Genomic DNA, 72,089 nt, shown 5'->3' with positions numbered 1-72,089 from the left:
ATTATAGTGTTGTTGTATGTCATCATGTTTGGCAGGGCAAGTCTCAGTTTTTGTTCTTCAGGATATCATAGTTATTCTTGGCCATTTGAATTTCCATATTTATTTACAAATCATATTATTAAGTCCCATGAAAAATCATTTCATATTTTTATATAATTGTGTTGATTCTATAGAATCTGTGTAGAGATAATTTACATGCATATCTTTCTATAGTCGAAAATCTAGTCTTCTTCAGCTTATTAATAAAGATTTACTCTTTTTCCATAAAGTGCTTGTCCAAATTCTCTTTCAGGATAACAAACATACTTACACTATTCACAAATATGACTTTGAATTTGTTTCTAAAGGCTGGGGCACAATGACATTTTAAAAAATATTTATTTTTCTATTTGAGAGAGAGAGAAAACTCGAGCAGGGCAAAGTCAGAGAGTGAGAGAGAGAATCCTCAAGCAGATTCTGCACTGAGCGTGGAGCCCAATGTGGGCCTTGATCCCAGGGCCATCAGATCAGGACCCAACCCAAAATCAAGAGTCAGATACAACCAACTGAGCCACGTAGGCACCCCAAGGCATCATGATTTTATACTATATATTTGTTAACATTGTTGTTATCTATCTAATGGACCTATGTTTGTCAAGCCACTCTTGGAATTACATTTACACCTAAAGACTCTGAAATGTTTATTTGTTTCTACAAATTATGATCACAATTATTATTTTTACCTTAATTTTGAAAAACATACACAGGAAGTGATCTTAGTAAAACATGGATTTTATGCCATGGTAGCTAACATGAGAATCATCAAATTCAATATTAAATTCAGCTTTAACTTACTCATGTTAATTGGCTCTTTGAACTAAATTGGAGATTTTCAAGTCAAGATTTAAAAGAATCCAGCCATATGTTATTTACAAGGGCTGTCCCATATCTCCTATCTCATGCACATCTATTGCATTCCAATAGATTCCAACAGATCCAATTGCAGCATTCCCAACAGGACTTGCAAGCTTTGCAAGCTTCAGGCTGTACATTTCTAAGATGGCTGTTTCTGCTGATTTCCATTATAACTACTCTTGCCTCGAAGGCATAAGGCAGAACCAAATTAAGTCAGTCCATGGGGCTAAAACTTGGATAGACAAAACCAACTAAACATACCTAAAGATTTAGTCCAGCCTGGTCTAGCATTAGCTGGAAAAAAAATTATATATATATTAAAATAGGACAAGACCCCCTTGCTCTGATCCCCAAAGTCTTAACTGCTAGTAATAATTGGTCCAAAATCTAAACCTACAAAGAAAAACAGAATCTGTTCCTGATGTTAGGGGCCCTCTGGTCTATCCCAAATTCGTAAGGAATATTCAGGTCTAGAATAGGGAAAAGACATTCCCACTGTCCTCTCCAGTTTTTGTACAGATGTTAAAAACTTTCAATAAATGGAATCATTAAAAAGCAGAACATCACTTGGATCTCTGCTTCTTCAAGTAAGCTGTAGGAGTCAACAGAACATTTGAGGATAGAACTGATCAAAGAAAGGGAAAACTCCAGGTAAAACTAATGGTTCTGTAAATTAAACAATTACATAACTCATGAAATAAAAGTTATCCCATATGTAACCAAAAAATAGATAAGGGCATTTGACAATATTGTAAGGAAAAGGATTCTTGGAAAACTAATTGCCCAGCATTTGCTCAATCACATGGAAAAAGTAAACAGGATGATGCCTTTTTCCTAAATGAGGGTCATCCAATGAAATACTATATCCTCTGTGTCCACAGTTACCACTATCTTCTAAAGGGAAAATATCTGTACTATTAAAGGCACAAAGGATCCCTTTCCTAGTGGACAAATGAGTAATAATACAATCACTAATCCTACCACTATTCTGTCACCTCTTCCTTGAGGTAATTATCCTGTCTTAGCAGAAGCAATTTCAATCACTCTTCAAACTCCTTTATCACATTGTTTTCTGTTTCCTTAAGCCACTCAAGTAGTCAGAATGGTGGGAGATTTGTTATCTACATGAGGTGCCCGTAAATGTGAACATATGGTTTCTTTCTGGAAATCCCAGAAGAACTCCCAGCCATTTGATGACACAGATTGATTACCCACTTTCTGATACTGCTTCTGCTGGTATGTTAGACCTTAAGTCTGTCCCACATAGTCTCTGAGGCAAAGATGGCACACAAGTGGGGCATATACACAAACTTTTGAAAGTCTCAAATGAACTGGCTATGCTTTTCTGAAAAAGTGAGTCCCATACTCACTGCCTTTATACCTCCAAAAAGGACTCACTATCCTCTGTGTTATCTCTAAAAATGTTACTTCTGTCTATCAAATAGGCAAATGGGTGAGGTTATTGCTTTGTATAAGATTTAAGAGATATTGATAGGTTTGTACTTCTTTACTTTCCCGTAGTGCCAACCCTAATATCATTGTATTGTCAATCCCTGAGGCAAATGCCTATTTTACTGTAGAGGATCTATGTTTAATAGTAGGGACAGCTTCACGAGCATGAAGCCTGTGCAGTGGCACAAGTCCTTGTGCTCAGAAGTGCCTGGAGCTTGGTTTCCAGCTGCTGTCATTATCTTGAATTTTTTAGTACTTTTGGAATAAGGAGCCCCGCATCTTCACTTGCACTGGGCCCAGCAAATTAAGTTGCCAGGACTAGCCAGCAATCGTTAGCATACCCATGCACCTAGACTCACAATATCTATTTACATGCATAGTGGGAATTCAACATGATATACAGACAGTATTTTCATAAGGGTCTAAGAAGTGCTCTCTTACTTTTTTGGCATAATCTTAGAGACAAACTCCAGTTTTGTCACACTCAAGTGTCTTACCTAGATCATGACAGTATGCAAAGGAAAATGGAAAAGCTGATCATTGGATACACCACAGATGTTGGAATCTTATCTTCCGTTCATAACTTGGCTGAGATGGCCAAATAATGTAAAGGATTAATTCATCATGCTCAAGTTTATAATTAACAAGTGCAGGCAACTTTTCTCAAGGATAAGCCACAGGAACCACTACATGCTCTTCAGCTTAGAGATTTGGTTTACTAAAAATGACACCAACATGCGAATACTCTCAAAACTGGAGAAGCCTGATAAACATAAATACTGCAGGAAATCTCCAAGAAACAGAATCTTGTCACATTTCTCAGTTAAAAAGACATTGTAGACCTCATCAAAATTAAAAATGTTTGTTCTGTGAAAGATCCTATGAAGAGAAAGAACTGACAAGCTACAGAGCGGATGACAGTATTTGCAAACCACATGTTCAACAAAACTTGCATCTAAAATGTGTAAAGAACTCTCAAAACTCAATAGTAAAATAAACAAACAAAAAACAATCCAATTAGAAAATGGGTAAAGATGCTATAGCTTGGATGAATCTGTAAGCAATTATGCCATGTGAACAAAAGCCAATCTAAAGGTTATATACTGTATTTATTATATGTGTGTGTATATGTAAATAAACATGTTACATATACATATGTATATATGTAAGTATGTACTGTATAATTTCACTTATATAACATTCTTGAAATGAGAAAAATACAAAAAAGGACTACACAGAAAAATAGAAAATGTATTAATGACTGTACAGCTTCAGAGCGGGTGAGTGTGTATGGAAGGTAGAGAACTGTCACTATGAAAAGGCAATACCAGAGATCCTAGTGGTAACAGAATCTTGACTATATTAATATCAATATCCTGGTTGTGACTTTGTACTAGAGTTCTGCAATACGTTACCACTGGGAGAAACTGAGTAGAGTACACAGAATCTCTCTGTAGTATTTCCTACAACTGCATGTGAATAAACAATTATCTCAAAAAAATTAAAAAATATTCTTTCACATATTGCCTTGAAACTGTTAGCATGCTACATCTTAGAAATTTTTAATCTAACTTTTGATTTTGCCCATATTCTAATCAAGAAAGTCTCAAGTCAGTAATTTAGGAGTCTTGAAATAAGATGAAGGCAAAGTTGTCTATGGAGATTCATACTTAGGCTGTAAATTCAGCTATGCTTATGGTCTGATAATTAATGGGGGCTGTTAAATTAAGCAATTAATTATGCCTTTAGAGACTTATTATTAATAATCTCTGTTCAGTTCCAGTTCTTTACCACGGGCAACAGAGTTATATTTAAATGTTTTGGCTGACCTTCCTTTTTATTTAGCAGATATAAGGTTATTAAAGTAGTTATGAAGAAATATGACATCTTTAGTTGATCTGATAATTGGTATCTTTGATTCTCTAAAGGAATAATTGTGCTAGCTGACATTCAGACCAGTGTGCAAAGGAAGAGGAAACCAGTACCCTTACAAAAGGGTAATGTAGTGCTATAGAAACAAATTGTCTTGTTTAGGGGGGCTATAACAAGATTGGATGGCTAAGGATGTAGCGACATTTGTGGTGTAATAGAAAGAACGTGCTTACTTCTACCACTTAAAATATAGGTTCAGCTAAATATCAAACTCTGAAGGAATTCCTTGCATAGAGAAGTGCAAAGGCCAAGAATAGCTAAAGCAGTCCTGAGCAATACAAATATGGTGAGAGCTTATTCTACCTGTTAGCAAAACTTACTACAAAGCTACCACAATTTAGACAGTTTAAGATTTGTACATAACTATACAAAAAGTGAAGACATTTATGTTGAGTATATATCTCCTTTATTCTCTTTTTTCCTCACCGGCTTCTTGCTTTCTGCTTTCTTTACTTCCTTATCTTCCTGATCTGTGAATATTGGAGCACCCTGTAATTCAGACTTTAGACATTTTTTTCTACACTAATTTTTAGATAATTTCAGTTTTCTGGCCCTGAAAAATACACCCCCAATATTTACAGTGGTATTCCTTACTTATAGGTTTAAGGTAGATTACTGTTTTTCATTTTTATAATTTACATTAGTGTAATACAAAAAGTTATTTAACCACCAAAAAAGGAATATCATTAATAACAACAACAGAAAAAAATACTTCTATAGAAGGAAATGAAAAGGTATTTTGCTTTGATAATTCCAACATAAATGGAATACAAATGGTTAATAAATATATGAAAAATACCCAGTTTTCCTTTTTTCCTATTTTTGTTTTAGTCCTAAATTGTTTTTATTTACTTTTTGTTCCTATATCACTGAGGGCATGTGTTCTTGCATTCTGCTGACAATATTAAACTGTTCTCTAAAATACTCTGTAATCATATTTACAGCTACTCCTTCTCTTAATCTTCAGAATTATTCTCCTTCCCTTATCATGTAGTTTTTCTGCGCGCTGACTTTTCCTGTTTACTCATCTTCCAGCAGAGAGAGAGAGAAAATGAGAGCGAAATCTATCCAGACCCTAGAGTGGCCAAAAGAAATTGTGTGGCTTGCCCTTGGCTTCTCTCACTGTGCATTTGGCATTATTCTAATCCTCTTCTCAGAATTACAGCCAGAAAACAGCTAGATATAGGCACATCCCTTTGCCAGTCTCCAATTTCTAGGCAAAAGCAGAGAATCTGCCAGACTTTCATCTAGCATAGTCTTAGTGACCCAAGACAGATCTTCTCTTCCTCACTCTCTAGTTGTAGGGCACCCTTAGCAGTTAAAATACATTAATAAAAGCAAATAATCCCCCCAAATTTAGCTTCACTTACGCAGTATTAGCAGGACTCATTTTTTGTTCTTTACTACCTTCAGATTTATTAACTTGTAATTTAACTTGTAAATAACTTCTTATCTGAGGTAGATGTATCAGTGGTAACATTTTTCAATACACAACACTCAAATTTAAGGGCATTTTTTTCTCCACTACATTTGTGTTCATAGAATGGTGATATTGTTAGACTTACTTATGGAAGTGTTTCTGTAGAAGTATCAGATTAAGTTCATTTTATAATCAGTGAATACCACTATTCACTTCATTTCGCCCCCAATTCTTTTCTGACTTCGTTACAGAGCTATGGGAGAAGAGAATGGCACAGTAGTTCTAGGACCAAAGTTCTGTACTTGTCTCCCTCAACTGCATGAGAACACTCTTCTTCTCCTTGCTAGCCTCTTGATTTGGAACCATTAGAGTACAGCAAAAAGAAAATGACTGTTGAAAAAATTTTAGCTCTGCTACTTGATCAGCCTTCCATGGGCAGGCTATCTACTTTTCTGAGTCTGTTTACTCAACTGTAAAATAGAGATAATCCCTTTGGGGACTGATGAAAGGATTACTTGAGATGGCAGCAAGTAAGGATCCAATGAATATAATTTTCATTTTTTGATTCCCTGAACATCCAAAATAGCTCATTGTCTTAAAATGTTAAAGTGATTAGAATTGGAAAAGGATAAGCATTAGTGTTCCTTTGTTCTTCAACCTTAGTATGTTTGCTTTCCAAAGAGACTGGCAGAGGAAATGTGATAAATAGGAGCAAGAACTCACACATGTACTATTCTCTTTTCCTTTCCAAATTCCCCTCTTAGAACTGGCAAACATGTCCTTTCCTCTGAAAACTGCTTAACGCTTCATACGCCAGGAATGAAATCTTTACTGAGTACCTAAGTGCATGGCTCTATAATAGTTATAGGGGATTTTGAATAATGAGTACCCAATGTTCAGCACCAATAGTCATAATCTCTTCCTTCTTGAAGATAAGTATATTAATCCAGAAATCATACACATAAATATAAAATTATCATTTTGACAAGAGCTAAAGGGAGGTTCATGACGTATTAAAGACAATAGTTTTGGGATATGACCTCATGAGAGAGGTATGGGAAAGTTTTTATAGGGAAGTGCTTTTTGACTTGAGATTTGAGTGTTCTGAAGACAGAGACATGAATACAAAGAGGAAAAAGAGGTAGCAACATGTTCAATGGCTCCATGGCGCAAAGGAGCATTCCAAATTAAAGAGCCAGAAGGATTGCCTTTATGTCTAGAGAGGAGAGAATGAAGAGAAACATGATACTGGATGAGGCAGGAAACTTGAGAAGAGCATGTCTTACAGGGACTTTCAGGATGTTTCAGTTACCTATTACAATGTAACAAACCACCCCTTAACTTAGTGGCCTAAGTCAATAACCATTTTATTTTGTTTTAAGATATTGTGTATCAGTGTTTCAGAAAGGGCACAATGAGAATGGCCCTCCTCTGCTATATTATACCTGGGATCACCTGAATGGATTAAGGCTGAAATGGCTAGGCCTGAAGGATCCACTCTGAAGACAGTTTCTTTATTCCCATATCTAGATCTGAACTTGTACGGCTGAAGAATGGCTGAGCTGGGGCTGTCAAATGGTGTCTAAATGTGGGCTCTCTAGTATAGTAGTTGTAGAATCGTCCAATTTCTTACTTGTCACTCTAGTACTCTAGAAGCAATTGTTCTACAAACAAGAAAGCTGCATAAGGTTATATGACCTAGTCTTGAAAGTCACAGAGTGACACTTGTAGTGCATTCTATTAGATGAAGCAATCACAAGCTCACCCAGATTCAAGGGCAGGGAATATAGACTCCAGCTTTTGATGGGAGGATGTCAAAGTACTTGTGGCCATGTTTAAAAATCACCACACAGGACATGTTAAGAACTTGTTGCTTTTATCCCACAAACAATGGAAAGGGTTTTAAGGATGGGATACTAATGGTCAGGTGGGTGTTTTTATAACACTGACTACAGAGCAAGAGACAGATAAGAGAGCTGAAGTGAAGGCAAGTGCACAAGATGGATGTTCAAGGAAGCAGTTCCGACAAGGAATGGAACTGGCCTGGACTACAGTGGTATTGGTGAAGATGGAGAGAAGAGCAGGACTCTGAGAGATATTTCAGAGGGTAAAGCAGAGAACTTGATGGTGAATTAGGTAAGAGAGGTGAGAAGGGAAGTGACAAGGAAAACTCCTAGGTTTTTTGAGATTTGCACAACTGGATAAATGACAGATTCCCTTTTTGAGATTAGGAACAAGACTAGAGCCAGAGAGGAAGACAATGAGTACTATTTTGTAAATAATGAATCTGAGATAACTGTGAGATATCCAGAAAAAGATGTCAAGTGACTAACTGATTCTATGGTTCTGGAAAATAAGAATGAAAATAAGATAAATTCATCATAGCAATTGCATAATATTACTTGGCTTGGTTATCATGTTGGTGGAAGTACATGATTCAGATGTTGTTCAAAGACCCACTGAATATTTTTTGAGAATCTACTATGTGAATACCAGTGTAGTAGGACAGGAATTATAGATAAATTTCTTATTTAAAAAAATAACATGTAGTTAAGATGAGGACATGAAATGTTAAGAAACAGCAAGTCAAAATAATTCAATAAACATGGTAATGTCATGTTTTTATAATAGATTGGAGTGGTAGAAAGATCTACTGCAGCCTACCAGGAGTAGATATGTCCAGTTCCAATTGGTCATAGCTATGGGACAGTTTAGGTGCATAGATGTTCAGTGATAAACATATTATGTAATAAAAATGTAGAAAATCTGCTGAGTGAATTATTATTACATATATCCTCATAATTACATGGCATTATTTTCAATAGTGTGCTTCTGCTAGCTATCAATAAAACCCAGTGCTGCTTCTAGGTTATCACAGTTCTCTCCATTATAACCTTTCCTTATGATCCTTAGGTCACTTTAGTTTATGGCTGACATTATAAGAGAAGCTCTTCAATGGGGATTCCAGTATCCAGGATTCTGATCCTTTCCAATCTTGACCTTTCCTGTAAAATGAATCACACTTTCTAGAGATTTCTGGAACTGTATAAATGACCCTGTGACAGGAAAATGCTGTATTAAATGCTCTTACTAAATGGAAGATGCAGATAATAAGTTCTAGAGCAGTGCATGTTGTGAGACGTTATTGGGTCATTAAGTCAACGTAGTATGCCATGGACAAAATTTAACAGTGAAATAGAATATGACAGAATAAGACATAATAACAAAAAATGGGTGCAAAATAATAGAATGTATTGAAATATGTTGCTATTATTACTATTCACACAAAATATTTTCAAAAGCTAAAGTTGATATGTAAACCTTGACCCCATTAAAAATAAAGGAAAGAAACACGCTCAACAATGCACCAAATTTGCATGAAGCAGTGACCTCATGTGTCCCAAGCTGGATTAATTTAAAATTCAGCTAGCCCCACCAGATGTATTAAACATCTTTCCTAATATTTGATTTTATGTTATTCATATGGGAAATTCTCTCTAAACTTTACATTTAATATCAATAAATTCAAATTTTCTATTAATGTTGATATGTTTTAATTTTTTCATACATTATAAAGGAAAGTGGGAAAGTATTTTTGTATAGCATATCAATATCCTCAGAAAAATGGTGTTATTTCAGGGTGGGGAATTTATTTAGCCTTATTTGTATACTTAATACCCAGCTGAGTGCGTGATGAATTGTGGTTGTTTAAAACATGTTTGTTAAGGCCATTGAATAAGTGGATTGATTCATTAATAACATACTAGGACAACTATCATTTTGTATAATCTTTCAGCTTCAACATAACAGAAAGAAGCTGGTGCTTAAGGGGCCTGGCATGCTCTTGTAGAAGCTCTTCCCCTCTGTGATGACAAATAGGTTAAGTCTGTCTGCATGGCAACACATTATTCTCCTACTTCAAATCACCTGCCCCAGGCTTCACACTGTTCCTTTGAGAATATTATTCCAGTCCTCTGGCTCACCAATTTAGAATGATGTCACTATTTTCCATGTGGATAATAATGATACATATTAACCAATGGACCTGATGGTATCTGGTCTGAAACTCTCTAGTAATCAAGCTTTGTTCAGAAACCCATACTTCTACCTAGTGAGTCAACCTTTGTTCACCTCCACTGCTCTTTGGGGATGGGGCAGCAAGAGTGAGTCCCCAGGCAGACTGTTACACTGAGTTGATGTGGCCGGTGGTATTGGTCTTCAAACTGGCCCTATATTTAAGAGAAGTATACAGCACTGATCGCAGTGTGATTTGCAGGCTCCTAAGGAATTCTATCTACCCTGACTGAACTCTGAACCCTGGTATTCCATGGCAGTTTCTCACCTACACCAGCCCAATAATCCTACTTGAAATCTTATCATCACAGTGACTTCCCATATGTAAGTATTAAATTCAGGAAATTTTTCTAAAATGTTACCTTTATAATGAATGCACCTACCATTTAAGAAAGATCTAAACCTCACTGTCTGGTTTACCTGTTTAAAGACTTTATCAAATTAACCACTTTTCATTTTGGAAAACAAAGATGAGAGATTGGCTAGGTGAGAGTGGAGAGAAACTCTTGCTTATATTCACATAAAGGAAACCATATCCTCCATATTTAAATATCTCAGAAATACTCCTCCTGCTCCTTCTGGCTTTATTCTGAACTTAAATACTGGGTTTTTATTTTTTATATTAAAGCTGTTTCTTAATTTTCTTTCACTAAGGGATCAGTTGCTCAGAGACATCATTAAATACTTATCTATAAATAATGCTGCTGAGACCTTATGTCTCTTTTAGAAGACTGGATTCCCACAATATCAAAGAAAATGATTTTATTTGGGGAGGTGGACATACAGGGGAGTTGATTTATCTAAAAAAATTATCAGATCACACATTGAAACTATACGTTGTGAGATTAGAAATAAGGATTTGACATTTTAATTGATATTCCTAGTGTTCACTGGGTTAACATTTCTCAAGATATCAATCTGTTTTAGTGACAGAAAATTCAACTAGATCAAAATGACAGAGTTTTCAGCAGAACTATAAATCTGGCAGTAGTTACTACAGTGGTAGTAATTTGCTTTTATGTCAGACAATCTCAAGGATATGGTCATAATGGGGTTCTAGTGAGCTGTTGGGATTCTGTAGGGCAAAATGGGACATGAATTAGCTGATATTTTCCATGCTGAAGTATCGTTCTTATTTGATCAAATGTTGATAGATTGGCAAGGAGGGCACAGCTGGGCTTTTGGAACTGAATACATGATACTCTGCCAGGCTTATTCCTTTTCTATCTCTTTGGCAATGTCTTGAAGGAGTGTTGGCTTCTAACGATTAAATTATTTAGGACAATGCTTAATTGGATTGAAGTCTTAGGGATGAGTGAACTTAGAGAGGGTACATCAGTGAACCTTGAGCAGTAGGACAGATTTCTTCCATTTATTGAATGCTGAAATTGTGTTTGGGAGACATTATTTTTGTTGAGTTTTAGAACTTCCAGTAAAAAAATAAAAATCAGAAACTATTAGATACATTAGCATTGTCAAAATTTAGACTCAATCAGAAAAAGTAGAATGAGTTGGATGTTCTTTAAAGAATTGCATATAATTTTTAGATGTTTTCATTTCTGTCTAGATTTTATACCAATTTTTTAAATAAAGGATTATTTCTTAGGTCTACTACATACTGGAAAAGATAAAGGGTCTTGAGATTATGAAAATAATCTATTTCTGCATGTATTCCCACCAGTAATGTTAGGCCAAGAGTAGAGAGGAGAATGAGTAACTTACAAATCTCTAAAGGTTTGTTCAGTATTCTACTTTGTAAGGTAGTTATTAATGTATATTTTATGTATCATGATAGAGTTATCTAATGGAATTTTCTTAATTATACGATTTTCATCCATCATCATTCTTAGAGAAGTCTCAACTATAGTGAAAAGTCAGCATTCGGTGGGGCAAAGATTAATACATGATTCTGTACATTTTTAAAGGAGAGATGTTGCTACAGCACTTGTTTCTGCAGCATATAAAGATGAGAGTAAACCTGTTGACAGATAATAAGCTAGAAAAAGAGTTTAGGAGACACAAATTTTTAAAAATGGTTGAAAGGGAATTGAAATTCTAGTTAAATATGGGAGACTGCACAAGAATGTTTAACGTTTCTCTTTCTAAATGACATGGGATTTTTTAAGTTATATATTCTCAAAGGACTAAAAAAGATGACTAAAGACAATCCAACAACAAAATGTCAGAAGCTAGAAAATAGATGCATAGTGGCAATGACTTAGTAGACCTGGAAAACTGAATCCCACGCTTGAAGTAGGGAAATCTATTAAGTAATATATATTTACAATGGGATTAAACCCCCAAAGTGTGATAAACTGGAAGGACTAGTTACCTTTGGAAGGCGTGATAAAAATGGGGTTAAAAACAGGAAGACTGGTTCAAACTCTGTTTTAAGAAACAGATCCCATGTCCCCTTTCAAATTCCACACTGCCCAGACATTCCCTCCTAGTCTCTAATTCTCTGAGAAGAATAAAACAAGCTGCATGACAGATTGGAATAGGTATTTGCATTGCCTACAACCAACCAACAACCTTGGGGAAACAAACAATAAAAATACAAAATATCTAAATTAAAATTGCAAATAACAGCGAATAATTTGTCATAAAGGAAATACCAGAAGGTCTAAAATCAAAGAGATGCTCTACTTTATTGGTTATTGGAGAAATACAAATTAAACTAACACTGAGACAGCACTTAGTTTTATATGGGTGGAAAATATGATGGTTAACTTCTGGGGCAATAGTAGAGAAACAAATACTCTTCAAATGCTGGTGGGATTGTTAGTGAGTGTGGTCAATTTGTAAAAGAAACTTCCTTCCTAGACTACAAAATACAGTATTTTCAATTCTGCCCTATCTGTTTAGCCCAAAGAGACTATAACATTGACACACAGAGGCATTCACCAGGTATTTGCCTCGGATTTGTTCTAAGTAGAGATGAAGTCAATCTTGGAGTCCACCACATGAAAAATGGAGTGTGTATTTTGACTAGTTTAGACTTATGATATAAGTGGGGTCATATAGTCTTTGTTCTTCTGTGTCTGGCTTCTTTCACTTAGCATAATGTCCTCCAAGTTCATCCATGCTGTAGCAAAGAACAGGATTCCTTCTTTTTTAAGGCTGAATAATATTCTATTGTGTATGTGTGTGTGTGTGTGTGTGTGTGTGTAGCTCACATCTTTTTTTATTCATTCATCTGTTGATGGAAATTTAAGTTGCTTCCATGTCTTTGCTATTGTAAATTATGCTGCGATGAATACGGGAGTATTAAATATGTGCAGCTCTTTTTAGTTAATCATACCTTAATAAAAATAAAAGTGGAATATGCCTGTCTTTGAATATCACAGAGCTGTCAGAAGCAACTAAATAAATCCACATTAAACATTATGTAGAGTGAAAAATGGGAAACAGAATGAGACACATAGCACAATACCAATTACTACACTAAAGCATATGCATACCTAAAATAATACGAAGTATAGCATTTCCATGGATTAAAAATACACACATATAAACAGAGAGAATGTGTCTGTATAAGAAAAATGGTGAAGTTAGAAATAGGACTGCAGGTTCAGGATGAATGAGAAAAACTAATAACTAATGATTTGTGTCATTCAGTAAGGATGATGACCAGCACAATTCTCAGTCCCTGGAATCCTTTAGACAAATAGTAAAAAGCAAAACACTAAAGGTCATCAGAAGCAAGGGGAAAATGCTCAACACAGTACTTGACACATCTTTGTTGCCCAATAACTGCTTCTTCAATTGAATAAGTGAATTTGTGAGTGAATAAAAAATGAATAATATGTGGTTTATGTGCTATGCAGCTTATTATATTGGATAGAAAGTAGGTATAAAAATAGAATGCAACCAAAGAACACTTTTTTTCCGCCTACATAATCCAAATAGATGTGTGCTACAATGATTGATAATTGGTTTGGACTAGGGCTTAGTTATGATTATTTATGAAACTGAAGGAAACATGCAGAATTGATTCAGATGATGCCGATTGTGCTGAAAAAGCATGACGCTAGTTAGAATTAAATTCATTACATGAGTTCCTGACCATCCTAGGGGCCCTTAGGTCTAATCATAAGAAAAGGAGACTATGATCAATTTAGAAATCTCTCTAAGGCAAACATATTTCAATGGGAAATACATTTTCCTATCCACAATGTTTAGTTCAGCATAATTAACATGAATAATTCAGGACAATTTCCTGATACTTATTATATTTGAGAGCTTAGCTGAATTCTAACTGCCCTCAAAATGTAGTCAGAATGTAAATTTCTCAGGAAAGAGTGGGAAGTAGGTAGTTTGATTAAAATGTAATATGTATTTAGAATTAACAATATTCAGGGGCTCAACAAAATGACCTTAACAGTATTATTTTACAGAAATACATTTGCATAATTGTTGCAATGACATCTCCCTCTCTTTCCAGCTCTTCTCCCACATGTCCTTACATATTAAATTTCTCCCCTGATCAATAGGCTTTCATGGAAAGGAACATAGCTTATTTTATAGTTCATTTTAAGTTGAATGCCAGCTAAATAAGGGAGTATGATTTTAGCTCTGCTTTTCTAAAAATGAGAACACTGAATCAATTATCTGTACCAGGTCATGTTTGCCATATTTATTTCATTGTACCAGACACCCCTGCGAACATCCAAGTTAGTTCCCTCTAACTGTATGTAAGACCCAAAAAGAGGCATTAGGTCATAAGGTGGGTTATAAAAGAATGGAATTTATATGTTAACGTGAGATTTTTTTTTTATTTCAAGCTCTCTGAATCAACTTGAAATCTTTTCAGTATGAAACAAAATATCTGAATAGAAATTCTTGACAGCTGATAAATTGGAGCAGAGCTACCACTAAGTGCTTTCCCTGATTTAAGGGATGAAGAGATTTTCTTTCACTGGCCTCTTACATTTTGTATGGGAACAATAATCATCGCCCTGGCCTCAGAGAATTTGTTTTGATCCGGTCTTGGAGAGCCAGAGAGAAGAGTCTGGGGCTGTTTGAAGGTGGACATTTCAGATAGCAACCATTGGGTAAAAAGAAAGGGAGATGAGCAAGAGGCAAGAGTATCAGTTGCCAGTCCATTCATGATCAGCTAAGGAAAGGATACTTTTTTTTTTTAAAGATTTTATTTATTTATTCGACAGAGATAGAGACAGCCAGCGAGAGAGGGAACACAAGCAGGGGGAGTGGGAGAGGAAGAAGCAGGCTCATAGCGGAAGAGCCTGATGTGGGGCTCGATCCCAGAACGCCGGGATCACGCCCTGAGCCGAAGGCAGACACTTAACCGCTGTGCCACCCAGGCGCCCCAAAAGGATACTTTCTAATCTCACTAATACTGTAGTTAAAAGTTATTCTCAACTACTATATATGCACTCCCCTAATATACTAGGAATTATTATACTCTTGGGTATAAAATTAGCTAGTTACATATTTCCCCTAGAACAATTATTGTTTATATTTGGTCTTCTTTCTCCATCTGGAGCTCATCTTTTCCCTATCAATTTAGGAGAATTATTTGTATGTAATATTATCATTAATTATTCCCATATATATTGAAAATGTTTCTCAGTTTATATTTATCTTTTTCTTTTTTTTTTTGAATTCAAGCTTTTTTTATTGAAGTTTAGTTGACATATAGAGAACTAAAGTTTTTATTTGTTTTTATTATGTTATGTTAGTCACCATACAGTACTTCATTAGTTTTTGATGTAGTGTTCCACGATTCATTGCTTGCGTATAACATCCAAGTGCCCATTGCAACAGCGTGGCAGGCCCCTCTCCCAGAAGACCGGCTGGAAGAACAAGAGGATGACAACCCTAAGGTCCCCATCTTTTTCTTTATAGTGTTTTCTAAAAAGATTGTATGTATTTAAAGGGTTATATAGAGATGTTAATGGTTCTCTTTATGGCATTAGTCCATACTTACTCCTGGAACTTCTGTGCTTTCATTTTCATCAATAAATATCTCACTTGTCTATAGTAAGTTATTAGTTAGGGATTTAACAGACTTGAAATATAATTTTATCATACAATGTCTTAAAAAATATCTGGAATAATTTTAGATTTATAGGAAAAAAATGCAAAGGTGGTGCAGAGAGTTCTCATTATATCCTTTGTCCAGTTTTTCTTAGTGTTGACATTTTTTTATATAACCATTATACTTGACAAAATTCAGAAATTAACATTGGTACAATATTATTAACTAAATTATAGACTGTTGAGACTTCTTTGGCTCCATTTTTATACTTTCTTTTCTCTTTTATATGTCTATTTCTATGTCAACACAAGTGTTTTCACTATTGTTAATTTATAAATCGTTTTATTATCCTATGGAGCAAAGCCAAATTATTCTTCTTGACAAATTTTGCTTACTTATTCTGGATAATGGGTTTATTCTTCCAAGTGGACTTTAAAAATACAGAGCAAGATTTAAGAAAATGTAATACTGAACTTTAATTTTTTCCCTAAAGATTAATTTTGGGAGGATTAATATCTTCAAACTGTTTTCTTAATGCATATACTATGAGTCTCTTGGTACAGCAATCCCCCACTTCCCTTCATAGGTGAAGGAGTCTCTTTTCTTTGTTTGCTGGAGTCTAGTCCTTCTTACTCTACTGTTTTATGGAGGAAATGTCTCCTTGTAGTCTGGGAAGAGATGACTCGACTCTATATCCACCAGGAGGTTTCTTAAATCTCTGCTGCTCCTCCCACTCTTTCACCTTATCCTAATGTGATGGTTTTTAGTGACTGTCTCTGATGTTACCTCTGGACCTTTCTATATTAAGTAGGATACAAACAGGTTCAAGAAACAGAACTATGGAAAACAATCTCTCTTGTTTACTTTATAAGAAGTCTCAAAATAGATGGTTCTACAATATCATCAAACACCCAAACTCCTAATTTACATCTTACTACTGTCTTCAGGGTCTTTGTACATATACATATCCCTTCACGGTCCAAGATGGATGCTGCAGTTCTAGTATGTTCTCACATCAGTATCCCAAGCAGGAAGAAAGGGAGTATTTAGAGAGAAGGCTCTCATTTTTTTCTCATTGGTCAGAACTTGGTCACACAGTCATTCCTAACTAACTAGGAAAGATTGGGAAAAACCTTCCTGGAATAGGGACTGTATCCACCATGATTAGCTTAGATCAACGGGGGATCTAGGAATAATAAGAGTTCTATTAACAAGTAGCAACAGGAAGCAAGAGATGTTGGGTAAATAATCACTGATGCTATTAGTGTCTCTAAGCTGGAATATATATGTACATATTTTTAAAATATTTTACTTATTTATTTATTGTAGAGAGAGAGAAAAAGGGAGAGATGTGAACAGGGGAGGGGCAAAGAGAAAGGGAGAGGGAGAGAATCTCAAGCAGACTCCGTGCTGAGTGCAGAGCCTGACTTGGGGCTCAATCTCATGACCGTGAGATCATGAACTGAGCCAAAACCAAGAGTCAGATGCTTAATCAACTGAGCCACCCAGGTGCCTATATATATTTTAATGCCCACTCTATACAACAGAATGAGAAACTGCCTTATGGTATAGAGTCTCTATTCCATTTCTCTTTTTGCTCCTAGTTCATTCTCACAACATCTTACTATGGGACTCTGTTTTAAGCTAGGTGTAATTTTTTCAGCTTCAGCATGAAATATCTTCTTTTGATACTAACTTAAGTTCTTTGGACATCCAAATTGTGACTAATTATAATTTTTATGGGCTCACTTTTCCACAGTTACAGAGGATTAAAAGGATATTAAGATTTTTTTCACAATACCAGTGCTATAGCCACAACTTTTACAATAATTAAAGCTTTAGAATCAACTATGAGTTTACATTCTAAGTATTTCTAATTGATATTAGGAAAGTATACTTAGACTAAATCCCTTTGCATTTGGGAGGTGCCACCAGTCCCACTGTGAGAAGCAGAGAGGAGAGCACAGGAGCACGGCTTGCTTCCTTATGTCCCTTCTGTCTGAGAAGTTACTCATTTATTACTGATGAAGGTTAATTTTGAGAAAATGGCTTCACATGAGATTCAACTGCACATCTTCTAAATATATTCCCAAATTAAGCAGAATTACTGATCCAATCACAGGCAGTGTTTGGCCAGAGCAGGATGCCTCACATGAGCAGTAGAGCCTACTGATGGAAAAGTAAATTAGAAAATGGTCTTCAGGAGGCACCTTTATCCCAAGAGGAAGGAGGCAAAAGCTGACCCAAGTATCTTCAATTATTAGTATCAAATATGCCAAAGAAACCACCTCATTTCCCAGGAGTAGAAAGAGTAAGGGCACAGTAAGGGCAGGAAATAAACTGAGTCTGGCTACGAAAAAGGGGAACATTAGAGTACGGGGAAAGGACTTTCCCTGCAGAATTTTATATTTCAGAGGCCAGGCTCCTCCCTTTTAGTGGTGCATTTCCATTAACTTGGTATTTCAAAAGTAAGGAATATTATATACATATTACACATACATACACAGTTGGTCTGGCTGTTAATTGAATGAAGGCATCACAGTATCACTAGTATGGCTTTTAAGATTATCTACTCCAAACTCTGAAGTTTACATAACTTAAGGTCCACAAGCTTACCTGACTATCTGTATCCCTGACCCTCAAACTGATTTGCCAATTAGTGCAAAACTTAGACCAGGACCTGTGATCATTCCCAGGGTACTGCTGTCCTCACTACAAAAACTGTTTTTTTTTTTTCTTTTCTTTTCTTTTCTTTCTTTCTTTTTCTTTTTTTAGAGGTGGAGGTAGGGGCAAGACGGGCAGAGGGAGAAAGAGAATCTTAAGCAGGTTCCATGTCCACCATAGAGTATGATGTGGGGATTGATCTCCCAAGCCTGAGATCATGACCTGAGCTGAAATCAAGAGTCAGATGCTTAAACTGATGGAGTCACCCAGGTACCCTTATAACTATTAATAACTAATTGTCTTTAAAACAAAAATGTGAATTATTATTCCAAAAATTTTAGTGCTACTATTTTCAAGTTTTATTCCTTTTTTGTTAGTTTCATGAATATGGCCATATATTTATCTGTACTTTGCTTTGTATTGTCTTATGAGAAAGACCTGGTATGTATAAGATGGCCGGTACTGCTCTCCAGGACTGTGAAACCTATGTGCAGAAGGCTTGTCATCACAGTTCTGCTTAATATTGTCTAATCCTAGGAAATAAGAAAATAAACTCACTATTAGATAGGACTGTTTACTACAAAAGCAGTTTGGACTAAAGTAACCTCACACTTTAAAGAAACATCTGGAACTGAAATAGTAGTATATCTAATATTGGTATAATTTGCTGAACTAAGATTGATTAAAGCAGTTGGGGCAATGATATGTAAGTCCACAATACTAATATAGCAATCTTGGAAATCACTAAGACAATAGGAAACCATTCCTTGTTTCGTTAAGTAAGCCAGGACAGAACGGGCCAGTGGTAAGCAGGCCCCAGCTTCTGAAGACATCAGGGCTGCTGTGGTCTTCATTCTACTAATTCCAAGGATTCTTTAGGAATTTATAATAAAAACATAAGTGAAGTGAGAGCCTGGAAGTAGGAAGTCTCTCTCTTAAAGGAATCACAAGATATATTCCATCCTGAGCTTATGTTGATGCTACTTCTTGCTCCTTTGTCTACTGCACTTCCAATAAAATAGGGTTTACCTAAAAAAGCCTTCCTGACAGAATGACTAACTGTGCCTATTCTTCTCCATTCCTATCCCCTATACTCACTTCCCTTACCATACTGCCTTATTCCAAGGAGCATTTGATCTTCACCAACATTCTGGACTGAATGCCTATCTCTTGCCTTTTTAATATTAATACTCAGAGATCCCTAGAGTTAACATAAATTTTACCAAACCTTCACTCAGAGGATATACGCTCCAGTTAGCATGTTTGTGAAGGCTCGTAACAGAAACAGAAACATAAAACAGAGTGTCCTTAGCTCACATAAACACATGTGGAGAGATGAGGGAGATTTCAGAACTAGGTGATTCATGGACTAAAGGACATCCTTAAGGACTCAGGTCTTTGGTATCTCTTGACACTCTGCTATTCTGATTCTTGTGGTTCTTGCTTAGGAGTGAGGAAGAACTGCCCCTAAAGATTACACTCAACTTCTCCTCTTAAGTTATTGGCCAGAATTTAGTCATATGCTCATTCCTAAACCAACAGCTGGTAAAAAAGATTGGAATTCTCTGTAGACTAAGATTTCTCAACCATGACATTATTGACATTTGAGCCCAGATAATTCCTTTTTATAGGGAGCCGCCCTACATGTGGTATGAGGATTAACAGCATCCCTGAATGCTACCCACTAAATGCCATACCTATGTCCCCACTGTGAAACACAAAATATCTATAGACTTGCCAAATGTCCCAGCAGGACAAAACTGTCCCTGGTTGGGAACTACAGCTTTTGACTAATAAAACTCATTCCAAAAAATGAAGATGAGCTGAATTTCCATTGTGGCACCCAGCTCTATGAGAAGGAGATGGCTACTCTATCCAAAGCAAGATTCTTTTAGAATAAAACAGAAGAGAATGCTGACATGTTGATAACCCACAATGTAATAAGCTACACGTTTAAATTAAGTCTTGCTTTAATAACACCGATGATCAACCTAGGTTCATCTTGATACTGCCCAGTCAGGTTGCTATCCATTGTCTTACTGGCTATCAAGAAGAAAGGTCTGTAATGAACAAGAACGAGATGGAAAGAAGGAAGCCTTAATATAGAAGAAAGGTTCGCTCCTTTGAAAGATCTCATTTCTGTCATTGGCCGTAACTGCTCAGTGGGACTACAGCCTACAGCTCCTCCTGCCTGAACAAAATAAGCGGCTGTCAGTTATCCACATTAACACATCACTGTTAGCATCTGAGATCTGTCAACAGCTGCAGGTTTTTCAGAACACTGGGGTGAGTTTGGAATAAACAATGTTTGGATAAACATTGTACCTTTTGAACAAACTAGATCACTTGGCACTTGAACTGATCTGTCCTTTTGTGTTTCTATCTGACCAAATATCCACTAGCAGGATCTGTCTTGAAGTCACTGTGGATCTTTTGCTGTGCCCCTCATTTGGGTGTGAGGGTGTCCCCTTCTCCTCAGCAACCCATGAACAATACATAAGATGTCCTCTAAGTTGCTTTACTGTAAAGGTGACAAGTTGACAATTCATGCTAGGGGCGCCTGGGTAGCTCAGTCAGTTAAGCATCTGCCTCTTGATTTTAGCTCAGGTCATGATCTCATGGGTCCTAAATTGATTTTATGTTGCTACCTCTCATTGGCTATATCCTACTAGAAAAATGAAGTATCATGTTCTCTATAGAAATCAGCTTCTTAGCAGACACGGAAAGAAAAAAAGGGCAAAAATGATTAATCTGCTGCATGTCAGCAGGATGGGATGCATGGAGATGATGCCACTGGTTGGGCACAGGCAGCTGAAGCCAGGTTGAGAAGGGCTTTGGGCTCTCATTTCACCTCATTTACTAGAGATGCGAAGACACTGAAAGAGTGAAGAAAATTTGGTTTCTTCCTTCAACTTTTCCCCTCGTTACATAACTAACCTCAGCAAAAGACTATATGTATATACATATATATGTGTGCATTTTACTTCCTCATTTGCATAAAGAAATATTTTTCAGAAGTTAAGGTGATTTTTAAAAAGGGCTTTTTGAGAAGACTTGCAATATTACTTCATAAAGCAAGTACTATAACTGCAAAGAAAATATTTTTAATAAGATAAAATGTAACTGACCAAGATAAAGAAGTTTCTAACCATACAAAAATTGCTTTATTGACTTTCAGGTTCCTAGAAAACTCATAAGAGATTAGTAAGTCTAATATCAATGCAGATCCTGGTTTTCAGTTCCTTGTATCACATATTAGGTTGATCAGAGATGCCCAGATGTTTCAGGTCCTTATTAAATTTAAGGTGGCTTAGTGTGCTTTGAAACATGCTATTTTGCCTCCACTCCCATTTCATCTGGGTTCCAGACAACTGAGGTTTTTTTAAAAAATGCTTAGAATAATTGGCCAAATACTTATGTATTTCCATCAGTTTTTATAATTAGGTTGGCTTTTTTCCCCTCCAAGCTTAGTTGGAAAAATAACAAAGGATGAGCTGTTTGTATATCATTAATCTGTATCCTCATTAACTAAAGTAAGATCTTTAGTCAACAGGAAGAGATTGGGCTAATGATGGTTTCTGGCTGCTTGATTGTTTATCACTCTTTCTGTCATTTTTCACCCTCTACATCCCTTTGATTGAGCCAGTTGTGAATATAAGCAATCAATAAAACTCCAGGTGCTGTGATTTGGCACTTCTCTTGCATATATTATGTGAAATGGGGGAAATGAAACTGTAATATAGTTAATCAATAAAGAGTTTAAGAAAAAAGAAACACGACAAAACCTCTGAAATTTTCCAAGCCAACATAATACAGCTATATTTTGTGGGTTATGTATCTGTATAGAATTATGCCTGGAACATTATTTTGGTAGAATAAATATGTAATATGAATTCAGAAGAAGTATATTTTAGCCATATACAGATTATATATACCAATATATATTCCATTAGCATCAATTTCACCTATAAATCATGCACACATAACATTTTTAACAATTGACAAGTTCTGAATAGTTGCAGTAGATCTAATTCTTTTTCATGTACTAATGAGGAAAAAATATTAACACTTGTTTTGGTGCCTAGGATAGCAATCAGCCAGTAAATATTTGCTAGGCATGCTATCCACTAGCCTATATGCAACAGAAAAATAACTTTCTGTCATGATTCCTCTCCAAATAAAAAAAAAATGGATTACAGAGGTAACCTGAACCACTAAACCTGTGCAAATGTTAGAAAATATACTAAATTATTAAATATCTTGAAAATTCATTTTTAAATTTTATTCTTAATAAAAATTGTATAAATTTAAATTGTATACCATGGTATATATACTCATAGTCTAATAATTATTACTGTCATGCTAATTAACATATCCATCTCCTCAGATAGTTACCTTTTCTCAGTGAGAGCACCTGAAATCTACTCTTTTAGCCAATTTCCATATTCAATAATTATTCACTTTAGTCATTGTGCTGTACATTGTATCTCTAGACCTATTCATCCTATATAACTACAACTTTCTGTCCTTTGACCAACATCTCCCCATTTTCCCTACCTTCCCACTCCTGTTAACCACCATTCTATGCTCTGCCTCCATCCTTCAACTTTTAGATTCCATATACAGTAGTCCCCCCTCTTTATCTGCAGCTTCACTCCAAAGTTCTAGTTACTCCAATCAACCACAGTTCAGAAGCAAATGATTCTCCTTCTGACTTATTGTCAGAAGGTCAACAGTAGCCTAATCATATGTCACGATGCCTGGGTCATTCACCTCACTTCAACTCATCATGTAATAATTTATCATCTCACATCATCACAAGAAGAAGAGTACAGTACAATAAGAAATTCTGAGAAAGAGAGAGAACCCACATTCACATACTTTTACTATAGTATGTTATTAATATTTATCCTATTTTGTTATTAGTTGTTGTTAATTTCTTACTGTACCTAATTTATTAATTAAACTTTATCATAAGTATGTATGTAGAGAAAAAAACATAGTATGTATAGAGTTCGGTACTACCCATGGTTTCAGGCATCCACTGGGGTCTTGGAACATACCCCTGTGGATATGGGAACTACTAAGGGAACTACTGTAACAGTCAGTTCCCAACTTACGATGGGTCAGCTTAACATTTTTTTGACTTTACGATGGTGTGAAAGTGACACACACTCAGTAGAAACTATACTTTGAGTTTTGAATTTTCATCTTTTCCCAGGCTAGGGATCTATAGTACAATACTCTCCTGATACTAGGCAGCTACAGTGAGCTGCAGGTCCCAGTCAGCCACACAGTTATGAGGGTCAACAACCAATATACTTACAACCTATACGACCATTCTGTTTTTCACAAGCAGCACAGTATTCAATAAATTACATGAGCTATTCAACACTTTATAAAATAGGCTTTGTGTTAGATGATTTTGCCTAACTGCAGGCTAATGTAAATGCCCTGAGCACATTTAAGGAAGGCTAGGCTGAACCATGATGCTTGGTAGGTGAGGTGTATTAAATACATTTTTGAGCTACAATAATTTTTACTTATGATGGGTTTATTGGGATGTAAACCCATTGTAAACTGAGGAAAATCTATATAAATGGGATAATGCAGTGTTGTGTTTTTTTGGTTTTTTTTTTTTTTCTTTTTTTTCTGTCTGGCTTATTTCACTTAGCATAGTATTTTTCAGGTTCATCCAGGTTGCAAATGGTAAATATATACAATGGAATATTATTCAACCTTAAAAAATAAAATGAATTTGCTTAATTTCAGGTATAACACGTTATAAAGGTAGTTTTAAATGAATGCTAATAAATAAATAATAAGACAATGAAAATTACCAAGCTCATTTAGTGTAAGGTGAACATAAACATCTCTTAACCTACAGTGATTAAATTTTGGAGCTCAACGACTGAAAGATGTCAACAGGAATATCAGGGATGCATCCTTGGTTTTAATGACCTGAGCTTTAAAAACTTACCAATTTTGTGATCAGAACCCTTTCATTTATAAATAAACCCTTCAGATTCAGAAAGGAAGAAAATATTTTGGTCTCTGAAGTCATTTAAAAGCCTGCAATCTCTAACTACGTTATGACACCATCTGGAATACAGAATTTAGAGTCAGGGTTGAGTGTCAAAGTGTCTGCTAATCTGGACACTCTACATCATCACTGGAACTTCTGTGGCTCCTTGTCCCTCTTAACCCTACAGAGCAGAGAGCTCGGTTTGAGAAATGGTGTCACTGATATGGATTTTTTACACCCGGCCCTATTAAACTTGAAGAGCCCACTTGAGACCTGCTCCTGAGTAGTGACTCTGTCACCATGGTTGTGTGAATGACAAGGATAATAGAAAGACACTGAGAAAGCAGATGTTGTTACACTGTCCTTGCTGCATGACTTGGAAGCAGGGAAGAAAACAACCGAATAGCAGTATCCACTGAGTAGCTGGGGTTAATCTTGATTGTGCCCAAGAATCATCTCTTTGCTGCAGTATAACTGTGACAGAACAAGTCCAAGCAGCCTGCTTCCCAGTCAGTTCTGTTAAAGGGTTCAGTGGACTGTGGACAGGAATTCTGTTTCCTATTTCTTACTGAACTCCAAATGTAGACTTGTAAAGGTTATATAAGAATTTTTTAATCATGTGCCTTCTCCTTCCTTCCTTGCTTCCTCCCTTCTTCCCTTTTTCCCCCTCTTCTTTCCTTTGTTTGTTCTGCATTCAAATTATGAATGATTGCTATGGATTAGACACTGTAGAAACACTAGGGATTCAGAGGTGAATAAAATAAACAAAGCCTCCGTCCCCTTGGAGCTAGTGAGAGGAAATAAAGCATGTAACAAACAAATAAATGTAATATAGTGATATGCACTAAAGAGAAAAATAAAGGACATGAGGTAATAGAACGTGCTATTTTAGATGAGGTTGTTGTATGGGCTTCCTAGGGCTGCTATAACAAATTACCACAAACTTGGTGGCTTAAAATTACATAAATGTATTTTTTCACAGCTTTGGAGGTCAGAAATCCTAAATCACACTGTTGTCAGGGCTGTGCTTCCTATAAAAGCTCTAGGGGAGAATCTTTCCTTGCCTCTTACAGTTTCTGGTGACTCCACATGTTCCATGCTTGTTTTTGCATAACTCCCATCTCTGTCTCCATCTTCCCATGGCCTTCTCTTCATCCTCCTATATTCTCCCCTTCTCTCTCTCATAAGGACACATGTCATTGGGCTCAGCTGGGTAATCCAGAATGATCTCACCTCCAAATCCTTATCTTAACTACATCTACAAAGACACGTTTTCCAAATAAGTTCACATTCACAGTTTCTAGGGATTAAGATGTTGACATATCTTTTAGTGGTGCCAACATTCAACCCATGTTAGTGGTCAAGAAAGGCCCATCTGATAAGTTGGTCAAGAAAGGACTTTCAGAAGAGACCAGGATAAAGTAAAGAAACGAGCCAAAATGAAAATATTATGAAACTGAAAATACATAAATCTCACTGTTCATTCAAGTAGGAATTTATATCTTCACAAATGTTTGAAAACATCTTTGAAATACTCTAAAAGGAGTTCTACACTCTCTTTTCACTCTCACTTTGTAAACATAAGAGATTACTGTGCAACATTCATCTACAAACACTTTTATGCTAGTTTCTGGTATTTCTCTTGGGTTACCACCACTGTATTAATTCCAATAATATAAGGGGCCCTGTCTGAAGTGTTAACAATTCCAGCTACAGGGCCCAGGAGTAAATGAAAGTACTGGAAGCTTCTTGAATTTTAATTACAAATTCTCACTGTGATACTCACAGTTTTATGCACAGTTTTCTACCCCAATAGGACTTCCCTCAAGCTACTTCCAATTCTATGCTTAAAATATTTTTTGCACATTAATAACATCATCATTCTTCAAAAAAACGCATGTTTTCCTGGAAAAATCCATAAGTGATATAAATGTAATGTGGCGGTACCAACAGAGAAAAATTAAGAAAAGGTGGAAATGTTCAGGGTAAGGTTAGCAGGGATGAGAATAAGATGAATGAGCAAAAGGACTGATTACTTTCTAAAATAAAATTAACCAACTTTAAAACGTGGCTAAGAACTGGCCACAATAACCAGTGGATTTTTAATTCTGGGGAAAGTGTCTTGCTTAATGCAGGGACAAACATACATATATTTTTTTCTATAAAAAAGGATTCTCATTTTTGCTTTCTAACAATAATTGTCATGCTAGAATCCGAACAATTTCATTACATGGCAGAAAACAACATGAGGCAGATCTGTTTTAGATTCAAGAAAGTTTTTTTACTCATTGAAATATTTTACCTCTGACCCAGCTGTAACGAATAGACAAGGAAGTTAGTTAACCGCTGTCTTTCTCTCTTCACGGATTCTGCAAGTCAATGTCCCATGTACCTATTGCTCCAGGTGGCCCAAATGCAATAAACAGTATTCCCAAAGTAAACAGGGGTATAGGTTTTTTTCCCTTAATTATGGTAATTTAGGTACCTGATAACACAAAAGGTTAAACATAGAAGGTACCTTCTATAATGTATATTGAAGAAAAATAGGCTTTATATTCAAAAGTCAGAAACTCTAACTCCTAAATTTCCTCAATTTCCTCAACTGAAATGTGGCAAATAACTATCTTCACAGATTATAATAATATCAATATTAAGGATAAAGATAAGCATTTCAATGCATTTTAGTGCTGAGAGCTCACTAAATGTTGAAAGGTCTCTCAACCTTTCCATTTCTTTTTCATTGTATCTTTCTTTCTCAATGATTCTTGGATGCCCCATTCATAACCCATGCTCATTTTTATTTTTTGCAACTAAGTTAATATCCTTAACATTGATTAGAATATGTGATTCCTAAGTTCAACTAGGTGTATTTTGGATATAATGGTTAGCATTAAGGATTGAGTTCTATAGGTCTTTAATGCAGTTTCAGTAGCCAAAATACCCTGGAGAACAAGAGCAAAGGACCAGGCACCTTGGAAGACCATTATAAAGAATCAAATCAAGTACACTACATATTAATAACTATAGTCAACATGCTATACATTAGCTCTCCATAATTTATTCATCTTAAAACTGGTATCCTTTGACCAATATTTGCCCATTTCCCCCAACCCTCAGCCAATGGCAACCACAGTTCTATTCTAATCTGTTTCTGTACATTCCATTTTCTTTAAATTCCACATATAAGTAATACTATACAATATTTGTCCTTCTCTGATATCTCATTTAGCACAATGCCCTCAAGTTTCATTCATGTTGCCTCAAATGGCTGGATTTCCTTTATTGTGGATGAATAATATTCCATTACATATATGCACATACACACATGTACACACTATATATATATATATATATATATATTATATATAATTACATATATATATAAACACATTTTCCTTATCCACTGACAAACACTCAGGTTGTTTTTATGTCTTGGCTATTGTAAATAATGCTACAATGAACATGGGAGTACAGTTATCTCTTTAATATATTGATTTCATTTCCCTAGGATATATACCCATAAATGGGATTGCTAGATCATATGGTAGTTCTATTTTTAATTTTTGAGAAACCTCCACACTGTTTTCCATAATTTTAAATTCAAAGTAATTCCACAAATTGTTACTAATTTACATTTCCACCTTTTCTCTACATCCTTCTCCAGCACGTGTTACCTCTTATCTTTTTGATAATAACCACCATAACAGGTGTGAAATGGTATCTCATTATGGTTTTGACTTGAATTTCCCTGATGATGAGTGATTTTGAGCACCTTTTCATGTACCTGTTGACCATTAGGGTATCTTCTTTGGAAAAACATCTATTCAGAGCCTTTGCCCTTTTTTAATGGATATATAAGAAATATATATGTATTTATATATGGCTATTGAGTTGTAGGAGTTCCTTATATATTTTGGATATTAAGCCCTCATCAGATACATGGTTTCCAAATATTTTCTCCCATTCTGCTGATTGCCCTTTCATTTTGATTATATCCTTTGCTGCCCAGAAGCTTTTTAATTTGATTTAATTCCACTTAATTATTTTTGTTGTTGTGGCCTGTCCTTTTGGTATCATATCCAAAAATTATTGCCTAGATGAATGTCAAGGAAATTTCTCCCTATGCTTTCTTCTAGGAGTTTTACAGGTTTTTTCAGTCTTTTATTTCAGTTTTAAGCCATTTCAAGTTAATTTTGGTGAGTAGTGTAAGACAGCAGTCCAATTTCATTCTTTTGCCTATGAATACCTGGCTTTCCCAACATCATTTATTGAAGGGACTACCCTTTCCCCATTTTGTATTCTTGGCACTGAGTCAAATATTATTTGATCATACATGTGTGGTATTTTTTTTTTAGACTCTTGACTCTGTCCATTGATTAGTAGGTGTTTATGTTTATGCTAGTTGTATACTGTTTTGATTACTATAGGTTTGTAATAGTTTGAATTCAGGAATATGTGATGACTCTAGCTTTGTTCTTTTCAAAAACTTTTGGCTATTCAGGACTTTTTTGTGGTCCATTACAAATTTTAGATAGATTTTTTATAATTCTGTGAAAAATGCCATTGGAATTTTGATAGGGATTGCATTAAATCTATTAATTGCCTTAAGAAGTACAGACATTTTAATGATATTAATTCTTCTGATCCATGAACATGGCATACTTTTCCAATTATTTGTGTCTTCTTTACTTTCTTTCATCAATGTCTTACAGTTTTCAGTGTATTTTGCTAGAAGAGTAGATCTTAAATGTTTTCACTACATAAGGTATCTAGGTGAGGTGATAGGTATGTTAACTAACTTTCTTGGGGTAATCATTTCATATATATATATATATATATATATATATATATAATCATCATATTGTACACTTAAACTTATACAATTTTACTTGTCAATAATACCTCAATAAAGGGGGAGTGAAGCATGAGAGACTACGGACTCTGAGAAACAAACTATGGGCTTCTGAGGGGAGGGGGGTGGGGGAATGGGATAGGCTGGTGATGGGTAGTAAGGAGGGCACGTATTGCATGGTGCACTGGGTGTTATACGCAACTAATGAACCATCGAACTTTACATCAAAAACCAGGGATGTACTGTATGGTAACTAACATAATATAATAAAAAAATATTTTTAAAAAATAAAAAATATTAAAAATAATAATACCTCAATAAAGCTGGAAGAAAGAGGCAAATGCATAATCACTGGGAAATTACTTTAGCCACTGAGATGAAAGGAGCAGATGAAAAATAAATGCTGTGAGACTATTTTAAAACAAGAATGGGCAAGAAGACAGAAACAAAGAAAATCACCTGAAACAGTATTATCCTCAATGCAGCACTGGGGTGGCACTCCATCTTGGTGGGAATTCTGGCTGAGGTTATCAACTTATAAAGGAAAAAAAAAAAAAAAGATTTCCTTCCAGATAGCTGCTTCTCTTGCTTTTTTTGATTTACCCTAATCAACCATACTGATCCCCCAATTAGGTAGCTTTTGTCAGACATCAGATACTCTACTATTAAAAGCCCTGATAAAAATTTTAAAAAGGAATCTATGAAGAAAGTGGTAAAGAGCCTACAATTGTCTATAAAAATAATTATAATTTTTGATCAGAAGATTGTTCATAGAAATCATATTTATTTAGTCCATTGCAAAATCACTTGGACTGAATTAGGCTTAAAATTGCAGGCCCTTGTCTTTTTTTTTTTTTTTCAAGTATTTCTTTAAGAAATAATTTTAAGTATTTATTACTACATTTAATATAAAAATGTTATTGAGACTTCCTACTAAAAAAAGGGCTTGATGATACATCTTACTGTCACCTCAGCTCCCGTGCCATTTTACGAAATGTGGAGATATGAGAAAAGTTTGTGGTGGAAGCCAGATGAGAGTCATCCAAATGGCAGTGACTTGAGAAATTTTTTATTCCTGACAGAAACAGATTACAGAAGATCCGTCATGGCTGAAATGTAATTAATCATCTTGAAAAGAAGTGTGACTTTAAACAAAGTAAATGGAAGAAATCTTGACCATGTGAACTGATCTTCACCCCAACTTCACCCAATGTAATCCCAAGAGCTTCAGGAGAGGTAAGGCTCGAAGCAAGAACTAAAATCATACCTTTATTTTCAAATATTAGGGACGAAAAAAGCAATGGAGCATCAGCAAAATTTCGAAAAGAATTTGTGACCCCAGAATTCCATACCTAGCCAAGTTATCATTTATGTGTGAAGACAGCCAAATGAAATTTTCAGAAATTCAAGACTCAAAACATAAATAGCTGACCTATCTTCTCTGAAAAACAAGGCACCCTCTGAAGTACTACAGCTAACTGAGAAACCAATAAAAATAAACAAGAATACGAAAGTCATGTTATAAATAGGCCAAGTCTTGAGAAATGAACATTTAAACATAAAATAGGTGCAGGATTTAAATGAGAGAAAATAAAAAGTATTGTTTTCCTCAAGTTACATGTAAAGAAATTAATAAAGTTCATAGCATTCTGATTGATTTGCCAAAAATATATCATAATTTGAACATCTGAATAAAAATAGAATATAAAAAAGTAGAATTCATGGCAAACATAGTGAGAAAAAGAGTAACAGAATTTACTGATATTAGGTACAAACTATAATGAACTTTGAAATCATCTGAGTATATTTAAGGAAAATGTGATATGAGTACAATTTCCAAGTAGAAATACTTGGAAAATATGGGTGATTTAAATGAAAATGCTCACGTTTTATGAAAGAACCATCCTTGTAGAAGTATTATTTCCCCCCATAATCTTTACCTACAATATAAAAATGTTAGAATATACAAAGAGAACTAAGGTAAGAGAAAATGATAAAAGCACAAGAAGAAATTGGGTGCCATTCATGACGTGGCTGGAAATAAATGCTTTTTTTTTTCTCTGAGAAGTGACTGAAAAACAATGCTGACCTGGATGCCATCGTAAGTATCTTACTCCATGAGGGCAACCAACCTGTGGGCAGAACTGAAAGACCTAAAGGGGTGGTGTGGGAGCAGAAGGAGGGGAGATGGGAGTTCTCAAAAAAATAAATAAGTAAAAATAAGGAACAGACTCTATCCCATAAGCCTGAAAGACAGATAATAGCCTATAAGTCAATTATTATTTAAGGCAGTTTGGGTTTTTATGTGAAGTGTTCTATCAGATACACCAGTTTTACTGAAGAGAGTTATTATTTTTAATATGATCTGCAGGTTTTATGAGATCTGCTTCATGCTAATTCTTCTAGGTCACCTCACCCAACTTGGAAGTCGCCCCGCCTTCTTTCACATATTCACAAGTATTGCACCCCTTTCTACCATACAACCTTTTTAATTTTTTTAAAGACCTATTTATTTATTTGAGAAAGAAAGCACAAGCAAGGGGGAGGGGCAGAGAGAGAGGGAGAAGCCAACTCCCCACTGAGCAGGGAGCCCGACACGGGGCTCAATCCCAGGATCCCTGGATCATGACCCACAGCAGGATGCTTAATCGACTGAGCCTCCCAGGCGGTCCTACCACATACAACCTTTGATCATACTATTCCCTCTAGGTAAAACCATGTCTTATCCTGCTGACCTCCTACTACCCCAGCTGGACCTCTTTAGCTAACCCCTACTCATTCACCATTCAAAAATAAACGCTATTACTTCTCAAATGAAGACTTCTTTCACCCCCAGAGGAGACTAGGGCTCACGCCTCACTTATATACTCCTTATCACCTTGTACTTAGGATACCTTTATGGGTATCATTACTTTCCTTACCTTTATAGGGTTCACTACTTTCAAAATCTCCTTCTCATCAAATTATTCATGGGACCATATACACTGGATGTAATTTAATCTCTAGAGCCTAGAAGAGTGCTGGTACTTATTAGTTACCCTGTAAATACTTGTTGGATGATAAAGAACAAATAAAAATGAGGCTACAGATAATACACCTAATGTAATTACTAATGTCAAGTGAATAGGTTCAATTTAAGCCTTATTGACAGAAAAATATGCATTTGTTCCCCCAGTGATCATGTAATATTTTAAAGTTTTATCAAATTAAAGCCAAGGAGAAAGCCTCAATAGATTCTGAAAAGCAGGAATGACATAGTCCACATTTCCCTACCACATGGTAACAAAGTTTTATCACAGATTTCTTGGGATTTCTTCAATGAAGTAGTGACTGGGAAGGATTTAAGTAATATGATCATACTTAGATATCTTTCATACACCACAGAAAATATCAGTAAATATTTCTCTGTAGAAAATTGCTATTCTATATTCTCTAACCGCAGAGTGACACAACTAAGAAAAAGTTGTAAAATAAGAATAAACACATAAACATTTAAAAAGGAAAAAAAAAAAAAGACATGGTAAGACAATAAAACTTCCAGAAGATAACTTTGGAAAGTATTTTCATGATTTGAGGTGATACTGATTTTTAAATAAGATACAAAAAACACTGATCATAAATGGACAGACTGATAAATCATATTATATTAAGATTAAGGACTTTTATTCATCATAAAACCAGAAGAATAAAAAGACAAGTCACAGAGAGAGAGAAGGTATTTTCAACATAAACAATTGACAAGAGCTTATACCTAGAAAATATTGAGGACTTCTACAAGTAAATTAGAGAAAGAACCAAGCTTTTTACAAAAGAAGATATACAAATAGCTAATAAACGTAAGAACAAAAAAAAGTTGATCTCCAGGGTAATGCAAATTAATACCACAATGAGGTAGACCTGAATGCCCTCCAAAATGGCTAAAATTAAGAAAACCAGTAACATCAACTTTTCGTGAAGATGTGGAGAAATTAGAGCTCTTATACACCACTGGTAGAAATGAAATTTGGCATGTTCCCCACTCCCTCTCACTGTAAAAAAAAAAAAAAAAAAAAAGAATGTTCATAGTCAAACTATGTGTAAATGTGTAATAGCCTACATTAGAAACAACTCAGATGTCTGACAACAGGATATAAAAACTATGGTACATTCATACAATTTAAAACTATGTAGCAATGAAACAGTGTTACCTGAAATAATGCAAATGAATTCCATCAATATGGCATTGAGCAAAAGATCATGCATACACTATAGATCATATGATTCCATTTAACAGATCATATGATTCCATTTAACAATGGATCATATGATTCCATTTAACAGAACACACATGAACATGTGTGTTCATTCTGTTATGTCATTTATACATACACATAAGAATTTCATTATTCTTAGTATGTGCTGTATTTTTTAAAAAGTTAACAAGAAACATAACATACTTTTGCACACACACCATATGCAAATACAGAACTCCTTGGAATTTGTAGTAGAGGTTGCAAACCTTTTAAAAATTATGAACAAAGAAAACATTAAGTACCAAAACCTATTGGATAAAGCTAAAACTGCCTTCAGAAGAAAATTTATATTCTACCAAATAAGATATTTTAAAGATAAACTTGGCATTAAATTCACACTAAAAACATGAGAAATTAAAATTTTTTAAATAATTGATAAGATGTCCAAAAGGTGGTTCTATCAAAAGACTACTAAAATAGATAAAACTTAAGAAAATCAGAGAAAGGATATAGGAAGGAAAGCGAATTTGAGAAAGAGGTGATATTAAAAATAAGGCAAACTTATAGAAAATAGAAAATTAATATTTAGTAAAATACAATGTATAACTAATGGAATTGAAAATATTATTCTAATTGATTTCTTAATATTATCTCTGGTATGTTGCATTTCCAATATAAATTTTACTTTTTCCATATGGTCTTTATAAATTATTTTCTCCAGATTTGCATACCAAATATTGAGTATGAACACATGCTTCTATATTCAGAATTATATGTGTTATACAATGTATCCTATGTTTTGTGATTGTTAGGTTTTGATTTTAGGTATATGCTGGATTTATAAAATATAGTGGGAAATTTTATTTTGATTCATAGAGATTTTAAATTAAATAAGATAATTTACATGTAAGTAGAGATTTAAATGTAAATAAAAGGTTCAAATTAAATAATAGCTTCTACTTGAATAGGATTGTAAGAAATACTTAGTAAATGCATATTAAAATAACTCAAAAAATACATATAAGTGCAGTCACACAAAAATATCACTAACATTCCTACTACTTGGAAGAATAAAGAAACCCATTTTCATCATTAGGTGATTATTTTTCTAGATATTTCTTTTTGCAGATATACATTTAGTGTAGATATATGAATAGAGAAAGAAATCGCCTAAACAATACAGGAAAATTTCTATGTCTTTGCACAGACATATTTGTACCATAGGTAAAACATGCTTTCATACATTTTCATAAAGTACTTTAAATTTCCTGTTGCTTAAATTCCAAGAAATAAAACAAGGCAAAGTTAAATTTAAAAAAGAACTGCTAAAATTTATATGTACAGGGGCGCCTGGGTGGCACAGCGGTTAAGCGTCTGCCTTCGGCTCAGGGCGTGATCCCGGCGTTATGGGATCGAGCCCCACATCAGGCTCCTCTGCTATGAGCCTGCTTCTTCCTCTCCCACTCCCCCTGCTTGTGTTCCCTCTCTCGATGGCTGTCTCTATCTCTGTTGAATAAATAAATAAAATCTTAAAAAAAAAATTATATGTACATATATACGTATATATATATATTTGTAAATATGTGTATTTCTTAGTTACAAGAGATAATACTACAATTCATATAAAATTTTAAAAAAGAATATGAAACTATTTAAAACATATGAATCATGGTTTTAGCTGTTCAACTTCATATTTTAAAATTACTATATAACTTAATGAAAAAAATTAAATTAGCATTCTTACACTCTTCACAGCATTTTTGCCATCTACAGGTTTTGACTTTTCCTCATTGTTTTTGTTTTTTTTAGGTTCGTACTATTTTACATCCCACTCTGTAACCATACTTACCATAGATAATAAGGCAATCCTATATGCAGTTGTATCTAATTACACCCAGTTTACACAATCCTTTTACCCGGCTCTTCTATTTTCAAATTTATTATACCAAGTTTTGACTCAATATCTGTATTTTGTTGTTAATATTTTTAAAAGGGTTTACAACTGTTATGCTCTTTTATATACCACATGCTAAAGAATTCTCATATACATGAAGAATAACCTCTTCATTTCTCTATTTGAACGTTACAGGGATGGCTCCACTATCTTCTGTTATTAATCTTTGACCCCAGCTTCTCAGTTCATATTCCCTTGTTAGGTGTGGTTGATGACTAATTTTATTAAGATGGACACTGTATCCCCTGAATTTAATTTGCTCCTATTTTTATTTAACTTAAGAAAAGTAACTTGGATAGTATAATATTTTGACCATATTTTCTTTCCATCAGCACTTGTACATACTACTCCATCTACAGCTGGCTTAGAAGTTGCTCTGGAGATGTCTATGCTTGGGAGACGTCTGTGTACTAATTATTTTCCCTGGGTAAAGACTTAATTTTCTCCCTTGATGCCTGATTTTCTTCTTCTTTTCCTCTCTGGATTTTAATAATTTTACCGGGTATTTATCAGTGCAAACTGGTTTGTATCAAGTTTCCTGTAATTCCTATTGATGGGACTCTAGTTTTTTTTGTTTTTGTTTTGGTTTTGGTTTTTTTGCTACTATATATTGGTATATTTTAGGTGCCACTTGTTGGGTTACTGATTTAAGAATATCTTTTTTTTGTGGCTGGATCATGTCTATTAATGTAATCTCTAAATTTTTATAGTAATTTCATGTCTATTATTATAATCTCACTGTAGCTATGACAAGCATTCTTTCTATGTAATTCAATATTCAGTCTTAAGCAGACAAGAGTAGGCAGTTAGTCAGACAGGAGCTGGAGGCAAGGACAGTGATTAAGAGGTTACACATTAGAAGGCCGGGGGCACAACATCACACATTAGAAGACTAGGAGCACAACATCCTGACTTTGTGGCTTCCAAGACTCCTCAAAGTTCTGGCCTTGTGGCTTCCAAGACCGTGGGGCTAACAGACCGAGAGCCGCAGGTGTAGAACATGCCCTTCCTCTTCCACCTCTGCCCCAGGATAACCCCTAGACTCATTATAATGCATTTGCATTGCTGTGTAGCCTAGCCCACGCCACTATGGGGGAAGGCTGCAATCATGGTTCTAGTACAAACTTTGTAGGGTCAAAAACTCCCCCTTCCTATGAGAAGACCTATGGGAAGACACCCCCAAATGACTGGAAGCAGCCTCCATTAGAGACCACCCTGTCCACAACCCAGGACTCCACTCAGATAAAAGGAAAGGACCCCTGTAGTCTGAGGGCAGCTGCCACCTCTGGGCCTGCCTGCTCTCCCACTTTGAAAGTATACCATCCTTAGTAAATCCCCGTAAGAGATGTGCTAAAAGTCCATCTGTTTTATTGGTTTGATCAAAATACTAGATCTTGGGTCTACTCATCTTTTCATTTCTCACTCCCACCCCCACCCATGGTCATCTCTTCTATTTGATCTTGCATAATTTGAAAAATTTTACACTTCTCTATTGCCTTCATATTGCCTATTTCACCTCCTTCCTTTCCATGAACAGTTTCCTGGTCTCAATGGAGGTGAAATAAATACTTGAAGAGATATATGTGCTATGTTCATTGCAACATTATTCACAATAGCCAATGAAAACAACCTATATGTCATTTGACAGATGAATGGATAAATAAATTTCCTTAATGGAATACTATTAAGGTTTAAAAAGGAGATCCTGCCATTTGCAACAACATGGGTGAACCTGGAAGATATCACGCTAAGTAAAAAAAGCCAGACACAAAGAAAAATACCTTACAATCTCAATTATATGTGGAATGTAAAAAAGTTGATTCATGGAAGCAGAGAGTAGAACAGTGGTTACTAGGGGTGGAGAACTTTTGGTCAAAGTATACAAAATTACGAGTATACAAAAGTTAAGTAGGACGAGTAAGTTCTAGGAATTTAATGTACAGCATGAAGACTATAGTTAATATTGTATTATATACTAGAAATTTACTAAGAAAGTAGATTTCAGGTGCTCTTACCATACAAGCACACAAAATGGTAATTATGTAATTATGTAAGGAGATGGATATTTCATTTCTATGACTATAGTAACCATTTTACTATGTATATCGAAACATCATGTTGTACACTTTAGATATATACAATTTTTATAAACAAACAAAATAAATATTTTTTTAAAAGTTTCCTTGATCTCTCACTCTACCTGTCACGCAGAAGCTATGAAATGGAGACTATCTCTTTCCACTGGGAAACAAACTTACTCACATTTCTGTTACAATGGAAGAGGTGAGCCTTCTAAGATGCTCCTCTCTATTGTACCTCCTTATCAACTCAACTATTGTGCTTATGTGACCTTGCTCTTAGCTGTACAGCAAACCGCATTCCCTCTCCTAAGTTTTTTGCATCATCCTTGAAATATTTTCTACGGTTTTCTACCTTAAAAAAAGAAAACAGAAGTATTCATTGCATCACATCACATTCTTCCTTACATTATCATTCAGCCCTGACCTTTCCTTCTAGTTTGTCTTACCTACTTTTAAAGTTGAATTTCTTGAAAGAAAAAAGTCTATATGAATTTTATGTGTCTCTCTACTTTCTACTCATTATCAAATGTCACTAATCTGGCTTCTGTCTTCATTGATCCTCTAGAAACTTCTATTTTTAATGTCACCAGGAACTTCCATGTTTTAAAATTCAAAAGCAACTTTAAAAAAAAAAAAAGATTTATTTATTTATTTGTGAGAAAGAGAGAGAGAGAGCATGTGAGTAGGGGGATAGGCAGAGGGAGGGAGAGAAATCCTCAAGCAGACTCCCCTCTGAGCACAGAGCCCAATATCCAGCTCAATCCCAGGACCCTGAGATCATGACCTGAGCCGAAACCAAGAGTCAGACACTCAACCAGCTGAGCCACCCAGGTGCCCAGAAAAACAACTTTTTAAACAGTTGCTCTGCCTATTGTCCCTTTCTTAATGTACTCCCTTTGTATGATTTCTCTGATATCATACCAATTTCCTTCCTAACCTTTTTGTTCCACTTCCTTTAAATTACCGCTTTTTACATTCTCCATGTAGTCCTTAAATATTAGAGTTCATCATTGTTTTGCCTTAAGTTTTCTTCTCTTCTAACTTTACACATTTTTCCTAAATCATTGTTTTAATCCCAATATTGGTAGTTATTGTGGCTATGCTTACAACTCTAAAATGTGTATTAATTCACTTCTTTCCAACCTGAAGATCCAATATCCAATTTCTATGGATGTCCCCAGTTTATGAAACCACATGTTTCAGGTGCTACATAACTAAAATTACATATCATCTCAAAACCAAATTTTTCTCCAGTCATGTTAGTCACTAGTATGCTCTCATCATCCATTTAATTTCTTGTATTCAATACAGTGCTGGCTATCCTCTGCCTATGTAATCAATAAAAAAGTCCTCTGGATTCTACCTGGAATAACACGAGACTTTATGTATTTCTCTGCACATGCACACTGTCAAAACTCTAGTTTAAGTCCACATAGGCTTTCACCTGAAATATTGCAACAGCCTCCGAATTTGTTGTTTGTTTGTTTGTTTTTTCAGACACAATGTCTCTGCAAAGTTCATGCTCCTTACTGAAGCAAGAGAGATGTTCCAAAAAGGGAAACTATATCATGCTATGCTTGGCTTTTCCTTTTGCCTTTATGTAAAAAAAAAAAAAAAAAAAAAGCAAGCCATTCACATGCCCACAAGATGTTTGCTGCCTGACTACCATGGACTGGCCTCCCAAGTCTCAGGGTAGCTCCTTCCTTGCTGCCTTTTCCAGCTACCTTTCTTTTCATCTATTACAACATGCTCTTTCCCCTCTTGAGATCTTTACATACACTCTTCTTTTGGCTTACAGTTCTCTTAAACCATCCATACTTAACACACACCAAAATCAAACTCCTTTGTACTCCCATTCAGCAAGCTGAAGTCAATGCACTTGTCAAATCTTAACTTAAACCTCACATATTCAGAGAGCATTTGTCTGCCCATCCTGATTAGATGAGCCCTCCTCGGTATACTCTTCCACAGCACACTGAAACTTCCCTAAGTTAGCACAGATCTAGTTAAATGTAATATAAAAATGTTAGTTTAGTTTCTGCTTCTCAATTTAGACTATGAGTTACTTAAGAGCAGGAACAATGTCATCCTCCTGGATATATTCTCAGTACAAAGAATAGCATCTGGAAGGCAGACATGCAATATGAATTTGTAGAATGAAGAAAAAATAACTTAAGTGTTTGATAGTCATCCTTTCTTGCTTTTAAAAAGCAAGAATACCAGCAGTCTCTCTCTTCCTTCTGGGAACTACCTTCTACTCTTACCCTAGGCAAAGGTCTAGCTTTTCCATTGCTGTAAAGGCCAATAGTTAAGGCATCATTCTAGTGTTATGTGCCATAGCATTTTACTGTTATTTCAACAAATCAATACATTCTGGTATAATAAAGAATGCTGAATTAATTAATTTTCTATATAGACTTTAAGCAGTGGAAAAAGTCAATTTCTTGTTAAAAAAGTGAGGGAGGGGTATTATGGACATGGAGTACTATAAATATATGTCACTTCAATAGCTGAATAGTTATTTAGTTTCAAGTAAATGAAAATACATAACCCAATGGCTTAATTACTTAAAATGCTTCAGGCGATTTCATTACTTTTCCTAATTTATTTATAATCAAGTTATTTGTAATCCAATTTTATTTAAAAGAAACACAGCTAGGATTTTTCCTCAATCCAATACTAAGCGTTATAAGATTTCATCTGGAGAAGGAAGATTCAATGTTAGCAGATATATAACATTTATATATTAAGACAAAATGATGTCTACTCTCTCTCATTCTACTCATTTTCAGTTAAAAGCCATTTTTTTTGTTTTAATTTGATCAAATTGTTAACATTGGTTTCACCTTCTCCAAATAGATTAACCTGGCACAAATAATATGTCTTTTAAATTGATGTTGCTTCAGTTAATGATAGAGACTATTAACAACTCCAGTTTCAAGAAGTGCCATTAGATAATGAATTGATCCTTTTCTTGATTTTAGAAATGGCCTCGGGAAGGCTTATCATGATGAAGTCAATGATTTCTTCTTAGAATAAGGATTGAAGAATAATGACAATTTTTGACAATAATAAATTAAAGACCCAGAAAAGAATGAAATATTAGGAATATAAAGAACAACAGAAGCTCCAAATAGTGTAACAAGAAACCAGAACAACGGGTAAATTAAGAGGAGGAAAAAAAATCTATGGGTTTCCCATGACTGTATAGTAAATCACTCATTGAGCAGAATTTATGATACACTGGACTCCATTATTAACTCTTTGAAAAAGCAAAATAGTTTTCTTCTTAAATTTGGGGAAAATTTACATTTTTAAAGTTTAAATGTAAGTGTGTTTTCTCCTCTGACTTTTGTTTCATTAATAAAAGTAGTGATAATTAAGTTGTCAATTTGTCTAGTTTGGGTGACATATACATATAAATTCTTAACGATGTGATTATATTGCATATTGTATTTCTATCAAGAAATGGTATTATTTCTTTATATAGGCCCTAATCAAAGTATATAAGATGGTAGTGATATTAGGATGATAATAATGATAAGAGGTTAACAACCATAAAACAAATACTGTTGTTAAAAGTTGTTCTAATAGAGATACTAAATCATTTGATTCTTACAATAAGCCTCATGGTGAAGGTATCATTACCATCTTCATTCTTTTAGATAAACACCTAACTTCAAAGATTTGCCCCAGGTCAAGCAGCTGTTAAGTATACATACAAATACATTCATGTTCAATGAATATTTTTAAGTACCTATGCTGTGTCAGGCAATATGCTATATAAGTTCACACTTTGCCTCTTTTTATCCTCACAATACACCAGAGAGGGAGATAACATTTAATCCTGACTCTTCTAAAGAAGAAATTGGGTTATAGAAACATTTAAGCAGCTTTCCCAAAAAAGACTAGAGGGACATGAACCCAGCATCCAGACTCCAAAACTGAGCTCCTATTACTATGCAACCTTGTCTACAGGTAGATCTTAAATAGTATTGGGTTCTCCAAAGTGATAAAACCCTAATTTTCACATTTTTGTTATACTGAAGTCATATTCAACAGTATTTAATGATCTACACAATGATCTTCTGCCCACCACATGGTAAAAGAAAGCAAAGGTTTTAGATCTGTTCATTGGGTAGGATCATTGCTATAGAATCTAAAGGTTTGAAAAGAGAAGAAAATCTCTAGTCATGATCTCGCATTTTATTTTTCAATATGCCACAAAAGTTGGCATTAAGAAATCTGTTTTAAAGCAAAGAATCAAAAAGTTGTCTTTCAGTGTTTTGTTAGTTTGTTCTCTAGGCTTCAGATGGCTTTTGCAGTATAGCTGAAAAAGAGAATCATAATATTTTGGATTAAAGTTGCTGAAGTGTCCAAACTACAACCCTGTGTTATTAATGAGCTGGCACTGAATTTAATTATTTGAGAAGTGCTTCTACCTGGGAAGGATTGCTGAGGCCAACTTTATCAGTCACTATACAGTCCCACATGTGCCTTGTATTGATTGGAATTGAAGAGGAAAGTTAAAGGGATTGTGGCATGGAACAGTAGAATCCTGGAGTAAACACAGCATTTGACTGAGAATTCCAATTCTGGTTCTACCTCTAACATGGTCTTGTAAACTTTCCAGTCTAAATTTCCTCAAAGGCTATAATACAGGAATCAGAGTAGACTGTATTTAAGGTCACATCCTGCTTAACAGATTATGTTTCAATAGCAATGCCTATATTATTGGAGATGAGATGGCTAATTTCCATCCCTCCAGCTTTTAATGAAAATGGATAAGTAATCTGACACATCTACGCTTCAGTTTTCTGAAGCTTCATTTACATGAGAAGTAAATACAATCTTTTGTATGCTTCTCGATCAGTTCTGTCCAGTAGAAATATAACATCAGCCATCACATGATTTTTAAATTTTTAGTAGCTACATTTAAAAAGTAAAAGGAAACAGGTGAAATTTATTTTTATAAGATATTTAATTCAATATTATCATTTTAGCAGATAATCAATATAAAAATACTGATGATACATTTTATATTCCTTTTATGACACTAAGTCTTTGAGATCTGATATATATTTTACATTATATCTCATCACAATTCAGACTAGCCACATTTGAAATGCTCATTAGCCACACGTGGCTAGTGGCCACTAGTGGCTAGAATTACATAATCTATCACAGGATGTGACAGAGATAATGATGCAATTAGTATTATAATTGTTTTTATGATCTGCCTTATCTTATTTATACCATTTACTACTGTGGCATTTATAAAAAGAAAACACAAAAATAGAAATTATAACTACAACTTGGAGTTTAATATTTTAAACTAGATGTGTATAATACCACTCCCTGAAAGTGAGGGGCAATACAGTAGAGAAGATGGAGGTTGGGCTTTAAAATCTGAAAAACCTGAATCAAGGCCAACTTTCTTCACATAGAAGGTGCATACCTGTACGCATATATCTGTGTGCATTCCTTTCATACAGTAGTCCCTCTCTGAACTGTATTTCTTTCATCTGTAAAGTGAGAATAACAACACTTTACATGCAGGAATGCTAAAATGATTGCTTGGCATACAAAAAATTCTCCTCAAATACGATTCTCTTCCCTCAGCATACTCTCCCATCTCTTGCATTTGATTCAATCTTTGTCACTCTCCAGGATCTTACAGCTGCCTACAGAGATACCAAGCATAGTTAAACAAGTATTATATCACAAAATTTAAGTACATTGGAACATTGTTTCTTAGAATTTAAGAGCTGATGGGTGTCCTTATTTATAAATAAAAATCCATGTAACTCCATCAGCCAGCTAATGTTATGAACTGCCAGAGAAGTTAGCAGTAATAACATTGATACTAAGGCCAATCCTTACCTATCATTGAAGGTGTACATATCTATATCTATCTATTTCTCTACCTGTCTACCTACATACCCACCTACAACTCCATATTGGAAATTTTTCAGACATTTCATTTGATTCATAAAAATCATATGGTGATATGACTATGGTTTTTTCATTTTATTAACTTAGAAACTGAGTTTTACACTTTGTCAATTTGCTAAATAACACGTCTGCCTCTAAGCCTGTGAAGTTTAAATTTTGTCATGCTGCCTCTCAACATCCAGACAAGAATTGCACCAAAGTATCTTACTTCTTCCTAGAATCATAAAATGCTGGCGGGAAAGCAGCCTAAAAGTTCATTTTACTGCAATTACTAATTCAATAGTAGAACCTACCCTTCAACATTCTGGACATTTGGTGATCTAAGAAGAGACTAAAATTATTTTGAAATCAAATGAGGAAGGTCTTATACTAATAGGTATACAAATATTTTATAATGGTTACAGTCCTTTGAACAGTATGCCTGATACTGGTACAAAGATATAAAATTGAGAAAATATAATGAATAGTCAAGAAACAAACCCAAGGAATATATGAACTTAATAGATGCTGAAGTTAGCATTTTGAGTCTGTGAGGTTAAAATGGGTTTTTGATACATGGCATCACTTGCTGGAATAGTGAGCATTATTTGAACACTTCTGCTCAGTGCCTGGCATTTTCTATGCATTGTCTCATTTGATCTTAACAATGACCATAAGGTTTCAAAATTGAATATTATTTAAACCTTACAGGTCAGACGAACAGCTTGGAAAGGTTTAGTGACTTTCTTGTTCTCATGCAGAGAGAAAATTGCAGAGCCCAGGTTCATACCCAGATCTCTTTGATAATAATTTTTGTTTTTTGAAAATCAGTAAGATTTCTCCCTAATGTCTTCAAGAGAAGTCTGATTGCCCCTTGATATGTAACCTTTTATAGGACACTTAATTTTCTGCTTCTTTTTTAAAATATAGTTTTGTTTCTCTTTCTCTCATCTCTTCCTCTTCATGTTTTTTTTTTTTTCCTTCTTGTATTTCTTCTCCTTCTTTTTGTCCTTCCACTCAATCTTCTCCCCGAACATGACTGACCTCACTGACCCCATCATTTCCTGTATCTCCTACATAAATGAAGGGTTTTGGTGGTGCTGGTGGTTGGTGTTAGCTGGGGATCCCTCCCTGACATCTTAGCTGTGGTTTTTTCTTTCTATGCGGTAAATCACTGGTGGCAGTTTCCCTCCTCCAACCAGTCTTGCCTGTATTTGCCTGAGATATAAATACGAAGTTTCTGGCATGAAGATGGTATGGTAGATTGTATTTACCAAAATGGCCACACATTTTTTTCCAGTTCATATGCAAATCCAGAGTCTGGGGGATTCCCCTAAAGAGGGGGTGTTCATTGCCCTCCCAGTGAACCTGGATGGCTTTTTCTCATTGTTCTGCGAATACAATGTGGCATAAGTGACTGTGTGTGACATCTGAGAACTGGTCTTAAAAGTGATACAGTTTCTGCCAGTCTCTCTATTGAGATATTAGCCTTTGAAGCCTTGAGCCACCAAATAAAAGTCCAGCTACCCTAAAGCTGCTGTCCTGGAGAGAACGTGTGGAAAGAACACCCAGCTAGAAAGGGGTTTCCTAGAGGGACCTCAGCTTTTCCAGTTTAACTGGCTGATTTAATATTCCCATCCCAAGTGTCTCCCAAGTATGAGAGCCTTCAGATGAGCCCGGCCCTGCACTGTCTGACTGCAAACACATGAAACCCTGAGTGATGACTACCTAGCTGAGCTCAGTCAACTTGAGAACTATGAGACATAAAAAAAATAAAATGGTTGGGGTGCCTGGGTGGCTCAGTCATTAAGTGTCTGCCTTCGGCTCAGGGCGTGATCCTGGCGTTATGGGATGGAGCCCCACATCAGGCTCCACTGCTGGAAGCCTGCTTCTTCCTCTCCCACTCCCCCTGCTTGTGTTCCCTCTCTCGCTGGCTGTCTCTATCTCTGTCAAATAAATAAAATAAAATCTTTAAAAATAAAATAAAATAAAATAAAATAGTTGGTATTTGTTTTAAAGCACTAAGTTTGGAGTTGATTTTTTATGAACCAATAGATAACTGGAACATACAATAACTTCCTAACATTAATGGTGGGATATAATTTTCAAAATAAATATAAAATTCCTATTTTCATTTCCATGGAAATTTAGGAGAAGTGGAATTCTTTCATTTAAGGTCCACATTTTGTACTATAAATATCTCTGGTTTATTTTGTTAATTAGGTAAAAAAGCTACTGATGCATTTTTCATCTGGCCGTCATTGAATGGTACTTTGCAGACTTTGCACAGCGCTCATATGGTTTCATAATTAAGCTTTTTAAATTAATTAGGCCAATAAAAACAATTAAATCACAGAAAGACTTCCTGGGTCACTTGGTCCAAGTTCCTTCCCACATTAATAAAGTTTTCAGAGAGAAGGCAATGACCACCAAGTGTCAGTATATTCAGGAGATTTCAAGGTCTGGGAAAGAGAAGGAGGATCCTAAATTACGCCACTTAAACTTATGAATTCTTCACAGTTTTGGGGACCTGCCATGTATACTGCTTCACTAAAAAATAACAGCATAAAATATTGAAGACAAAAGGTGATTTTTATAAGCATATGTTGTGTTCATGAAATCTAATGGAACCATAAATTTATCTTTAAGTCAAAGAGACTAAGAGAACAAACCTAACATTTCTATTCTGCTTGGTGAAAAAGAGTAACTGTAAATGTTTTCTAACCCTGGCTAATGAAGGGCAGGACTTCAACCTTCCACACAATGAGTGTTAAGTATCCCTTTTCCCCTTGATCTGCAGCTCCAACTCTGTGCTTCCCACTGGACATTCACAAATAGAAGCCCTTGCATTTTCACTTACACTTTGTCTGCTTAGGTTGCTTTGTTCATACAAGTGTAGCACAAGGCCTGTTAAGTAATACTCAGGGAATGTTAGATGATGGTGATAGTTACCATAACAGCTATGATGATAATAGAGTGTTTTTCTTAAGTCTTTAGAGTTTTAAGAGTATAGTGTATCGGTTCCTTTTTTTAATTTTTAAGATAGATGTTCAGAATTTATGGAAATTTCTCGAGCTGAAAGAGCCTCTGATGTTCAATCTACTTGATGCATATTGTATAGAAATACAAGTTTATACATTAAAATATAATAAATTATGTAATATATAAAGTACATCTAATAATAATTACACAATGAAATATTTTTTCTTATATAATTTCACTCATCATTCCAACTACTAAGGACATGCTTCTATTCAACTATCCTGAGATTTTAAAACTCCAACTAAAAAGACATATGCATTAAGCTGTCCAAGAATTATCCATTAATGGATTGAAAGAGACCACAGTTCTATGGGTCCCAGCAGTTTCTGAAGTGTGCATAATGGATGCCAAGACTAAGAGACTATCCTCTGACCTAAATAAACCTGAAGCATTAATTTTAGTGGAAGTTCCATTAAAAATAAACAACAATGAAGAAAGAATGTGGCCTTCTTTAACTATAAATAAATTATAACTGAATAATGCAGTCCAAATTAGACAAAAATACTTTTTCCCAAGAAGAAAAAATATCTTTGAATACTGAAGTAAGTACAGATATAGTTCCCAGGAGTGTTAGGACATTCACAAAATTCACGTTCATAATTGCGACCCTGATGATTGATAAGTGTCCTTTCTTTATCGATCATTTTTTTATATCCATCAACTGAGATAATTAAAAGATCAGTTTACTTTCCATTTCTAGCACATTTCATTTATAGCAATATTCAAACACCACACAGTACTAAAGCCATACAAACTTAATTTAAAAGCCAACTATAGTCTGCCTTCAGCTCAGGTCATGATCTCAGGGTCCTGGGATTGAGCCCCTGGTCATTGGGTTCCCTGTTCAGGGGAGAGTCTGTTTCTCCCTCTCTGTCTTCCCCTCCCCCACCTCATTTGTTTGTGCATGTGCACTCTCTCTCAAATAAATAAAGAAAAGAAAAGATGAAGCTCATTATAGATCAAGAAAACTACAAAAAAAAGATAAGTGGTAGCAAATTATGAATGTGATTAGCTGAATCCTTTGGTTTGACTCAAATCTTACCCCATACAATATATTTTATAGATCCTGAAAAAGGAATGCCCAATTCTTTTCTCTTATTCCTCATTCCCACAATTTTCAACTAGAAAATGCCTCTTTTAAAAGTTATTTTAAAATTCTAAAATTATTTTTTCATAAGATTTAAATCATCTATTTGAACCCTGAACATTTCTAATATTCTTAACCATAGTATTTAACAATAGCTTAACTTCACTAAGTTATCTTAAAAATTAATGTTATTCTTAAGATTAATTTATGGATAGAATATTCAAATACTCAAGTGGTTCATTCCAAATAACTTAGTCTAAAGGGGCCAAAATAAAGAATTATTGACTTTCTGATGTTTTCTAATTATTATTTGCTAAAGAGTAGAAGATATAAAAAATAATTTTATCAAATGGTTGGGAATAATTCACAAGGTTAAAGAAAAACAGGGAAAAATAATATAAGTACAATGACCTAGTTTCATCATTAGGAACAATACACTTATTAGACTATATAGAGGGTAGTACAATCCTAGAAGCTTTTCAGCCTCATGAATGAGAAAAAATGGTACCTGCTAATGTTTATATACAATAGACCCTTGTGCCACCAGGGTCTGTCGCTTACCAGGAAAACTGTGAAAATCAGTATAGTTGATTCTAAAATTTATAAAATCTAAATTTTAACATCTATATTACCCAATGTTTCTTCCTGATGGGAATGTGTATATAGTAAAGAGGGAAAATGAAATTAGAGATATTTGATATGGAGAATGTGTAACTTATAGATATAAAAACCATTCACTAATTTAATAAATGTTATTGAGAAAATATTGCATGCAAAAACTGCATTAAAATCTACTGGAGATATCTCTCTCCCAAACATCCAAAATTCATGACATTTTTTCCTGAAAACATATAATAGATTAAGATCATTCTTTCATTTCCTGCCTTCATGCATTAGGATGAAGACAGAGTTTGCTTTTTATCTGAATTCAGAACACTAACCTATGACTACTGCTCAACATTCTTTCCTCTCTTCAAACCCAGACCAACTTTTATTTATTCTAACTGGTGATCTTAATGATTTAGTCAATAACCACAATAACCTTCCTGTTTTCCTCTCCATTCTATTCATAATTTCCTCAGCAACACATTAGTAACTCAATCTTTTTGACCTCATCATTATCCAAGTGTAAAATTCAGTAACACTGCAATGTTCTTTTCCATCACGTCATTTCTCCTTCAGCTCAGTAAAACTTGAATCTACTCAGCATGACTAGTTCTTATAAAACATACTCCTTTTCTTTTCCTCACCTCCACACTTACTGAAATTAGTTTTAACCTCATTAACCTCATTCTAAATCATCAGTTACAATGCAACCACAAATCCTTAAATCTCAGCAAGTTCTTGAACTCTTATTTTAATTCTTCCCTCCTAGGTATTCAGAATGTACTAAATCGTAGATTTTCACAATGCTTGTTTTGATAATCTTCAGGTCTACTGAAAGCTCAATTCTCATTTCAATGCCAAGTAGTAATGTTCATGGCCATGAACCTTCTGACTATTTCATTTAACTTTATCTTTGCCCTTCCTAGTGCTCAGCCATATTTTACTTCCTCCATCGCAGATAAAACAATAAATACAACTAATCAAAATGAAGAGATTGAATTAGCTCAATTAAATATTGGTCTAGATGTTCACCAAATTGGGCTAAAGTTTGGGCAAGTGCAATGAGACAACTGATGATACAGACAAAAATATTTACTTTAACTGTCACAATCTCCCTGCCACCTCATACAATCTCCAACTGAAATTAAGCTTTCTAACTGAATATATTATACTATTACTTACTGTTAGAAAAATGCAAGCAGAATTAGATAGATAAATTCTATCTGGAGCTATCAGATGCTAGCCCACAAAGGCTATGTTCAAAGAATAAGGATCTTAAGGCAGGAGAGTTGGAGGATCTATTCAGCCTTCGAGTGAAAGACACTGATCAGTGGGCAAGACAAAGACAGCTGTCTGCCAGGTAAAACAGGAAAGACAGAGCCAGTTAGAAAACTCACAAAAATACATACAGAAGTGATGATTAACCTCTCTTATATAGATGACAAATTATGAAATTAAATATTATTAACTAAATATATCTGAATAAATACCCTCATAACTACTATATACAAGAATATCCAGTATCTTGATGAAGAAAATTCAAAACTTTAAATAGGATTAATTAATAAGCAAAAACATGTGAACTCCTCCAAATGACACCACTTGTCTCATAGGTTAGTTTACCAAATTTTCATGAAGTTGATAATCTTTTTATGCAAATTTTTTTAGGGAACAGAAAACAAGGAAAGCTTCACAACTACTGCATTTCAAATATCCTAAGATTCATTTTTGTTTATATGAAAATATTTTTGAAATTGTGATGCACCTTACAACTGATGTGATAAAAAAAATTCAAAGTTTAAATGACATTTCATTTTTAATTGTAATAAAATAATGGTACATCTTACAATTAAATGACATCTTAGGTTCAATGAAATAATCATAGTGCTGTAAAAGCTAATATAATAATTACAACTGTATTTTCCTAATGTTATTGCTATACCTATTAGTTTGAAATTCCTACACACTTAATGACTTCAAACAACACGAATTTGGTATGTTACAGTTCTGGAGGTCAGAATTCTTAAATGGGTTTCACTGACCTAAAATCAAGATTTTAGCACTTCTTCATTCCTTTATTAGAGGTTTTAGGAGAGAATCCATCTCCTTGCCTTTGTTTTTAAGACTTTATTTTTTAAGACTTTATTATTGAGAGAGAGAGAGCACATGCATGCTAGCGCATGCATGAGTTGGGGGAAGGGGCAGAGGGCCAAGCCACCTCCCCGCTAAGAGGGGAGCCCAATGCTTGGCTCGATCCCAGACCCTGAGATCACGACCTGAGCTGATGTCAGATGCTTAACTGACTGAGCCACCCAGGTGCCCCCATTTCCTTGCCTTCTACAGCTTCTACAGACTGCCCACACTCCTTGGCTCCTGGTCCCCTTCCAACTTCAAAGCCTGCAATGCCTGGTTGAGTCTTTCTCACATAACATCACTCTAACACTGACTCTTCCACCTTTCTTTTCCATGTTTTAAATACTCTATGATTATATTAGGCCCACCTGGATCACTCAGGATAATTTTCTTGTCTTAAAGTCAGCTGATTAGCGACCTTAATTCCATCTGCAACCTTAACTCTCTCTTTCCCTGTGACACAATATAGGTACATGTTCTAGGTATTAAAACACGGGCATCTTTGGGAGAGTAATTATTTTGCTTACCACAATACCCAAATTAGATAACACTGGAATAAGAAAGTGTTGACTTCCACTGTATGAACACAGGTGCAAAATAGCAAATATAATATTATAAATCAATTATAGAACTCTATAATATATATAATATCTACATATAATTCACACATATATGTAATCATGAATGTGTATGTGAATGTTATGTGTATATCATGACTAGTAAAGTTTATTCTGGAAATGCAAGGATAGGTCAGATAATAACATCTATCGGTATAACTTCCCATCATTAAAAGGCTCTCAAAACACATGGAAATTTAAATTGATTCAATCCATTTATTCAGTAAAACATAATACAAATTCATAATTTTAAAAATTACACTGCTAATTAAAGGAGGACACAGTTACTTCTTATCAGAACTACTACATCATGCAGCCTAATTTTAAAAGTGGTACAATGTGAAGAAACAAGAAGTGTTCATCTTAGAAGTGACAGAGTGCATTATGTGGGTAGATGTTCTTTTTTCTTTTACTCTCTAAATTACACTAAGAGCTGGCAACAAGATATTTTTTAATGCAGTAAAATGAATCTGGCATCGACCTAATAGCAAATATTCCACTTACGATGAAAACTTTAGTACAGAGAATCGGCAACAAGATGAGATAGATGTCTGCTCTCAAATCAGTTACTCAGGTTTAGTAATGCGATTCCAAGAGTAAAATAAATAAGATATAAGAAATGATAACTTTCAAAAATTACTGAAACCCACAAAATATATGCAAATAACTTGAATGTTGTGTTAGAATAATAGATAGGAAATATTATTATTTTAATGATGTCTGTTATTTGTAATTTTTTATGCAAATTCAATATATTTTTTAAAAAATTATCAAAACAAAAAAAAAACAAAAAAGTTATCAAAACAAGGAATTTCATGAAAACTGAAAAGTGATCTTGAAATTCAAATGAAAGAGGCAAGTTCCCAGATATGCTAAGATAATTTTGAAGAATACATTGAGAATGTATACCTTATCAATAGCAAGACTAATGATAGACATAATTGCAGTTTGGTATTGTCACAGTGATAGACAAATAGATCAGTGGAACAGAATTGTGAAATAAGAAAGAGACTCATGTATGGAAATAACATATGACAGGGCTGACATCGAAAATCATTGGAGAAGGAAAGTGTAAATATCAAATTCTCCAGAAAGCACCATACTTAGGAGTGAAATCTTCAAATATTTCTAAAATAAAAAAATGAGATGGAATGCCTGCTAAAACTGATTTTATTCAACACCGTACTGCAGGATTTAGAACCTTAAGAAAAGAAACTAGAAGATAAAGACAAGATAAAAGAATTAAAGAGAAAGAATAAAATTTAATAAGCAAATGATAGGATTTGCTGAACAAACAGTTTAAAAGTATGTATATTTTGGGGCACCTGGGTGGCTCAGTTGGTTAAGTGGCTGCCTTCTGCTCCGGTCATGATTCCAGGGTCCTGGGATTGAGCCTTGCTTTGGGCTCCCTCCCCTTCCTGCTTGTGCTCTCTCTTGCTACCTCTGTCTCTCTCTCTCAAATAAATAAATAAAATCTTTTTAAAAAGTATGCATATTTGTAGAATGAATAATAAAATTCAGCAAATTTTCTATCAATATACAACAAAATTTTAATAGTTATAAAAGTTACAAGGCATCTTGCAATAAACATGATCAAATATGTGCAAGATTTACATGGCAAAGTTATTAGACTTTACTGAAAGATTTTAAAACATAAAACCAATGGACAGATTCACCGTATCTGTGTTCAGGAAGAGTCAGTGTAATAAAGGTATTTATTCTCTCCAAGTTTAATGGGATTTCAATCACAACCCATCAGAAGTTTTCATGTAAATTGGTAAGCTAATTCTACAATGCGTGCAAAGTGCCAAAACCCCTGGAGACAAAACTGAGTTAAGGACATTCACCATTTCAGATCTCGCAGACTCTACAGAAGTACAGTAATAAAAACTATAGTACTGATTTAAGTGATTACTTTAGAAATATATCGGAAAATAGTAAGAAATGTAGATAAATATATATTTGTACATACACCCATATATGGATATCAGTTACTGTTTCACTTAAAGTAACAAGAAATAGAAAATGTGTAACAGCAAACGTTTGGTTTAATAAACTATAATTACATGATATACAGAGATGCCCTTCAAAATCAAGAGGCAGAAGGAAAGTTTTAAATCATAAGATATTGGCCATAATTATTGTTTAATGAAAATATGATAAATATTATTGCATCTCATTTTTGAAATATGAAATGTGTACATATCTATATGTCCATATATCTCTATAGCTATGCATAGAAATGACCAAAGATACACAGACTCAGCAATGTACCCATTTTCATGTCTGTGTGGTGGGACTGAGGTGCTATGTGGGCTTTTAATCTACATTACTTTGCAAGTGTTCTCTTTACATGCATTACTCTTTAAATTAAGAAAAATTCTATTATTTTGATAAAACAGTGTCATGGAAAAAATGCTGAGACTTTAAATTAAAGCCTTCAAGATATATGTAGAACAAGACAGAGCTTATTATTCAAATTTTAATATAAGCAAAATTAAAATATGTGTATGTATGTTAGAGTTCAATGTTCTTTTTATAGTTATTTTCTCTGCGATAATTTTAACTTACACATTTTTTTTCCTCATTTTCATTGTTACCATAAATGACTATTACAGCAACTTTGGTCAGGAATACCTGCTGACTGCCTGACAAAATGGGTTGGGCGCATTTATCATCAGTGGGGTCTTTGTTCAGATGATATCTACAATGACTAGGTTCTGAGAGAAGAGGCAAAATGCACAAAGAGGGAGCAAAGGCAAGGAGGATGACCAAATTAGAAATGCCCACTAAAGGCTACCACATAATTATGAAGTTTTCATTTTATAACAAAAAAGAAGAAAACCAATTATATATAAATCCGCTTGACCTCAAGAACTTTTCTTTATACTTGTGGCCATGTATAGCTTAAACCTTAATCACATTCATAAAGCAGCTTCTTAGGCTGCTTTTAACACTTTAGTGCTGTTACGTTTCCCTTTGTGTAAAAGAAATTAAAAGCAATGTAAAATGCTCGCAGTTCTTTTGGGCATAATAAAGTGAACTCATGAAGCTGAGTCTATTTCTCTGTTTTGTGAACTCTGACCGTTTTATCTAATGATAGCTCAACCCTACCCAGAAGGCTTTAACAGGATTTCCAGAGAACCTCTCCTTTCCCACTTTGTGGTGAAATATCATGTGGCTTGGACTCAGACAAGTAATTAAACTCCAGCAGAAACCTTGGTAACATTTCAAGCTGTTTTGTATCATATGCCATGAACCTTTTCTCACTATTGGAAGGAAAATATTACCCAGATCAAATTTTGCTACTTGGAATCACCGTACCTAAGTTTAGAGAAAGAGGTTTAACTGACTGAAAAAACAAAAACAAACAAAAAAATTCTAAGAAATGTGAAGTCTTCAGTTTGCAATAAAAACCCTAAAGAATCCAAATCCTTGAAAATATGCAGACACACTGCTTATCACTGCAGTACAGACACAGGTCTTTTATCTCAGTCTCTAAGACTATTGCTCTATTTTTTGCCATCAGCTTTAGGAGATCCGTACATCATACTCTTCAGCTTCTGCCAGGTTTTCTGCTGAGCATAACAGTCCCCCTAAAACCACAGCTTGGTTATCTCACTTATACTGTAGCCTCAGTAGTTCAAAGTCCTCTAATGTTACAGATCAGTTTGCTTTGTACATCTCTGAGGTTAGGGAAATATTCACAGTTCCATGTCATTACATTATTTTTAAATTCTTTCCCTGGTTCTTCTTTGAAGACAAAACAAAACACAGAAATATCCTCTTCCTGATCCACCCCAAATTTCTATACTATGATTAAATTCCCTTTGCCACACTTTATCATAAAGCTTTACCGGCACTCTTTACCATTAAAAGACAATTGCACAAGTACATTATACCTCTGGGAGAAGGGGGACATAAGTAAGAGATAAAATAAAGATAAAATAAATTTAATACTTATTTCAATACTAATCAATCTAATACTAATCTAATATAATCAAACCAATGCTATGCCACATGTAGCAATATTCCTATTTCATAAGTAAGAAAACTGAGACTTAGATTTCATAAATTACTAAAGGTGATAAATGGCACAGATGGAACTTGAATCATTTTCTTAATTATGAATTGGTTATTATAATCATTAAATGAAATGATGGACATTTGGTGTCAGAGATTCTCTCAAGATTGTACCAGCCAGCTGAGACTTGTGACTCACTGTCTCCTCAACAGGGAGGGTAGCTCACCATCTTCTCTTTGTACAGGGCCACTAAGTGCCACACTATTATAAGGCTTCTTGTTTGCTCATGCTCTAAAAGGGTTGAGAAGCAAGACTGTAGGGACCTCTTCCTGGAGTATAACCCAGAGTACACTATACCCTGCCCTCAGAGCATCTCTCTGGAAGATGATACCAGCTCAGAGGACTGACTCCATGTTCTACCCTGCTAACCCACCGTTTTTGAGTTTCTTCAATAGAGTCCATTTCTTTCATCTTTTCTTTCTGTGAGGTATTGTTTCTGCCTTTAATCCCCAGTACATAGCATGTGAAGAATTTGGTAAGTGCTTGGTGAATACTGGCAGTGAATGCTATTATTATTTGTTATCATTATCAGAATGAACTATCAAGTGGAATTTTTTTTAAGACTTTATGTATTCATTTGAGAGAGAGAGGAGAGAGCATGAGTGAGATGAGGGGCAAAGGTTATAAGATAGGAACAAGCAGACTCTGCACTGAGCATGGAGCCCGATGCAGGGCTCCATCCCACCACCCTGAGATCATGACCTGAGCCGAAATCAAGAGTTGGATGCTCAACCAACTAAGCCACCCACATGCCCCATTTTCCTATGTTCTTTGACTGAGAAACTCCTCCTTTCTCTCTCCAGAAAACTCCTATATCACCTTTAAAGTAGTTGAAATTTCACTTCCTCTCTGACTTCCCCAGGTGGATTTAGACACCTAATTTACATATGGCTATAGTGTGTCCTAAATATACTGCAGTGTTATGTGTAAACACACGACTCCTCCACTAGGCTGTGAGCACCTTCAGGTAAAGGTCAAGGTCTTTCCATGTGGATTAAAAATAGAAAGGTTGTCTTTAATCAATACAATGTAAACATTTTTTTTCTTTTAGTCCATTAGTAACTTAAATGTAACTATTTATTTATCTGGAATTTTTTTTTTTCTGTATGTTACACAGTAGAAGCATCTATTTATTGATGTCAGTGTGAATCTTCTCTTGTTTTTGAATTGTCCTAACAAAGATATAATGTCATAAAACAGGGCTCTGCAGTTACTTTAAGGATGCCTCATGAAATTCTTTCTAGTGATCTTTCAGAATAAATATCTTTTCCCCCAAAATACAAAAGCCAAGTCACTTTCTCTAAACTGGCAGCATCCTAGTGAAAAAATAATCATGTTTGGAATAATAAATATGGAATGTTTAGATCTGGGCATATGTTATGTTCTTTGCCAAGGCTCTGGCATAGCATTTGTTATCATATTGATTTTCCTCAAATCCACTCACACCCCCAGTACTATCTGAAATATATTCCACCTCTTTGACAGAACAAAGAATTATTTCTAACTGATAGAAATCAGGTGGGAAAGCATTTGTCTTTTTATTATTCTGAATAAACACTTAGGGTTCTAAAGGAAGAAATTTAAAAAATAAAACGTATTGGGTAAACTTCTGAGTATCAGAAATCATCTTCAATTAGATGTTCAAGACAGATAAATGATAAATAATATGTAAATAGTAGAGAGACAGACAGACAAGACTGACTGACAATCATATAGAGGTTTAAGTATTTCAAATACCATGATCAGGACTGCCATTGGAATATGATTTTTTTTTTAAATGGTGAAAAAAATCATGTTAGATTTTTCTGAAAGCAAAGTTTAACATTCCTTAGTTTAAAATGGTAGTTGCCTTTCTGAAAATCCAATGTATATTAAAACAATGCAAAAAAATATTAGCCATATTTATGTAACGGACTTAAATTCCGTGTGCACCTTTGAGTGAATTTTTTAAAGCAATCCCTTCCTTCTGAATACAGCCCTCAGTCAGGGAACATGCCTTGGCTGGACTTTGGCCTTACTTGGCCCCTTGGCCAGGCATCCTTGTGCTGTAGACAAACATTTACAGAGGTCCTTGTTTTGGCTTCTGATAATAGTAAAAGTTTTTCATTTACTTCAAGACATTATAGGCTAAAGAATATTTCATTATTTCCTACCATAAGCTAGAAAATTCTTCATTACGTAGGACTTTTCTGTTCACCGTAAAGCAACTAGCATCACTAACCAGTGCAGATTTAATTTCAGTAGCTCCTATATTTGCCAACTAAAATTGATACATGAGTCTCTAAAACATACTATAGGGTGGTAACACACCCACTGAGAACCCCTGCTTTAATCTTCACTTCACTGGCCTTCAAATAGGAGAAACCATGCTCTCGTATACTTTGGCACACCTTGGATTTTATTAAGAATTCTCTGTTTTGCTTTCACTTGAGCCTCACAATATTGCAGGCAACTGGCAGAAGAGATGTTCTTATTCTCAATTTAAAGACAAGAATGATAAAGTGACTTTGTGTAACTAGAGAGTTTCAAAACCACGATAAAATCCCTGTTGTCCTGAAGGGGTATTTTCTTACACAGTACTTCCTCTTCAGCATATATTCAGATCTAATCACCTTGGTCAGAGATTTGAGTTCTTGGCTGACCAGAGTCATTCTAAAGAATATTTTGAATTCAACTGTTCTCTTGTTTGAAGTCTTATTCCTAAGTGTTTTAATCTGATCAACCTAGCTTGCTCCTTTAGAAGCTGATATTCTCAATTACTAATACTTGCTGATGAAGTGAAATAATGCAGTGAAAACTGTTCTTATTTTTGGATTTCAAGGAAAAGACAGCTGTAGCTGCTGCTTTGCATTTTGGCTGATGGAAAATGAGAATGCTTGTCTGATCTAGTTAGAGTAAGATTTATGATCCCATCCTTGTTTTAATTTCACAGTCCTCTTATGCCAAATTTTGCTTTAAAAATGTTTTCTCTCCCATATTTGGATTGGTTCATTGCTTACTCACTCCCCAGCAGGAATTAATTAATGTAATTATTTTTTCATTCACTCGACAGCTTTTTTTTTTTTTTTCAATTGCACTCCTCCTATGTAGAAGGCATTGTGCTGGAAAATAAGGATATACAATGACCAAGATACAGTCCCAGACCCCAAAGAAAGTGCAGTCTTTAGGAAAAGACAGAGGAGTAAACAGTAATAAGCACAGAATGGGCACCCAACCTGGTTTGGAGAAGTTAAGAAAGACTTCTCAGAAGAAATGGCATCTACCCTGAGACCATAACAATGAATCAGCTTTATCCTGATTAAGATGATGAAGGATATTTTTAATAAGATGAATTATTTGCAGGGGCGCCTGGGTGGCACAGCGGTTAAGCGTCTGCCTTCGGCTCAGGGTGTGATCCCAGCGTTATGGGATTGAGCCCCACATCAGGCTCCTCCACTATGAGCCTGCTTCTTCCTCTCCCACTCCCCCTGCTTGTGTTCCCTCTCTCGCTGGCTGTCTCTATCTCTGTCAAATAAATAAATAAAATCTTTAAAAAAAAATAAGATAAAGTATTTGCAAAGGTGTAGTTTGTGCACCTGATGGATTCCAATTAGTTTAGTAAAACTGAAAAGGAAGAATGAGAGGTGAAGCTTAGACACTAAACTGGACCAATATCATGACTGGTTTCATATGGTATGTCAAGGAATTTGGGCTTCATCCTTAAGCCATGGTGACATGGATGTGAAATGGTCAGATTTTTGTTTCATAAAAATCTGGCTGGCTGCATTGTGTAACGCAGAAGTTTCAGTTGGAGGAACAAGTCTAAAGACCAATAAAATAATACAAATAAGAAATGATAGTAGACTGAGAGTGAGAGCCTTAGCAGATAATAGGAAAAAAGAAGCAACAGCATCTTGTGTTTGATGAGATGAAGACTGGGCTGTGGATATGGGAGAAAGAAGAAAGAATAAAAGAAAAACAGATTTTTGGAGTGACTAACAGGATTGAGAGGGACACCTTTCTCTGACATAAGAAACCCAAGCAAAACTGGTAAGATAAGTATTGAGTTCAGTTTCAATTATGTAAACTGAGTTTGAAGAACCTGGGGAACATTTAATTAGGGATATCCAATGAACATTTAGATGTAGGGACAGAGTCCCTTGGAGTCCAAGACAGAGGCCCTGGCTAGAGATGTAGTTTTGAGTCATCAGGATGTAGAGAATATAAATCAAGGTTCATGAACTCAGTTATGAGCATGAGATTTAGACCCAAATGGCTTAGATTCAATTCATGAGTCTCATCTATTTTTGTGAACTTCAAAATATTTAACTTTTCTCTGCTTCAGTAGTTTCATATGTAAAACATATATAATATCTACTTGATGGTTCTCTTATTACTCATAATACATTAAATAGTACCTGGCTTATGGTACAGATTAAAAATATCTGTTATGTACAAGAAATGTAGCTGTTTCTATAACTCTGCTTTGGTTTATTTATATATCCCCAGTGTCCAGAACAGTGTGTGGCACATACTAAGGGCTCAATAATTTTTTAAAAACAAATAAGCTACTTTATAATATGAAATTCCATTCTGGAAGGGTGGCAAAAACCTAATCTCTAGCACATCTCTCTCCAAATTCGTTGAGGCAACACTTAAATTCCTTGGTGAGCATGTATTACTAGAACATCAAAGCAGAGGTGGTGCGAGGTGAAAGAAGCAATCAGTCCTCCAGAATATGTGCCAGAAGGAATACATTGTCTGGTCTATCTTCCTGCCTGACCTTCTTTCCACTGGGTTCCCATGAGACATATCTAGCTCTCACCCATAATACTTCTTTGTTTATTATACAAGTATTAACTGAGCATCTAATTATGTGCTTGACAGGTTCTAGGAGCAGGGGAAATAGAGGGGAACAAGGTAAAGTTCCTGTCCCTGTGGAGTCCATGTTTATATGTTTCTCTTTCTAGTCACATGGTCACTTTACATTCAGAAACTCCCTCTGCTACTCTGGTGCCATTTTGTAGGTTCATGGGGTACACGTGGCTGCCTCTGCAATATTCTGGCACTAGGAATCTTTGTAGGATTGTCCATGGGCCATCTGCCTGGAGGGATCAAGCAGACATTTTCTCTTTCTGGATCATTCCACTTCCACTGGTGTCACGCAGGGTCCTTCTGCTCTCTCACTAACACGCACCCCTGCAATTGACCTCTCTTCATTTTCCATTCATCCCTCCCGCTGAGGAGACTTCTGGTTTTTGGGGGTTTTTTTGTTTTAAATCCTAGTTGGAAAAAAAGCACCAGGCTCTTCCCACTTGTTGTCCCAGATACTTTAGTATATACTTAAAATACTCTCTAAGTTTCTCCAAAGCTCTTCAAAAAAGAAACCAAAGACTCACAGGCATATCTGCTGGCCGCCAACCCCATCTCTCTTTTGAGGAAGCACACTCAGAACCACTCTCTCCCAGGGAGGGCATGAAGAGAACATTAAAAAAGACAAACACACGCTGCTTTACACATTAAAAAAGACGAAACACGACGCTTTACACATCAAAACATTATTCTGTCACAGATATGTAAAACGACACCTTAAACCATGAAGGTGGATGAGATTATTACTTCATTAATAATTCAGGTTTACCAAACCTCTAATAGAATTAATTTACTTTTACTCATTTTTTTTTCTTAAAGGCCCACTTCCCTTCAGTTTTTCTTTATGCATTAAATGTCAATATTTCATCACTACAACTTTTAAAATATTTTTTCACTTACACTTTCTTTCTTCCTTCCTTTCTTCCTTTCTTTTTCTTTCTTTCTTTCTCGAGAGTTTCACCTGGCCGGCAAAAACGTCCCGGGGTGAACAACAAACACCTCGGTGCCCTGGTGCCAGAGGCTCCGCGTCCCTGAAACCGCCAGGGTCTGGCCCATGCCACCTACGAAGCAAGCTCCAATCCTCGTGGACAAGCCTTGCCTTCCCCACTCAGAGTCACAGTGTGGTGGCTGCGTCTCGCCTCAGGGGCCCGCCAGGTGTGGGGGAGCCGAGCTGTAGCTGAAAAGCTGCGCAGGGTCGAGACTGCCCGAGGCCAGCACGGGGGAGTGAACTGCGCATGCGCCGGCTGCAAGTGTCTCGCCTACCCGGATGCCAAGGACCACTTACTTTTTCGTTAAATCCCATACCGATATTCCCTTTAACATGACCCCCACCACCACCTTTTTTTTCCCTCGTGCCGTGTTTCCTGAGCCCCACTCCCAGGTTTTCCACTCATTAATAAGTTCAGTCACCTAGCAGGTGACTTTTTAAGAGCATTTAAAATTCTTAATCTCTCCATCCACTTTTAGTGGATAGACACGCCAGATTATGGCATTTGTTACAGTCTCAGTTTTCGGGAGGGGTTTTACTGCTCCCTGGCCCTAGAGTCATCATCGAAGAATGCCAAGGCAGCATTCCAGATCTAGTTTTTAGGCTTTTCCTTTTATAAGTGAGATAATTGAGGTCAGTAGGCTTGCCCAGAGTTCTAAGTCGTAGTGAAAATTGGAACTACAACCCAGGGCCCCTGCTTCCACTTGAGGATAAACTCCAATGGGCTAGAAAGTCACAGGTAAAATGACTGAAAAGAAAATAACAAGTCTCCCTTTTGTGGCACATATCAAAATGATATCTAGATTAACAAATCTTGAAATGCTAAAAAGAAAGAGAGCAATGTGAGTACAGTTATAGCAATGTTACCCCGTACTTCCAGCATAGGAACTGAATATGTCATAGTCACTTGGCAGAGGCAAACAGTATAGCGACGGCTTGTGGATGTAAGGTGCTTACTCCCTGTTGGCGCTGTGGAATTTGTATAAATGCAATCCTCAAAAAACTTCCTGAGATTGATAATATTATTCTTCTCATTTTACAGATTAGCAAACTAAGGTGCAGAGAGGGTAAAAACAGATTCGAGTTCACACACAGGCAAGGGATAGAGCTAGAATTTGAACTCAGACTGGTCGCAAGCAATTCTTCTATGTTCCACAATACCTCATCATAAGAGGGCTTCATCTACAAAATGATTACAAAAACTACTACTATGTTTAATTGCCTTTTAAATAATATTTCAGTTCCTGATGAGGAAATAATATAAAATCTATTAAATCACAAGGTACAGTTGTTACCAGCTAAGTTAACTGGTCATAAACTAATTTCTATTTCAGTGTTTGCTAAAGGATGGAGGATTAATAAATAAGACTTTTTTTCCTTCATTGCAGTCTTTCATTATCTAAATCATACTAATGAGAAATAAAGGTATTTGGAGACTTTTTTAAAAAGATTTATGTCATCTAAGACATTTAAGACTTGTGGAATCCACTGTCAGTGTCCTGTTCTACTAGCATAGACAAGAAGCCAGACCCTGGCTGTATCTAGGGCATAGCCATATGAGATCACTCATCCATGCTTCATGCCTGGATGCTGAATGCCAAAAGAGTGACACAAAGAAACAAGGACAGTTCAGTTCCTTGATGGTGCTGGTATTGACTTCTAGGTTTCTCCAATGGGATACCTCTTCCTGCAGTGTGATTCTGGCTCCGTTCTTCCATTGTGCAGAGCTACCCAATACCCTTCTAGGAAACACCTTTTCTGATTAGAGTAACTAGAGTAAATATCTGTTGTTTGTAACCAAGAACCATGATTTGAACAAGGCATATAATCCTTGCTTACTGAATAACTTCTGGTTTATAATATGGCCTTAGGTCCTGTATGTCTCACTGCTTGATATTCAGGGCTCAGGTGTTATGAAATTGGCTTTCTTTATTGTCAATTCAACAGTAAATATAAGATTTGTCATTTTCATGTATATATTTCCCAGAAGATAGCTTTAGCATATCATAATATATTTTTACTTCTCACCTTTATTCATGTTTTATTTCTTGGAAGTTGGTGAGGGCTCAGTCAAAAATTGTTAGCTAACTCAGACAAAATAGTTCAAGAATAAGTAAACTCTTTGAAAATAAGTCCTAAATTGAATCACTAAATTCTACACCTGAAACTAATATTACACTGTATGTTAACTAACTGGAATTTAAATAAAAGCTCGAAAAAAAAGAAAGGAGTCTCAGCTACTGTTAGTTGGTTGAGCTTTTTATTTATTTGCTTATTTTTATTTTTAGAGACTATCCATGTACCTCAAAATCATTTTTCCCCTAACATGTTTACCCATGTTACAATCTAATGTTCATGCTTTTCACATGAATATCTTAAAAACAAAACAAAAGGAAAGAAAATTATATACGTTCAGCCTTTTAACAAAAAATATGTCCTAGCATTTAGTGTAGAGAGCCTAAAAAAAATAGGAATAGGATACTCTTAAACAAATTACCAAACAAATAATAAATTATCACACATATTATAAATTATCATACATCGAAAAAAAAAAAAGCCACTCCATTCTGAGGGGAATCACTTCAAGTAGAAAAAGTGAAAGTCCGGGAAATTATTTCAGAATCCTGTTTCCTGTGGTGGCTTTACCTCAGTTTATTTATATTTTATATTTTTATTTTAATTTAGATCATCCAATAATTTAAAAATAATAATATGAGTCCACATAATATGAGTACACTGCCACATTCCCTTTTTTTTTTTTTTCCTGGAGTAACAGTAAACATTCTTCTGCCCAAATTAATAATCCTGTCTAGACTACACAAACAAATAACCAGTAAAATATTAAGCTGTTTGATCGGTATAGATACTTCCTTGAAAAACAAATTATGTCATCACAGTTCCATCCCAGTAAGTATGAGGGGTCAAAATGCATTTCTTATTTTATGTTTGTGTCTTCTATTTTGACCTATATTTGACCTTCTATTTGACCTCTACCCTTATCGTGGTAATTGTTTTTCATAATAGAAATTGCACTATGAATAACCACATTTATAGACTTACTATGCTTACATTTTAATACATATATTTCAATATATTTCAGTTAACTTAAACTAATTCCATAATATTAGAGCTGTCATTTTAAAGTCTTTGTCTCATATTTGCAATACCTGTTAGATTTTTAATACTATTAAAAAAGCATATTCAGGAACAAGTAAGACACTGAGATATGGTTGATATTTCACATGGGTTTTTCACCTTACTCTGGTGACAAAGATTTTCATCTCTCATTTTTTCATGGATTCAACAAGCATTTAATGAGTTGCTTCTGTACCAGACTTTGTTCTATGCAATACCATGAATAAACAAGTGTTGTGAAAATTTCATTTTAGTGTAGAGAGCCTAAAAAAATGATAAACATACAAATAAGTAAATAACAGGTTTACTAGGAGGTGATAAAAGCTATCAGGAGAAGGGGGTTGGAAGTGCATTGGGAAAATGAGCAGCTTGCATTTTAAACTGGGCTAGTAAGGGTTGAGTTCAATTGTAACTGAACCAACATGAGTTCGCTCACTTTGTTTACACATGTGTGTCAGAAACTGCACCAGGTTGAGTTGTCCATGAAAAAAACTTACTTGCAGCAAATAAGATCACAGAGAATGGCTTCCAAAGCCATGACTCCCTGAGAGAGGGTGAATGGATTCCTTTTGTTTAGGGTTAAGATGAATATTTAGGTAGGGAAGCCGTGTCATTGTATGTAGAGGCGGGCGTAAGGTCACACATGTGCCTTAAGGAAACATGCCTATACATACATTGGAATGTTATGTAAATGAGGCTGGTGCTCCTCCCTGGATAGAGATTTTAGTATTATTTTGAAGTAAAGGTGATTATAGGTCATTCCAGAGGTCACTCCATGGTCCATCTAAGCAGGTTTCAATCAAGTTTAGCTGAAAGGGTCAGGGTGATCTTGATGAGGTACAGGTGAGGTTCAGTGGGGTGGAGTCCAGAGCTGACGACAAAGAAAGAATTCTTGAGACGTGATAGCTTTGTTCTTGTAAACTGCTAAGACATTTGTAAACTGAAGGAGACTCAAGTCTTGCAAGATTGTGGTATCTATAGGCCGTTTCTTTGTCCTTTAGGGCGGCCAGGAGTGCCTGAGGAATGTTGCATACATGGCGGGGGGGGGGGGGGGGGGGGGAGGGCATTTACAGGGTGTCAGCTTCTGCTTTGTCCTCAGTTTGCCTTCTGTTCCCTCATCAATCTGGGTCAGTGGGAAGTCTTGTCAGGGCAGTCCATCACCTGGGGGGTAGTTTCAGGTTTCATCTGCCTGAGTTAAAAGGAAAGCCAAATGAAAAGGTTAGGGGGAAAATGTAAAACAAAGGTTAATGAGTACAAGCTGGTGCACAGTAAAGGCCAGGTCTTCAGCTCTAGCTGGTGATACAATGAGAAGGTAAGATTTTAGCATAATTTGTGCATAATATTTCAGCATAATAAAGTGCAGAGTTAGATGTGGTGGGTATTTGGGCTAAGAGTAACTCAGCTCAGACAGAAGAAACAGGCTGTGCAAAAGCACGAGGGCACGAATATATGTGAGGACTAGTAAGGGGACTGGTGTGGTAGGAGCATTGTGAAAGAGGAGAGATGAAGGGAGAGGAAATGGGCCAAATCACAGAGTTGCTAGTGACATTGATGAGGTTGGGGACTATACATGAGGTTCAGTGGGGTGAGTCCGGAGCCGACGACCGAGAAAGAATTCTTGAGGCGTCTTTGGTGCAAAATGGTGGTTTATTAAAGCATGGGGACAGGACCCGTGGGCAGAAAGAGCTGCTGCACCGGGGTTGTGAGGAATGGCCCATTATATACCCTCAAGTTGGGAGGGGGTTAGGGATAGCGTAAGACTCTAAGGAATTTTGGAAGCAAGGTTTCCAGGACCTTGACGGGGCTAGCTACTGTTGGGAAAAGGTCATTTATTACCGTCTAATAAAACCTTAGTCATGAGACCCTTCAGACTTATATCGGTGGGCCAGATGCTTGGGGGATGATTGCCAACACGTATCTTGGGGAGGGGGTGGTTAGAGATAAAGGAAGTTTCCAAAGGAATTTTTATACATTAAAGTAGACTTACAGGATCTTGGTGGAGGGGAGGCGGTCAGGCTAGGACTGCCTTTTGCCCTTAGCAAGGTATTAACATCTAGGCAGCTGAGTTCCCCGAGGAATGTCACCATGCCTGTTTCAAGGACTTGTCAATGGGCTATAGGTAGTAAGGACTATTTCTTTGCCCTTTAGGGCAGCCAGGAGTGCCTGAGGAATGTACATACATCCCCGGGGGGGGGGGGGGAGGTTGCAGGGTGTCAGCTTCTGCTTTGTCTTCAGCTTGCCTTCTGTTCCCTCATCAACATGATTGGACTTACTGATCAGATCAAGTTTCGAAAAGGAGACTTTGCATTGTGAGAATGTATTTTTGGAGAGGAGGAATTCCAGGACCAGGGAGACCAATGAAGAGACTATTGCAGTAGTCCAAACTAGAGATGATGACTGGGCCAGGTGATAAAAAGTAATCAAATTGTGAACATATTTTGAAGTTGGAGCCAAGAGGCTTTGTTGATCACCAGCGGTGAGATGTGAGAGAGATGTCAACTCTAACGTTTTTGGCCTGAGCAAGAAATAATACATCTTAGATATTCTTTAAAGGAAATAGATGTAGATATGTTACATCCATTTCAATAGTCATTTAATGTGCCATAGTATGGGTACATCATACTTTGTTTATCTATTTTCTTACCAATGGACAGTTAGTTACTTTCTAACACCATAAATAATGCTTCAATAAAAAGTTTTAGGTAGAGTTTAAATAATTCTGCAAACTTTAAAAGTACTTGCCACATCATCTGTATTTATACAGTTCCTGAGGAATATTTGAAATGTGACTCAGTTTCTAATAAATAATTTTTCATTAGCTCCAAACAAAGAATTCACTGACAAAAATGTCCTTAATGTTTTCTTCATCTGACTAATCCTTAGCCAGGCTTCTTCCTGGCTGTAGGCACCTGGCTCCCCTTTTCATAAAGCATTTACTTTAGAAAACTTGTCATTGCAAGTCTTTTCTCTGCCTTGTTGAGATGTAAGTCTTTTTAAAAGCCTTTTGCCATTTTCACAACTCTGGAATGTCTTTCTGGAAGACCTGAAACCATCTCTTTGAAATGCAATCATTAAGGAACCAGCACTCCTCTCTCCCAGTCTCTGTGGGATAGTATGAGCCTAAATTTGGTAGGGGCCATGCTTCACACTGTAAAACCACCTCCTGTCTAAGGACAGGAGAGAACGTACTTTTCTTTTGAGTAAGGTCAATTAGTGGTTTATGATACCCTCATCCCAGAATCTCTCCAGCCCTTTCTTTCAGTGGCATTGAGTTCAAAATTTAGTTCTAGCCTCTCTTCCTTATTGCAATAGCTTCGAATAAAAACGTCAGTTATGCAAATCAAAGCTACAATTAGATATCACCTTACAAGTGTTAGGATGGCTATTATCAAAGAGACAGGAAATACAAATGTTGACAAGGATGTGGAGAAAGGTTACCCTTGTACATTGTCGGAAGGAATGTATTTTGGTATAATCGTTATAGAAAACCGTACGGAGTTTTCTCCAAAGATTAAAAATAGAACTACCATATGATCCAGCAATCCCATTTCTGAGTATATATCAGAAGAAAAAATCAGTATCTCAAAGACATATGTGCATCCCATGTTCATTGCAGCATTATTTCCAATAGCCAAGATACAGGAATAACCTAAGTGTCTGTTAACAAATGAATGGATAAAGTAATTGTTATATATATAATGTAATATATATGTTATATATATTATATATGTATATATAGTATATATGTAATATATATGTGTGTGTACACACACACAAACACACACACACACACACACACAATGAAATACTATTCAGCCATAAAAAAAAGAAGAAAATCCTGCCATTTGTGAACAATACAGAAGAAATTGGAGGAGATTATGCTAAGTGGAATAAAATAAGTCAGACAGAGAAAGACAAATATTGTATGGTATCACTTATATATAAAATCTAAAGTAAAGTGAACTCATAGAAACAGAAAGTAGAACTGTAGTTGTCAGGGCCTGGGGAGTGGAGGAAATGGGGAGATAGTGGTCAAAAGTTACAAAATTTTAGTTAGAAGACAAATCCTATGAACCTCATGTACAGTATGGTAACTATAGTTAATAATACTCCATTGAATACATCAAATTTGCCATGAGTGGATCTTAGATGTCCTCATTTAAAAAAAGCAACCATATGAGATGGTAATACATTAATTTAATTCACTTGATTGTGGCAATCATTTCATAATGTATACATATATCAAATCATGATATTGTACACTTTAAATAAAAACAATTTTGTCATCAAGCTTCAATAATTCTAAAAAAATATTTAAAAAATAAAAACAACTTTGCTGTTTAACTTTGTCCAGTGCAATCACACATTTCTCAAGGTCAAAGCTGACAGCTTCCTCAGAAAGAAAACATTACCCTAGAGTTAACACCCTCCCTTGACCATTCTACTTTCCATCTTTTTGTGTGCCATCTCCAGGAAATGATCATATTGAATGCCTTCATTAAAAAAAGAATTATGAGAATAGCATAATCTATGTTTATGGAGTTAAGGATAGCCTTACATTATAAAATTCCTTAAAAAAAAAAAAAAATCAGTGTCCAGAAATGATTTTTCAGTAGAGTGAACCAGGATCAAAATTTCTGCTTCAAGAGTGATAATTAATTAGTTTATTATTATTATTATTAATTCTTAACAATGTATATATCACCTCTGTGTTAATGCTTTGAAAATAAAGCTAAGAGTGCCTGGAAATATTATTTAAATGTACTCTCAAACCATATTGTTCAAAAGTTAGCATTAATTCAGAGCATTAGTATCTATACAGTTTACTCCACTCTTCTGGTGATTAGAGAAAGAAATGTACAAAATCTTTATATAAGCTCTGTACAGCTTTAAAATATTAAATTTATACTGTAATAACTTAGGTTGTAGAAATTTTAACAGAAATAGTAGAAACCATCTACAACCACTGTTTAAAGGCAAACTCCTTCTTACTATTAAAGATCATAAAAAATTTAAGTTTTATCCTTATACTGAATGCACTGTACTACATTGTGAAATATGGCAGTCCTATATGTAATACGTTGCTCTTAAGTATTATTTACAAGTTTATTCTAAAACAGCTGGAACTAAAGTGGCTCCTGTTTTAAATTTCACAGTATTTCATGTGCATATGAGCATATTCTGTAATTCTTTTATTTGTGAGAGGAAGAACTATTCACTAAGAAATAAAAATCCATTAAAAGTATAAAATAAAAAATTAGAGTTCCGGAAATGATTTTGTACCCAACTGGGTACTCTGTGCAACCAGCCAAGTAACACAATGTTAAAACCAAGGGGCCAAATTGCTTCTGCTCTTTTAAAGTAAAGGTTACATTTGTAATCATTGTCTCACAGTATTTTTATAAACTGGAGTTGCTAAATTGTTTCTTAACAAAACTCAGGTACCTTTTACACAAACAATAAATGTTTTGTTTTCAAAATACAAAGTTTATTTTTGAAGTAAAGGTTTATGTTCCATGAAGTCTCTGAGCCTGAGAATGCTTCTAGCTCTGGGAAATTCTTGGTGGAGCCCAGAAGTAGCTACTATTAAGAATTGAAGTACCCTCCTGGGTGTGACATTCCCAGCTTGATGACTTGATGGTTTAATTTACTTATATGCTGCTCTTCAAAGTGATTTTGTAGCTTTGGGTAGGAAACTGAAACCAGAGTTACTGAGCCTCAAATAAGTGAAATTTACACTTATGAACACTGAAGATTGCTATAATCATTTTCAGGGTGAAAAAAATTTAACCACTGACATCAAATCAAAACTTCGAATGTAGAAAGAAGCTTTACTCTGTGGTTTTAAAAAAGCCTATAAACTGAGTTCAGTTCATAGGAAGAATTATTGGCAAATGATTTAATTAAAGTCATGTTGACTGTCTATTAACAATTAAAGTAATATGCTTAATTTGAAGGAAGACTTCCTAGAATAATAACATTCTTTCTTTCTTTCCTTAAGAGCCAATTGCTGATTTCTTTCTTTCTTTTCAAGATTTTATTTATTTGACAGACAGCCAGCCAACGAGAGAGGGAACACAAGCAGGAGGAGTGGGAGAGGAAGAAGCAGGCTCCCAGCGGAGAAGCCTGATGCTGGGCTCGATCCCAGAACACTGGGATCACTCCCTGAGCTGAAGGCAGACGCTTAATGACTGAGTCACCCAGTTGCCCCCCAGTTGCTGATTTCTGCATTCAAATCTCTCTGATGACCTCCAGTGTCATTTCATTCAAAATCTCACTGGATCATCCAGGATGACACTGAAGGAGGAAAATACAAAGGAGTTTTGAAGGAAAACACTCACAGATAAAGTAATTACTGCTAATTATGGAGCAGAATTGAGAATAGAGCCCATTTATTCTTCTGGTTTTGGTATTACCTGGCTTTATTATTTGAAATAGAGCTTGGGGAAAGCTGGAGCCCTATATATATCTACCTCTTGGGTGCTCATTTCTAAACTAGGACAATGGAAAGTGTGTTGCTGCCTTCATCTTCGTTTTGCCCTCACAAAAATGTATATTGATACAGAAACTCCATATTGGATGCAATTTAAAAAAATAATTCAGAACTGCAACTGCTAAAAATGTGTAGGTTAACAAGGAGGAAATATTATCAAATCTGTCCTTAGAGCAATATATACACTCATAAATAGTATTGTCATATGAGAGAATAAAAAATAATGAATATAAAACTTTAGGAAGAGATAAGTCAAAAAACCTAAAGCAGAGGAATAGATTAGATTAAAGCAAATTATTTAGAAATGAGAATAATTTAATTGATAATCAAGTTTTCTTGTAAAAAGATTTATAAAAGATAGATTTTCCTTAAGTAGTAAGGTAAACATAGAGAAACTGAAATGTAAATATGACCTTAGTAATTGAAAGTAAACTTAAAATCTCTTTTTAAAAAATTTTATTTATCTATTTGAGAGAGAGCATGCATGCACAAGTAGGGGAGACGGGTAAAAGGAGAGGGAGAAGCAGGCTCCCCATTGAATAGGGAGCCTGACATGGGACTCAAACCCAGGACCCTGGGATCGTGACCTGAGCTGAAGGCAGACACTTAACTGACTGAGCCACCCAGGTGCCCCTGTAAATTTAAAATCTAATTTAAAGAAGGTGCTGCCAAAATGTACTTCTAATAGTTTGTAAAGTTTATGTGAAATAGATTTTTATAAGTATCACCAAATTTATCTAAAGAAGCAAAATAACTCTCAAATAGATTTCAATTTCATGGATGCCATAAATTTTTTTAACAGCTATCTTTGAAATAGATGGTTTTGCAGGAAAATTCTACAAAACTTTGAGGAAAACAATATTGGTTGTTTATGCAAACAGTTTGTGAGCTGCTACATAAACAGAGAAATCCTCACAGTGCAATTTCTGAAACTAAACTAAGTATAAAATATGACCAAGGTAACCCAATGAGGAGTTCTAAATAACAATTTTAATTGTGGAATCCTATCCTAAATAATGATAAATTATATTTCATAAAATAATGAAATAATAAAATAGCATGACTGAATAGAGTAGGGAGGTTTTATTTCTCTAAGAGAGGGCAATATGTAGCAGAGGGCTAGCCAATCTCCAAGAACTTGGTGTTTATAGTTATAAATTACTGAGGAGTTGGGAGTATTTGTAACCATAAAAAACATGGCCAATCTTATGTGTGTGATACCCAGTAGAAGACTATATAATAAATATATAGTTCTTCAGCTAGAATAAGCAGATAAATTAATCCATCATAGTGGAAATCTAGCGGCAGTTTCAAGTATCTTTAAAAATTTAGTACAAAATAATCCTAATACTTTTAAATAATGTAAAAATATTTTTAATACAATTAAGAGTATTGAGCCAAAAGACTTACCATTTAGAGAGAAAAAGTTTGAATCCTGCTTTACTCTTTAATTTCTTTCTTTTTTTTTTAAGATTTTATTTATTTATTTGACAGAGATAGAGACAGCCAGCGAGAGAGGGAACACAAGCAGGGGGAGT

The sequence above is a fragment of the Ursus americanus genome, chromosome 7 (assembly GCF_024610735.1).
Source record: "Ursus americanus isolate L20-20 chromosome 7, mUrsAme1.1.p, whole genome shotgun sequence".
NCBI classification, from domain to species: domain Eukaryota; kingdom Metazoa; phylum Chordata; class Mammalia; order Carnivora; family Ursidae; genus Ursus; species Ursus americanus.
Note: the sequence above shows the minus strand (reverse complement) of the source record.